This window comes from Physcomitrium patens, chromosome 9, assembly GCF_059467195.1.
Source record: "Physcomitrium patens ecotype Gransden chromosome 9, ASM5946719v1, whole genome shotgun sequence".
Classification (NCBI taxonomy): Eukaryota; Viridiplantae; Streptophyta; class Bryopsida; order Funariales; family Funariaceae; genus Physcomitrium; species Physcomitrium patens.
In genome coordinates, this window is record NC_143418.1 from 13199017 (window position 1) to 13271105 (window position 72089).

At 33.5% G+C, this 72089-nt stretch overlaps 6 protein-coding genes across 14 annotated transcripts; 2 read left to right on the forward strand and 4 right to left on the reverse strand.

Moving 5' to 3' along the window:
• Positions 1 to 14332: 14332 nt before the first annotated feature.
• Positions 14333 to 17506, reverse strand: LOC112286341 (uncharacterized). 7 transcript variants are annotated; one of them, XR_002970992.3, is made up of 4 exons: positions 17094 to 17506; positions 15852 to 16425; positions 15112 to 15319; positions 14333 to 14844 (listed from the first exon to the last, which is right to left on the reverse strand). XR_002970992.3 is itself a non-coding variant. In XM_073536060.2 (3 exons), exon 3 carries the CDS (start codon positions 16392 to 16394, stop codon positions 15903 to 15905), a length of 492 nt encoding a protein of 163 aa, XP_073392161.1. In that variant the 5' UTR covers positions 16395 to 16425; positions 16567 to 16671; positions 17094 to 17506; the 3' UTR covers positions 15613 to 15902. The 7 variants fall into 7 exon arrangements, 5 of the variants coding, with proteins under 5 accessions (XP_073392161.1, XP_073392162.1, XP_024383896.1 ...); XR_016504813.1 differs by lacking the exon at positions 17094 to 17506 and adding an exon at positions 16567 to 16671; XM_073536060.2 differs by lacking the exons at positions 14333 to 14844; positions 15112 to 15319 and adding an exon at positions 16567 to 16671 and having other exon boundaries at positions 15613 to 16425.
• Positions 17507 to 29663: 12157 nt separating this feature from the next.
• On the reverse strand, positions 29664 to 31029 carry LOC141045789 (uncharacterized). Of its 2 annotated transcripts, none has more exons than XM_073536354.2 (2): positions 30587 to 31029; positions 29664 to 30101 (listed from the first exon to the last, which is right to left on the reverse strand). In XM_073536354.2, exons 1-2 carry the CDS (start codon positions 30852 to 30854, stop codon positions 29944 to 29946), a joined length of 426 nt encoding a protein of 141 aa, XP_073392455.1. In that variant the 5' UTR covers positions 30855 to 31029; the 3' UTR covers positions 29664 to 29943. The 2 variants fall into 2 exon arrangements, with proteins under 2 accessions (XP_073392455.1, XP_073392457.1); XM_073536356.2 differs by having other exon boundaries at positions 29664 to 30108.
• A 7039-nt stretch (positions 31030 to 38068) lies between these two features.
• Positions 38069 to 39834, forward strand: LOC112287056 (uncharacterized). Its single transcript, XM_073536384.2, has 2 exons — positions 38069 to 38929; positions 39290 to 39834. The coding sequence occupies exons 1-2, from the start codon at positions 38079 to 38081 to the stop codon at positions 39291 to 39293; spliced, it is 855 nt and encodes a 284-aa protein (XP_073392485.1). The 5' UTR covers positions 38069 to 38078; the 3' UTR covers positions 39294 to 39834.
• Positions 39835 to 41998: 2164 nt separating this feature from the next.
• On the forward strand, positions 41999 to 43467 carry LOC112286608 (uncharacterized). The gene has a single exon (XM_024528636.3). The coding sequence runs from the start codon at positions 42684 to 42686 to the stop codon at positions 43278 to 43280; it is 597 nt and encodes a 198-aa protein (XP_024384404.1). The 5' UTR covers positions 41999 to 42683; the 3' UTR covers positions 43281 to 43467.
• Positions 43468 to 44313: 846 nt separating this feature from the next.
• LOC112286607 (serine/threonine-protein phosphatase 7) lies at positions 44314 to 48379 on the reverse strand. Of its 2 annotated transcripts, none has more exons than XM_024528635.3 (7): positions 47710 to 48379; positions 46493 to 46708; positions 45987 to 46243; positions 45517 to 45757; positions 45082 to 45228; positions 44835 to 44942; positions 44314 to 44662 (listed from the first exon to the last, which is right to left on the reverse strand). In XM_024528635.3, exons 1-7 carry the CDS (start codon positions 47983 to 47985, stop codon positions 44549 to 44551), a joined length of 1359 nt encoding a protein of 452 aa, XP_024384403.1. In that variant the 5' UTR covers positions 47986 to 48379; the 3' UTR covers positions 44314 to 44548. The 2 variants fall into 2 exon arrangements, with proteins under 2 accessions (XP_024384403.1, XP_024384402.1); XM_024528634.3 differs by having other exon boundaries at positions 45517 to 45805; positions 47710 to 48195.
• A 3989-nt stretch (positions 48380 to 52368) lies between these two features.
• LOC112286609 (photosystem I reaction center subunit VI, chloroplastic) lies at positions 52369 to 53891 on the reverse strand. The gene is made up of 3 exons (XM_024528637.3): positions 53666 to 53891; positions 52965 to 53091; positions 52369 to 52739 (listed from the first exon to the last, which is right to left on the reverse strand). Exons 1-3 carry the CDS (start codon positions 53779 to 53781, stop codon positions 52560 to 52562), a joined length of 423 nt encoding a protein of 140 aa, XP_024384405.1. The 5' UTR covers positions 53782 to 53891; the 3' UTR covers positions 52369 to 52559.
• Positions 53892 to 72089: the final 18198 nt, after the last annotated feature.

Below are 72089 nucleotides of genomic sequence, written 5' to 3' on the forward strand. Positions count from 1 at the left end.
ATATTGGATAATTTGGAAGCTTTTTTGGCGGAGTTTCGATCTATGTATGGTGAACACGATGCAACTCGTGTTGCAACAAATAAGATCCGAATTCTGCGACAAGAAAATCGCTCAGTAATAGTGTATGCTTCACAATTTTGACAACTTGCAATTGACATCAAGTGGGATGATGCTGCACTCATTAGTCAATTTCTTTATGGATTGCAGTACAAAGTAAAGAAATTGATGCTCAACTTACCTGATCCTCAAACTTTGAGTCAAGCAATCGATTTTGCGGTAAAATGTGATAATCGACTTTTCGAATTTCGATCTGAGAATCATTCACGGGAACCTCAACATTATTACTCAATGGCAACATCAACATCTTTGCCAAATGTACATTTGGAAGTAGAAGACATGCAAATTGATGCGGTACGTTTTAAACCCCTAACTGAGCAAGAAAAGATTCGTCGTCGTCAAGAAGGATTATGTTTATATTGCGGAGAACCTAAGCACACTGCTCAACATTGTCTAAAGAAACGACGCAACTATAAAATGAGGGGTATGATGGTCAAAGAAGACAACATGTCGGAAAACGGATTCGTCAAGCTACAATAGGGACCGTGCAGCTGGAACCTTGTACAATTCCTAATGAAGGTCCTATCCTCTCCTCAAAACCCTCTCCTTGTTTTATAATAGACTTATATTTAGGACCTAAGAATTACAAAGCCTCTGCTTTATTAGATTCGGGAGCCTCAGCATGTTTTTTAGATGAACAATTTATTAAAAGTCGTAAAATACCCTTTGTACAGAAACCTAAACCAGTACATGTAGAAGTCATAGATGGTCGTCCCTTGTCTTCTGGAGATGTCACTCATGAAACTCATCCTATAAAATTAACAATAGATGGTCATGATAGGTACATAGCTTTTAACATAATTAAATCCCCGTCCAATCTAGTTATTTTAGGTTTATCCTGGCTAGAAAAATATAACCCTCGAATAGATTGGAATTCGCGTAAACTTGACTTTTCCCAGAGCGTTATTAATAGTTCTACTAACCAAGTAAAAAATTATAAGTCTAGTATAGTAAAACCCATACTGATAGGTGCAAAAGCATTTATACACGCAGCAAAAGAAGGATCAACTTTTGCTATTTATGCTGCACCTATTTCTAAAAACGTAAAGACTTCAAGTGGCATTCCAAGTCAATATCAGGAGTATCAAGACGTTTTTGAGAAAAAAAATGCAGATATTCTTCCTGAGCATCGTCCATATGATTGATCAATCGACCTCAAGGAAGGAACTCAGCCACCATTTGGACCAATTTACAGTTTATCGCAAGATGAGATGGCTGAACTCAAGACATATATTGACGAGAATTTAGCGAAGAATTTCATACGCCATTCAAAATCTCCAGCAGGAGCTCTAATTCTATTCGTAAAGAAAAAAGATGGATCTTTACGAATGTGTGTTGATTATCGAGGACTCAACAAGATCACAATCAAGAACAGGTATCCATTATCTTTGATATCAGGACTCCTTGACCAGTTGAATCAAGCTAAGATCTATACAAAAATAGATCTAAGAGGAGCATATAATCTAGTACGGATCAAAGAAGGAGATGAATCGAAGACTGCATTTCGAACCAGGTATGGACATTTCGAATATAATGTCATGCCCTTTGGACTCACGAATGCACTAGCTGCTTTTCAACATCTCATGAATGATTTATTTCGTGAATTCTTAGACAATTTTGTTGTCTGCTATCTAGACGATATCCTGATCTATTCTAAGAACGTCGAAGAACATGAAATACATGTTCGTCAAGTATTACAAAAACTTAGAGATGTAGGATTATACGCCAAGATAGAAAAGTGTGTATTTCATACTACTCAAGTTGACTTTTTAGGATACATCATTTCAAATGATGGTCTCATGATGGATTCTAAGAAAGTCCAAACAATCATAGATTGGAAGATTCCAAGGACAGTAAGAGATGTCCAATGTTTCTTGGGATTTGCCAATTACTATCGGATCTTCATCAAAGATTTCTCACGAGTTGTAGCTCCACTTACACGCTTGACTAGTAAAGATAAATTTCAATGGAATCAAGAAGCGGAAGCAGCATTTGAAGCCTTGAAGACATCGTTTGTCTCTACACCAGTCTTATATCGTGTTGACTTTTCCAAGGCATTTTTTATGGAAACAGATGCATCAGATTTTGCCTTGGGTGCAGTTTTATCACAAATGGGAACAAATGACAAACTTCATCCGATAGCTTTTCATTCAAGAAAATTCTCAGCAGCCGAGATCAATTATGAGATCCACGATAAAGAACTTCTTGCGATCGTGGATTCCTTTCAAGAATGGCGTCATTATCTAGAAGGCGCTTCTAGTCCAGTCACTGTGTATATAGATCACAAGAACCTCGAGTATTTCATGTCAGCACGCGTGTTGAATCGTCGTCAAGCTCGTTGGAGTATGTCTTTGTCAAGATTCGAGTTCATTATCACTTATCGGCCAGGAAAACAACAAGGTTTGTCCGATGCCCTATCTAGACGTTCTTATTTTGCACCAAAAGAAGGAGATGCAGCTTTTGAGCAACAAAGAACGGTCCTCTTGAAACCGGAGCAATTTCATCTCCGAGCAATGAAATCAACATTGACTGTTGATTCAACTTTTCTCAAGCAAATCCAGTCCAGTATGTCCTCAGACCCTCTTGTTCATGATATCGAGAATAATTCTTCCAAGTCTCATGATCTTTCTAAGTTCGAGTTCAAGAATAATCTATTATATTTTGAAGGACGCCTATATGTTCCAGAAGGAGAAGCACGTTTACGTGTTCTTCAAGCACGTCATGACTTTCCAGCAGCAGGGCACTTTGGATATAATAAGACTTTGGAACTCATATCAAGAGATTTTTGGTGGCCACAAATGTGGAAGTCAGTCAAAGACTTTGTACAATCATATGATATTTGTTCAAGATCGAAAATTCCTCGTCATCGACCTTACGGACTTCTTCAGCCATTACCTATACCAGAACAACCATGGTCTTCTGTTTCTATGGATTTCATCACAGATCTTCCAAGCTCAAGATCTTATGATTCTATATTTGTGATAGTAGATCGATTCACCAAGATGGCACATTTTGTGCCATGTACAAAATCTATCACAGGTGAAGAAACAGCTAAGCTTTTCATTGATAATATCTATCGCTATCATGGATTATCTAAAGATATCATATCGGATAGGGGAACTCAATTTGTGTCAAGATTTTGGAGGACCCTTTTCAAGATTTTAAAAGTGGACGTAAAGCTATCTTCGGCTTTCCATCCTCAAACTGATGGACAAACAGAGCGCGTAAACCAAGTCTTGGAGCAATATTTAAGGTGTGCTATCAATTACCAACAAGATGATTGGACAACCCTTCTGCCATTGGCAGAGTTTGCTTATAATAATACGGTACATTCTTCCACGCAACAAACACCTTTCTTTGCCAATTATGGCTATCATCCACGACTTGATACTTTTGATTTTTCAAAAGTTGATAATCCTACAGCAGAAGATATGGCAAATCGGTTGTCAGAGTTACATGCAATAATGAAGACGCAATTGAAGGAAGCTCAAGAATGACAAAAGATAAACGCAGATCTATATCGTAAGGAGCAACCACAAATCAACGTGGGTGATAAGGTATGGCTACTTCGTCGCAATATCAAGACTACTCGACCTTGTGACAAGTTGGACTATCGTAGGCTTGGCCCCTTTTCTGTTTCTGAACAGATCAACCCAGTTGCATATCGGTTACATCTACCGGAGTCAATGAAGATCCATCCTGTATTCCACGTGTCTCTTCTTGAACCATATAAGACAGTGGATATATAAGGAAGAAGACAAATGCCACCGCCTCCTATAGAAGTAGATAATAATGAAGAATTTGAGGTGGAAGAGATATTAGACTTAAGGCGGCGCCGAAATAAGCTGGAATATTTTGTTCATTGGCGCGGATATGATATTAGTGAACGCACATGGGAGCCATCCAGGAATCTAGGAAATGCATCAGCTAAAGTCAAAGTTTTTCATCAACGACATCCATCAAAACCAAGATGAAAATCTCTCTTATAAAAGAGACAAGATTGAGGCAAGATAACATTCAATTTCCTATTCTTGTTTGTATTTTCTTTGCATTTGTGACGCTAATTAGATGGAGAGCCAACAACGAGCGGATTCAACTCAAGGACCTTCGTTTGTTGACCTGCCGGACGAGACATTATGATTGTCACAACCTTCAAGACGACGCAATCGAGATAAACATCTTCAAGAACGACATGTTCTTCCTCAAATAGATGGTGAGATACAACGCGTTTGGTATCACGATTTGGGAAGGGACTCTCGATGTTTGGTGATTTTGCTAGAGGTAGGAACAACTCCTAATGGTGTTCCAAATATTCTATTCGAAGGAAGTTACGAAGGCCTCAACAATGATCAAATAACTGGGTGGTCTTCCCGCCCTGGTATGGGAGACTACCGATGGTTGGGAGGTCCTATCAATCATCTTCGAAGAGAACAGAGATCAGAGTATGTGGCGAATACAATTCGTCGCATCATAGATTTCCTCAACATATGATGACCGCTCCTCGTGGAACTCGTCTCTAGAAGGGGGGGTAATGTCACGGCCATAATCATGTAAGCTAATAATTACATATAGAAATAGGTAGAAGTAAGTAAAAGTAGATAAAAGTAAGTTAATTCTATAATATTTAATATAGAAGCTTCCTAGAAACTTCCTAGACGCTGCTTTGACTTCATAGGTGTCTTTAATTGACTTTTTGGATTAGAAACGTGGTCAACAAGTTGGCCATGTGCCACACATGTTGTTAGCTTGAAGATCAAGGTAACTATGTGGCCCACACGTAGAAAAACTTGCCTTGTAAGTCAAGGCATGTGTCCTACAAAGTCAACACATATTGGAGGTCCTATAGAACGTCGCCACGTAGCCCCTAGTTAGATAGTATATATAGAGACAAGAGTGAAGGCTTCTTCACTCTTGTCAACTCCTTTCTTGCTTCTAGTCCAGGTTTATGAGTCTTTAGTTTCTTGTCTTGTGGCAATAGCCATTCCAGTTTTCTTTTAAAATACATACTTGTTTATATTTTGACTTATTATATCGAGATAGCCTTTTTGTGTATATTTTCCCTCATCGAGTCTTTGTCCTTGACAAGTACTCAACCTACTAATCACCTATAAACATGTACAAAGGTAAAATTGTGTCTATGAAGCTTTTAGAAAAGCTTTTCTATAAGATATTATCAAATTAATTTATTTTTATCTATTTTTAATTATTTATATTATTTAAATATCTATTGGAGTAATTACATATGTTTCTAACAAAAGTAGACAAATCAAAGATAAATATATGATAGAAATTAGAATAATTATTGCCAAATATAAAGAAATTAGAGATTCTTGAACTAAGACAAGAATACAAAAAAGACATTGATAAGAATAAAGAAGACCTCTCTTTTGCTTCTATATACTATCTAAATAAAAAACCATATAACAATGTTTTATTGATCATTCAATATGTATTCAACTTGAAGAACTCATGTCTATCTTGTAAGAGAAGTTTCTCACATATATCCCATATGACTAATAAATACCACAAGAGGTCAAAATGAGGCAAAGTTTTTAACCTATTAATTATCTATAATTACTTTAAAAGTAAAATTTACATCTACAAAGCTTGTAATTAGCCATTTTATAAAAATATTATCAAATTCACTTACTTCTACTTACTTCTACTTAACTCTTATTATCTTATTAGTATTACTATGTTTGTGATATTTTTTCCCTTTTTAAAAATAAGTTCAACAAAGAACAATAATTACATATTGAAAAAAGTCTATGATACAAGAAATACTATTAGCTAAATATTATAATGTTTTTTTTTTTTTTTTAAATAATTGATATATGTTTTTCAACTATGAATAGTGTTCTATATTAGTCCAAAAAAACCACTCTATTATTTTATCATTGTTGAGGCCTTCATAACTTCTTTCAAATAAAATATATAAAAGACTATTAAGTATAATTTTTATCTCTAATAATATCACCAAAAATCATTTATTTCTTCTAAGGTTGTGATACCAAATATATTGTATCTCTCCATTTATTCAAGAAAAAATATGTTTTTTTTTTAAGGTCTTCATATCTATTATATCATCTTAAAGGTTGTCATAATTTTAATATCTTATCTTATAATTCATGAAAGTATAGCTCTTGAATTCAATCCATTGGTTGTTGATTTTTTTATTTCTATAATGCCATAGATATAAGAAAATCAAAAATAATATTAGAAGATAGAATACATTCTTCAATTAAATTACTTTACTTTATGGCAAAGAATTTCTTATCTCTTCAACTTGATTTTAATAGATATTGTTGATAAAAACCATTTTTTGTTGCATTTACAAGAATCTTAGATGATTTTTACATGCATTTATTAATGTTATATTTATACTATCATATAAGATATTCCAACTTATTTTGGTGCCATCTTAAATCCTTGAACTCTTCTACTTCAAACTCTTAATTATTATCTACTTCTATGAGAAGAAGTGGCATTTGTCTTCTTTTCAATATATCTATTATCTTATATGGATGAAGAAGTGACACATAAAATACAAGATGGATCTTTATAGACTTTGGTGACTATAATTAATATGCAATTAAATTGATTTATTTATAAATTGAAGTTTGTAATAGTCCAACTTATTACAAAGATGAATAGTATTGAAGTTAAAATAGAGTAACCATATGTTTTTGTCAATGTGGAATTGAAGTTTTTTTTTTTATATTAGCCATTTGCATTGATTTATTTTATTTAATTTTATTTAATTGTAATTTTATTTTTATATTTAGATTTAATAAATAATTTGCCAAATTCTATTGAAAGATTATTAATTTTTTAGAAGTCAAAAGTATTATATTGTATATAATAATTATAATTAATATAAAAAGATGATTGTTGAATAGTAAAATATACTATATTATTATATGCAAACTTTGCCAATAGCCAAAAAATTATCTAATTATTTTAATGATAGTTGATAATACATTTTAAATACTACTCCAATACTTGATATGCATTTTTTTTTTGTCTATGAATTTGAGGATAGAAGACTAAAAATAGTTTTATGTCCACTTTAAATATTTTTAAAATAATTTTTTTAAAATAGATACAAATTGAGTCTTTATATTTGATATAATATTCTTTTGCTTTTTATATTTGACCTACCAAAAATTCTTTGAGATTAATTTTAATATCTTATTGTATCTAAAATATTATATAGTTTAAAAATTATAATGAGCATGAAGAGCATATAATTGTGTTTTATCTTTTCAAACATACAAGTATCTTTCAAAATAAAAAAGATTTTCTTTGATTTCAAACTTGAAAGTATCATGAGATTTAGAAGAATTTTCTTAGATATCAACCATGAAAATATTTGAGGATATACTTTATTAAACTTAATTAAGAAATTTTGAATCAATAATCAATATTTATTTTATTGATTAAAGATAAAATTACTCAAGTTTCATAATAATTATTTTTTATTAATTTAAATCTTTATTTATTTTTTTAGTAAAAAAAAGAATATTTGAAAATGATATATAAGAAACTTTGTTGTTTTTCTACTTGATATGTGATATTAAATATGAATCTCAATAATAACATGCTCCTATAGCCTTAACATTAATTCAAAATATATGCTAATAAAAAATACTTGAAGTTCTTGTGATGTATATAAATAATTATTATATTAAAAGTACCTTCTTAAAATAATAGTGCCAATCTTAAAATTCATCTATAATATGCAGCAAGTTCTTTGTTATGGATCTTATAATAAATCTTAGATGCTAAAAATATTTCTTGAATGAAAAGCTAATGATTGAAGTTTGTCATTTATTCCTATTTGTGACAATACTACATCCAAAGCAAAGTCCAATGTATCTATTTCTATAAAAGAAATATTAAAATATATATATATATATATATATATATATATTTTTTATTAATAAAGAGTACATTAAAATATTTTTTAAATAATAAATAACAAATTCATTCAAAAATTCTTTAAAAACATCATTTTTTACATGTTAAAAAGTAATTGGTGCATTTAAAATCTAAAAAGTACAAAATTATACTCAAAATGCCTATACATAATTCAAAATATATATTTTTTTATTTCTTTATTTTATACATACCAAATTATATGCTCTTTGTAGATCTATTTTGATATAAATCTTTTCTTGATTTAATTAATTAAAAATTCTACATGTCAAAAGTAAAAATTATTTATTTTTGATAATAATCTTATTGAATTTTTGATATCCTATACTTATCTATACTAATATATACTTTTTCTTTATAATAAAGATTGCATTCTACTAGAGTTTTGAATGGCATATGAAGTTTTTGGCCTTTTCTTTATTAATATACTCTTTAACTGAAGCAAATTCATTTTTTGATAAGTTATCAATTAATCCAAATGATGGCTAAATTCTTTCTTAAGAATCAATTAAACAATCATACAAACAATGTTCTAAAAGAAATATATATATTTTTCTTTTCAAAAATATTTTAATAATATTTATACTTACTTAAAATGCTACTTAAAGTGTTTTTATCATTAAAAATAGATGTAGCATAAATAACAAAGAATGACTTTTTTTTTGCAGCATGCTTGAAAGCTTTTGGACCCAGAAAAAAAAAAAAATTGGTTATATTAAATTTTTGAATTTCTATTTGATTAGGATTTTTTTTGGTTATGCTATAGAAAAAATCAAGATTATGAAAAATCCAATTGATCTAAAGATTATATAATTTTAGCCACAATAAAGCTGAAATGATTAATTTAAAAAAAAATCTAATAACTTTACATATTATTAAATTATTATGACCATTTTTTGCTACTTCTTTAAAGATAGTTTTATAAATAATATCTCTAAAAGACAAAAGTCAAACATCCATGGTTTCTATATGAATGAACTTTGATTCCTTTATTAATGATATACTATACCTTTTAACAAGTCTTTATATAAAAAACAAGATGGAGTTTTTAAATCTAACAAGATAAAGGCTTTGTCAATTTTAGGTCCTAAATAAACATCTATTTTAAAACAAGGTGAAGGTTTTAAAAAGAAAATAGGACCTTTACTAGGTGTTATACAAGATTCTAGCTGCACAAATGATATGGATTTTATTATTGCTAATCTTTTTTAATCTCTCTCTAAATTTGGTGATAAATAATTCCACTAATGAATTTATATCATATAGAAGTAGTGAATTTGTTTCCATCAAAGGTGTAAACCAAGTGAAAGCATTCCTAGATACAAGTGCATTTATAAATCCAACTTAAAAAACATTGTCAAGATATTAAAAAGAATATAATTTTAAATAAAACTTGAATTACTTTAGAAATATTTAAAATTTTAATCTTATTCTATTAAACTTCTCAGACATACTAATCTTTTCATCCTTTATATTTAAAATAACAAGATTTTTGGATTCAATTGTGAGATTGATTTGCTTGTTTTTTTCAACTATATAATTTCTTAGCGTATATATTTGACATCACTATTTACTTCTTATACATGCATAGGAATAATAATTCTATGTTTGATATTGATAATACATGCAATTTTTGCTCAAAGAGTGTTATTGAGCTTATAAAGTTCTTTAATAGTTGCATATTTATTTTTACTTCTACTAGGTGTAACATCAATAATTTTTTTTTCTTTAATGTCTATAACAGATAACTTTAATAAATCTACAAGTCAAATTAGAGAAAAGTAATTTTTAACCTCCAATATCAAATAAAAATTTCAGCAAAGAAAAATAGTAAACTCTCTTTAAACAAAGAATCAATGTTAAAAAAACAAAAAATATAAATTTAAAGATAAATAGTCTATAGTCTTTAAAATATAATAATAAAAATTAGAATAATCTATTTATTTCTAAAAAAATAAAAATAACATATTATTATTAGAATATTAAGGATATAAATCACATTATAATTCTAAAAATATTTATATTCCTATAGCATTCAAAGAAAAAAAGTAGATATATCATAAATAGATATAAGATAAAAACTAAAATGACTATTGTCAAGTACAAAGAGATAAGATATTCTTGAGCTAAGGCAAGAATACAAAAACAACATTGTTAAGAGTGAAAAAAATCTTACTCTTATTTCTAAATATACTATCTAATTAAAGAGCTATGTAGCAACATTCTATAAGTTATCTAACATGTGTGTAATTTTTGTAACATTCTACTAGTCTTTTCTCAATTAAAGATTGTTCTTCATATACCACATTTCCTTTTACTTGTAAATCATTTTTTTTGGTCTTTAGAATTGATAAAGCCTTGTGTTTAGAAGTGCTAAATTTTTATCCAATATTATTGTTTTAACTCCTTTCTCTTTTTTTCTTTTTTCTTTTTTTTCTTTCACTTTTTTGAAGAATACATTTAAAAATATAATTTTATTTCTACTTGGATATATTTCCAAATATTTATAATTACTTTTATAATTCAAAAACTTAACATTACGACTTTTAATATTATTTTTGATTTCTAAATAAATTAGCTTATATGCCTTGATACTTCCACAATAATTCAAAAACACACACTTTATACCTTTTGCATTAAGTTTGGACCTCCTAAAATTTTTTGCCTTTGCATATGCAATACATCCCAAGGTCTTCATTTGTTAAACTTAAAATTGTCTACTAATCCAAGCTTATTGTGATGTCATTAATGTAAGATTATTTGTTAGACATATATTTCTTATATAAATAGTATTAACAAGGGTTTCATCTCAAAATTCATAATTAAAATTTTGAATACAAATTAAATTCTTTACTATCTCTATAATAGCATAATTTTCTTTTCTTTAAATATTTTTTTGTAATAAATAGAATTTTATTTTATTTAGTAATTATTTTATTTTTCAAATAAATATCAAATTACTTACACACATTCTCACTTCTATTGTATGTAAGCCTAGTCTTAATCTTAGACTCATTTTTTTTCTTAAAAAGTACCTTGAACTCCTTAAATCTCTACAAGCAGTCATTCTTAGCTTCAAAAATGTAAATCTAATGTTTTTGAGAAACTATCAATTAAAGTAAAGAAATGTCTTATTCCTTCAATACTTTTTGTTTTCCTAAGTCTACATACATTAAAATAGACAACCTCTAATAATTTATTAGAACATATTACAAGACTACTTGAAAAATATGCTCTTTGATATTTTCCTTGTATTCATCTTTTGAATACAAATTGCTTTGCATTTTGGCTAGTTTTGCCAAAATCTTAACTACTTATCATAGATTAAAGCTCTTCTATGCTCTTTACATTTAAATAGCCAAGGCAACAATGTTATACCAAAAAATTATTTTGTTCTATAGTAAATTCAATAAATATGGATAGTAATACTTTATTTACATTTTCATAATTGAAATAATATAAATTCATTTTTTTAGAGCCCTTGGCAACTATGTATGTATTCAATATTTTTACAAAACATCCATTCATACTGAAATGAATCATAAATCTTCCTATTACAAGTCTACTAACTAAAAGTAGATTTTGCTTCATCTTAAATATATGGAAAAAGTTTTTAAATTTGATCTTATTGATTTTTTTGTTCACAACCACCTCCATTATAATAGAGCCAATTTTAATTGCTTTATATATATCAATATCTATTAAGATTAAATTTAATATTGGATTGGCTTTCATACAAAATATTAGACAAAATCTTGCTTTTATAGATGTTCTAAAGAGTCTTTTATGCTTACTTGGCAACTCTTTACTTTCATTTGTAATATCTTAAAGATCTAAAGAAGTCAATAAAAATTCCATTTTGACTTTCTAATAATAGGAATTATCATATCATAACTTTTGAATTACATTGAAGTCTTCATTCTTACTTAAAGCCATATCTAAAGAAAAAATGTATCAAAAAAGAATAAAAATAAGACTTAAAGCTCTCAAAATCAGAATTTTTTTGTTATCACAGAACTTTAAAATGCCTTCTTTGTGAATAAAGTAGTATTTCGTGTTTTAAAACATTCTTAATTTTTTTTGCAAGATTTTTTACAAATTTTAGAAATAATATAAATTATAAAAACCAAATTTGTTACTTAGATTACATCTATATTCTTATATCACCTCTTAGTACCATAAATGGCCTTTTAAATGCTTAAAGCTTTGACTAATTTAAAAAACCATAACTTCAATTTCTTGAAGATCTAACTTAGCAATAGAAAATATCAAAAGTATTTTAAAACATCTCTTTGAGGTACAAATTAAATATCAAACTAAAAAATGCACTCAACGATAAGTGAAAATTTATATTTAGATTTAGATTTGGATATGAAATTTAGAAGATTTAAAATCCTAAAATTAGTAATAATAAGATGATTTATTTTTTATAAGAACAAAAGACTTTAAATAGCTTTAAAAAATATAAGAAGATATATTTTGGTTTATAACTTATTGAAGAAAAGAAAAGTAGGAAGACTCAATACTTAGTATTTGCAAAGTTGCACATCGAGAGAAGTATGTAGTAAGATAACTATTACTTCTAACACTCTTTACTTGTAGAGACATAGATTATATCTAATGTAGATAAACTTCATTTACAATCTTCTTAATCCTACTTTGCTTCATCTAATCAAATCCTAGATTTTTCTTAACTTAGCCGCCACCTATAACCTCAATCAACAATCTAATATTTTTTTCAAAATCTTTTTTGTCTTTTAATTAATATTCTGATCAACAATTCATCAAATTAAAATTCTAAGTGGTGGTAACTAAACAAGGATTTACTAATCTTCAATTTTCTTTGTTAGAATAGAGGTTTACATTGTATTTTAAAAAGTTAAAAAAAAAAAAAGGGCACTTAATTCAGTTTCATTATTCTTCTGGGATTAAACAGATGGTGCTTGCCACATGCACTTTAAAGACACTGGTGAGAGTCCATGGCAAGCTGATTAGACCCTTGATGATCAAGAAACTTTTGGAAATAATAAAGATTCAAAATGATGGACAATTAGGGGACTGTTGGTTGCTGAAATTCATTTTTTGGCTTCCTAAGCGACATCAAATTAGCCAAATTTTTTGCCATTCAAGAACCTGATTCCAATATCAGTCTCAAAACTTACAACCACAAGCCTCTATTTCATGAATTGCAGCATGCACTCATGACTTTGAAACTAGGTCTAGCAGATGGCCCAAACTAATCTAAACTGGTGGGTGTGCAGGAGTGATTTCGATAGAAGAAGTCATGCTCTTGCACTGAAAGCTCAAAAGTAGGAAACGTAATAATCTGCAATGAAGAAGATTGTGTATTCATGCATTGTGGTTCAACTATCAAGTGGCACGTTGTTACGTGGTTTAAAGCGGCAGTAATGAGAGAAGCAACAAAGCAGTGCAATACCAGATGAACCATCGATCCGCAAAAGCTTTTAAGGAGCATAAAGAAATGTCAGTGCTGACTGCTGGGAAGCTGGAGAAAGTGTCTTCTTTCCCTGGGTTTGTTTTTCTCAAGGAACTGTTCAGCTGAAATTCAATCCACCACGGATATTCAGCAGAATTATCAACATGCATATCTGTATTACCACTCTTCCTACTTAGGTTTCCAGTACGTCGTGTGGGGCCTGAAACATAGCACTACAGAGAGCGAAACCAGGCTAGGACCTGACTTTTGAACCTAACGCAGTAAAATATCTCGGAGGTCAATCGATACTTCATTTGCGTGAGCTATGCATCTGTGCTTGCAAGTGTTCGGGAGTTCCTTTTTTGAAAGCCTAATCTGTATCCTAATGACGCGTCCTGGATGAGTTGAAAAGGATTTGTGCATCGCTTTCAGGAAGATATGCACAAATTCATTTTGAGTGACCTTTATTCCTTTCAACCGTGCAGCGGGAAAACAAGACTGAGAGCTGCATCTTTGAAAAAGCGTCCCGAACCTCCATCACCTGGTTGTTTAACCTAAACCACTTCACAGTGTTCTTCACATATACTTTGTCTACGTGCTATGTTCTTGGGATCCACAACACATCGGTGAATTTTGATTCAACAATCTAGTTGCCCTAATTAAGCCCACTGTTGTTGCAGTGTCTTAGTTTTCTAATAAACTATGGTCAGGGGGTAACCGGACATCATCCAGAGTCTCCTTGAGGGAGAGCCTGGCAACATCTTGAACAAAGGTAAGTCAAGTAAATTCTTCTCATGAATTATCTTAAACTTCTGCGTCTACACACCAAGATCCGCACAATTTCTTGAATGCTTCAGATAGTTCGTGTTGATTTTATTTCATGCCATTGGAATGCAAAGAATAAGCACTTGCAACTGAAGTTTCTGTCTGTACGTGCTCATTGAAGTAGAAATGTATGTCTGCACCTGATCTCTGTTTATTGAGCCACTTTTCTGTAGTGGCTATGAAAGCACCGCATGAAATTCTGGGTCAACTTCACGGACTGATCAGTTGTACTTTCTTGTCTCGAACTAATGCCACACTGCAGCTTCTGGCCGGCTATGACTATACTTCATCATCTAAAATGATACCGTCTTCCTTCACTTCAAGCTTCATGTTGAGGAGTGACAGCCCACACACAGCTTTTGCAGCTTCATCGTCCAGAACGGGAAAAGAGGTCTAAGGGTTTCTTTCTCTCCTGTGTGAAAAGTGCTCGAAGGTTCACACAGCAACAGCTACAGTTATGGAGGGTTCTGTCAGGTACACCACTTTCAAAACATGCGCCTCCAGTGAGAAGTGTTCGGAGATCCTACCTGCATAACATGTGAAGCGTGCCTTGTCATGAGGATTGCAATATGTCATGATTCAGCTTCGTCTGTTAACACTCGCCATAGTGTGTGAGAGTAAGTTCACTTGTGACATAATTTTAGGTGAACGCCTTTCATCCCCAATCGTCATAATTTGACGTCTACATGTAATTAGTACGAGCTTCTCCAGATCAAATTCAGCAATGTGAGTAAAACGTTCCATTTACTCGATGCTAAAACCTCAGGGTATAAAATATAACACTAGTACCCTACCTTCCATTCTGTAATTATTTTCTGAGGTGTTTTTATTGCGACTGGAAACACTAGGAGTTGCCACCGAATCTCCTTGTTCAAAAAAATTTACTTGCAGGGGCGTGTACTTAAGGTGGTCCAGGAGTATCACGCCATATGTGCTGCTCCACACCCGTAGACGTAACGTGTAGAGCTTCGATTGCGATCCTTCATCTGCACTCACACGAACCTGGATACATGATTTAGTTTACAACCACTCCTTGTGGTTATACGTACATGTTCCACACGCAATCCCCAAGCTGGTTAGCCTCACGGCCCGCCAGCTTTTGTCTCAGACAAAGGTTCGCACGCGCGATTAAATTCTATTGAACCCGCTCAATAAGCTCTTCGAATCTACTGCAAACAATCAGTGCCAAGCAGATCTTTCTCGTAAAAGGCTGGAACAAACCATCGCCTCGATACGTTTTTTGGGGAACAGGATTCGTCACCTGAACTTTAGAAACCAAGATCCTTAACGAAGCCTTTGGAATGTCAAATCTCTTTATGTACGCAGTTTACGTATTCACAGACCACTATTGGACATTAATGCCGCACAAACGACGGCATCTACAGCTTCCGATTGATCTCGCAGTGGCAAGGATTTCATAGATGAACCGTGCTCTTTATGGACAAGACATGCTTGGAACATGTCCATCCCGCTAATTGACTAATCTCTTTCGCCACAATCGAAGCTGTGCACAGAACAATTGAATCGCAATCACCTCAAGATGGTGCTTCCCCAAAAATGCCAATACCCATGTCGTCACTAGTTCTCATGGTTCTCTTCGTTTTCCTCGCTCCAGACCGTCCAATTTGTCGCCCAAAAATACGTCGATGAACTCCTCCCTCGGCAAGGGCCGTGCCAAGTGCGTGGGACGGTCTTCCCCCGCCATGATCACGCACGACACAGGCTCAACTCCTGCAACAATCTCCTTGGAAACATTGCCTCCGGGATTGGAAGTGGCTTGCGTATCGCGAGCTCCATCTGCAGATCCGGATCCAGTTCCCAGTGTCTCCCTTGCAGTGCCCGGCCAAACGTACATGACGGGGTCGGATCCCGTTTGTTGTGCTCTACTGCGAGCGTTTCGAAGCCGCTCGGTAATCCTACGCCGCTTGTAGTAAATGCAACAGAAAAAGATCACAGTAACGCACCCTAATGCAACCATGGCCGAGATTGTGGAGACGAAGTATAATATCGACGTCGAGTGGTTGGGGGAGCAATTGTCTTTGGAGTTTGATCCATATCTGGCATGGCACCCACTCATCTTATCGACCGGTTCAGGTCACACGTCTAAACTGCACAAAAAGATAACGAGCTCTCGAATCATACTCTTGCACAATTCGATCTCAGGGTGAAATTGAGCAGTTCAAAAAAAAAGAAAAAAAAGAAAAAAAAACTAGACAATCCCACAACATATAACACTGTGAGGAGCTTACCTAGACAGCATTTACAGTCTCCCAGAAACATGGAAGCGATCCAAAATCTGATAACGTGACAATATAAAAAAAAAAAAAAACCGCTACACGTCCACAGAAGTGCTCCTACAGGAAGAAGAAAAAAATAAATAAATAATAAAAAATAAAAAATCTCCAACGATGTTCAAGTCTCAGCAAGAGTGGAGACAGGAACGAAGCTCGAAAAATAGGGACCCACAGTTGAAAGAACAACTCCTGGATTGGCGAAAAAGACGCCTCAATTTTGACCGGCTACAGACTCCACCATCCTTCGGCGATAAGCAATGGAGGAAAACTAACGAAGCGACCCATCAGTGGTCCACTCTTCGAGCTAACAGATAGGCCTGCCCCACACTTGCTCCAGTAACTCCACACCACATCAACAACCTCCTCCAAAACATATAGCAACCGAGAAACCATCCCAACTCCGAAGCCAGAAACCTCCAACACCGTTGCAATTCTATCAAAGCTACCAACAAACGAAGAATTCGAGCTTGAAGCATCCCCACCTGGAAACGAAACTGCACATCTCCGGCACCAGAACACCAAACCGCAACAACATCATCCCAGGAGGCCTTCCGCCTCATGACGACGCCACCGAATCCATCTGCTACGAGAGTGCCCTCCTCTTACTCCTTCTCCTGCCTCCGGACTGGTCTGCTGAGCAGCAGTGTGTGCACACAGCTCAAGCTAAAAGTTGAAAATCGGCGAGGTAGTGATGGAGGAGGAGGTGGATGAGAATGGGGCAAGTCCTGGAATGCGGTGCTGGACCATGGTGTCCGTGGGGGCAGATGGCAGGCAGGCAGGCAGGCAGGCAGGGCCACTCTTGTGATGAATCCATGGCCTGCGAGTCTGTGTGTGCATGGAATTTCGGAGAGCGCGAGGCCGAAGGGTCGGTGCTGTGCACAGCATTTAGAAACCTGGTACCCAAGTCCTTCCGTCCTTCTCTTCCATTCCTTACCCTGAAAGCCTCACTTTTCTCACCGACACGTGGTAAATTATTGAGAAAATCCTGGGGTAGGGAGGCTATGGCTGGCCACGTTGATGGGGTGCCAAGTCCAAGGATCCATTGTGGGTTAATAATTGGGTGCACTGGGTCAATTGCATCTTCTTTGTATTCTTCTGTGTTGGTTTTATCTTTCGGTTGCTGTGTGTCTTTATCATCTCTCACTTCCCATCTCCCTCCCCTTTGAAAAATGTTGTCTTCACTTGTCTGCAGAGTTAAACTGTTCTTTCTGTTCACTTGTCTGTTATTTGTTTACGTAAGCTCTCGTTATAGGGTGTCTTTTTTCACACCCCCCCCCTCTTTATGTTCTTTTTGTAATCAACAACATTTTAATGTCAAATTTTTCGTGTGTGGTTTCAAAAAATGTAAGATATAAATATATTAGATAGATAGATTTTGACATTTGTATTGGAGTTTGAGGGAGTTCAATTTTTGCTTTATATGAGGTAGCACACACAACAAATTTGACATTAAAAATATATCAATGGATTTAAGAGCATTGAAAATTGTCTCCAAATATTCAAATAATTTGGAAAGTTCAAAGATTTTCATGCTTCAAGAAAAGTGCTGATAAAAAGATACATTCTAATCGGATACATTTGTGATAAAATACATTCAATTATTAACATTTCTTCAACATGAGTTATTAGCATCTATTGCTTATGCTTTATTTATTGACATTGAAAATGTATTGCTTGCCATAGCAATACTAAAAATAGAAATAGCTTCCAAGATAGATTTATAAAAAATAAAAAATAAAAAACCATGTACAAATTACAATATAGAATTAGAGCTTTGTCTTTTTTTGATTAAGAGTAGATTATTCATTTTTTTTAATAAGACATAAGCATATTAAAAGTTGCAAATTATCTTCTTTTAAATTAATATTATTTTCCTTATTTTCAAGTTCTTTCTTTTACTTGTCTTGAGTGATATTAGACATTTCTTTTCTTCTAAGTGTTATTATACCAGAGTTTCTTTAAATAAAGAGTGCAATGGTACAAATGCAAAAATAATTGAGGAAGTTAATGCTTATAATGCATCAACTTAATTCACTACTACAAGGAAGAACAAGAATGATAGAAAGTAGAGATATAGAGATGATTAGAGTTGCTTCAGCATTTGTACCAAATCATATCTCTTCTTGTATGGTAGCACACAATTCAAGTGCTAGAAATGAAGAATTACCTTATTTGAGAAGTTTGATGGTACAAGATCAAAGTTTTAAAGATTCATCAATCAAGTACAACTAGCAATTTAACCTTAATCTTAAGGCTATCCAACTCCAAGATCAGAAGTCAGGTTTATTGAAACACTACTTTTTGATTTTACATTATTATGGTTTTTATCTTTTTTTGAATGACGTGATTCAATATTAGATAATTTGCAAGTTTTTTTGATAAAATTTGGATTTATATATGAAAAATATGATGTAATTTCTATTGCAACAAATAAGATCTATATTTTACAATAAAAAAAATAATTTTTTATATTATATGCTTTACAATTTAGACAACTTGTGATTGATATCAAGTAGGATGACACTGCATTCATTAGCCAATTTTTTTTATGGATTATAATATGAGATAAATAAATTGATACTCAATTTAGCTAATCTTCAAATATTGAATCAAGCAATTGATTTTGCTATAAAGTGTGATAATTGATTTTTTGAATTTTGGTTTGAGAATCACATAAGTAGGCCTTAATTATTATAATTCAATAGCAACACAAATATCTTCTCATCATATATCTTTGGAAGTAAAAAATATGTAAATTGATGTGATATGTTTCAAATTTCTTACTAAATAAGAAAAGACTCATTGTTATCAAGAAAGATTGTGTTTATATTGTGGAAACCAAAGTATATTATTCAATATTATTCAAAAAAATAATGTAATTATGAAATAAAAAGTATAACTATCAAAGAAGAAAGTGAATCAAAAAACAAATTTATCCACCTACAATAAGGATCGTGGGATTGAAACCTTGTACAACACCAAATGAAGGTCCTATTCTCTCCTTAGAACCCTCTCTTTATTTTAAAATAGATCTTAGTTTATGAACTAAACATCACAAAACCTCTGCCTTCCTAGATTCTTGAGCCTTAGCTTGTTTTTTATATGAAGAGTTTGTTAAAAGATATAATATGCTACAAAAGAAAGATCACCCTCTGATATTTATACTACACCTATTTTTAATAGTGGAAAGACTTCAAATGAAATTCTTAGCCAATATTAAGATTTCTAAGATGTATTTTGAGAAGAAGAATATAGATGTTCTTTTAGAATATTGCTCCAATGACTATTCAATTGGCCTTCCAGAAAGAAGTCAATTGTCATTTGGACCATTCTACAGTTTATTACAAAATGAGTTAGTTGAACTCAAAGAATATATTGAGGAGAATCTTGCCAAAAATTTCATACATTATTTCAAATCTCTAGCAAAAGCTCTAATTTTATTTGTAAAGAAAAAAGATGAATCATTGTAAATATGTGTTAATTATAAAGGACTTAACAAGATTACCATCAATAATAAGTACTTACTACCTTTGATATCTAGACTTCTTGATTACTTGAATTAAGGTAAGATCTATATAAATATAGACCTATAAAAAAACATATAATTTAATATACATCAAAGAAGGAGATGAATGAAAGACTATATTTTAAACTAGGTACAAACATTTTGAATATAAGGCCATGCCTTTTGGACTTACAAATACACTAATAAATTTTTAGAATCTAATAAATGATATTTTTTGAGAGATTTTAGACGATTTTTATTATTTGTTATCTAAACAACATCCTAATCTATTCTAAAAATATAGAAGAATATGAACTTCATATTCATCATATATTACAAAAACTAAGAGATGCGAGACTTTATGCTAAGATAGAAAAGCTTATATTTTATACTATTCAAGTTGATTTCTTAGCATACATCATTTCAAATGATGGACTTATAATAGATCCTAAAAATATTTAAATTATTATAGATTGGAAGATCTCAAAAATGATAAAAATTGTCCAATATTTTTTTGGGATTTGTTAACTACTATTAGATCTTCATGAAGGACTTCTTTCAAGTTGCAATTTCATTTACATATTTGACTTATAAAGATAAATTTCAATAGAATTAAGAAGTGAAAGCAATATTTGAAGTTTTAAAGAAAGTCTTTGTTTCTACATTAATTTTATATTGCATCCACTTTTTTAAGCCTTCTTTTATAGAAACAGATGCATCAAGCTTTATTTTGAGTAATGTAATATCACAAATAGGAATAAATGATAAACTTCACCCAATAGCTTTTTATTCCAAAAAACTTTCAATGGCCAAAATCAAGTACAAGATCCATAATAAAGAACTTACAATTATGGATTTGTTTTAAGAATGGTGCTATTATGTAAAAGACACTTTTAGTTTAGTCATTGTATACACAAATCATAAGAACTTTGATTTTTTTATGTGAGCATATGTTTTGAATCATTGCCATACTTATTAAGGCATGTCCTTCGCAAGATTAGAATTCAAGATCATCTATTGACTAAAAAAATAACGAGATTCATTAGATGTACTTTTTAGATAATCTTACCTTATATCAAAGAAAGAAGATGCTACTTTTTATTGCTAACAAAAAATTCTCTTGAAGTTAGAGCCTATTCATCTTGAAGCAATGAAATTAATAGTAACTGTTGATTCAACTTCCATTAAGCAAGTTCAATTAAGTATGCCTTTTGATCCTCTTATTTGTAATATTAAAAAAAATCCTTCCAAGTCTCATGATACTTCGAAGTTTGAATTCAATAATAATCTATTACATTTCAAGATGTACTCATATGTTCCAGAAGGTAAAGCTTGATTATGTGTTCTTTAAGCTTGTCACAACTTTTCAACAATATGACATTTTGAATATAATAACACTTTAGAATTAATATCTACGAATTTTTAGTGGTTCCAAATATAAAAGGCAATGAAAGATTTTGTACAATCTTATGATATTTGTTTAAGATCAAAAACTCCTTGTCATCAACCTTATGGACTTCTTCAGCCATTATCTATTTCAAAACAACCATAGTCTTTTCTTTCTATGGATTTTATCACAAATCTTCTATTCTTAGGTTCTAATGATTCTATATTTGTGATAGTAGATTATTTTATCAAGATGGTACATTTTATACCATGTATAATATCTATCATAGATGAAAAAATAGCTAATTTTTTCCTTGACAACATCTATTGTTATTATGGATTATCTAAGAATATTATATTGAATATGAGAATTCAATTTGTATCAAGATTTTGGAGAATGCTTTTCAAGATTCTAAAGATGGACATAAAACTACTTTTGGCTTTTCATCCTCAAATTATTGGACAAATAAAGCATATAAATTAAGTTTTGGAATAATATTTGAGGTATACCATCAACTACCAATAAGATGATTGCATAGTTCTTTTACCATTGGCAAAGTTTGTTTATAATAATATAATATATTTTTCTATGCAAAAAATATATTTTTTTTGTTAATTATGATTATCATTCATAATTTGATGCTTTTGACTTTTTTAAAGTTGATAATCTTGCAATGGAAGATTTAAAAAATTATTTATCTGAGCTATATACAACAATGAAGGCATAACTAAAAGAGGCTCAAGAACAACAAAAGAACAACTTGAATGTCCATTGCAAGCAATAACTCCATTTCATATTGGTGATAAAATATGATTACTTTGTCATAATATTAAAACTTTTTGCTCTTACGACAAGTTGGATTATCATAGACTTGAACCATTTTCTATTTGTAAACAAGTCAATTCAGTCACTTATCAATTATATCTATTAGAGTCTATGAAAATCCATCTTATATTTCACATGTCTCTTTTGGAGCCATACAAGATAGTAAATATCTCAAGAAGAAGACAAATATCACTGCCTCCTATAAAAGTGGATAATAATCAAGAATTTGAGGTAGAACAAGTCTTAGACTTGAGACCGCCAGAATTAAGTTGAAATATCTTATTTATTAGCGTGAATATGATATTAGCAAACATATATGAGAGCTAACAAAAAAATCTTACAATACAACAGAGAAGGTCAAAGCTTTTCATCAACAACATCCATCAAAATCAAGATGAAGGATAGCAAATCTTTACTATAAAAAAATACAATTTAGAAAAGATTGCATTCTATCTTTTATCTTTGTTTGTAATTTTTATATAATTACGAGATTAAACAAATGAAAAACCAACAACCAGTAGATTCATTTTAAGAGCCATCATTTATTGACTTGTCAGATGAGATATTATAATTATTACAGCCTTCAAGACAACATAATAGAAATAAAGACCTTCAAGAGTAATATATTCTTTCTTAAATAGATAGTGAGATACAATACATTTAGTATTATGATTTTAGAAGAGAGTCTTCATGTTTGATGATTTTATTAAAAGTAAAAACAATTCTTCATGGTATTTTAAATATTTTATTTGAAAGAAGTTATAAAAGTCTCAATAATGATCAAATAATAGGGTGATCTTTCGGCCTTAAAATAAAATATTATTGATGGCTGAGAGGACCTATCAACTACTTTTAAAGAAAACAAAAATCAAAATATGTGGCAAATAGAATTCGTTGTATTTTAGACACTATATTCTTGATATGTAAAGAACTTGTTCCTAGAAGGAGGAATAATGCCATGGATATATATTTATTATAATTATTATATAAATAAAATAAATAGATAAAAATAAATAAAAATAGGTTAATTTTATAATATCCATTAGGAAAGCTTTCTAAAAATTTTATAGACACTGTTTTGATTTTATATGTATTTTTATTTAATTGATAAGTTAGAAACTTGGTCAAAATTTTAACCACATACCACATATGTTGATAGCTTGCAAAATAAGCTAACTATATAGTGCCTATATAAAAAACTTGTCTTACAAGTCAAGATACATGTTGTGCAAAGTCAACACATTTTAGAAGTCTTATAGAATGTCACCATATAGCTTTTAAATAGATAATATATATAGAGGGAAGAGTGAAACCTTCTTCATTCTTGTCAACTCTTTTTTTTTGCTTCTAGTCCAATTTTAAAAAATCTCTAGTTTTCTTGTCTTTTGGCAATATAAATTCTAGTTCTTTTTAATATTCATATTTTTTTATTTCTATTTTTTTATACTTTTTTGAGACAGTCTCACTTATTCATTTGTTTTCATTGAGGTCTTGTCCTTTATAAATATTCATAAAATTAATTTTTTTATTATCAAAAAATAAAGTAAAAGACTAAAATATTATTGTAATCAACTTCTTATATAAATCATGAATAATTAAAGTCAAAAACTTGTATTTATATAGATTGGTGCATTTTTACTACAAAAAATCAATAAAAATTTAAAAAATAAATAAAAACATAAAAAATAAGCACAATATATCTCTTAATACTTATAAAACCTATTATTATTCATAATCATATATATAATTTTTTTAAAAAATTATTTGAATAATATCATATAATCATATAATAATATCATATAAAATAATTATTTTTATTTAAATTAATTATATTCAAAGATTATCAATATTTTCAAAAATACCAAATTCTAAATTTTTATAGATATCAAAATTAATATTATTAATTAGAAAAATAAAAGAAGTTAAGTAGAAATAAAAGTAAATATTTTTTCTAATATCTTATAGAGAAGTTTTTTAGAAGCTTTTTAGACTTAGATCTAACTTTATAAGTGTTTATATGTGATTATTAGGTTAAAAATATAACCAATAAGCTAATTATGTGTTATACATATTAATAGCTGCATATTACTATTAGATTTTTACTAATAATCTTTCTCAATTTATAGCTTAACTTACCTATTTAACTTGTAAAGAAAAACTTGAGTGGAACAAAGAAGTTGAAGTAGTATTTGAAGCTTTAAAGGCAACTTTTACAATATTTCTAATCTTATATTTTATTGAATTTTTTAAAGGATTTTTCATGGAAAAAAATTCATTTGACTTTGCATTAGATGTGACATAATGACATATGAAAGTAGATGATGAACTCAATTATATAGATTTTTATTCAAAAAAAATTAGCACCTAAAATAAATTAAAAGTTCTATGATAAAGAACTTCTTACAATTATGGATTTATTTTAAGAATGATGCTATTATTTAAAAGACTCTTTTAATCTATTAATTACTCATACTTATCACAAGAATTTTAAATATTTTATTCCAACATAAAATTTGAATTATGACAAAGCCTATTTTAGCATGTTGTTGTTAATATTTGTATTTAATATCACTTTTTAGCTAGAAAAATAATAAAAAAATTCAGATATTATTTCTAAATTTTTTTATCTTATACCAAAGAAATTATTTTTTTAATAAGTAATAAATAATCATTATAAATTTAAAGTAATTTCATCTTCAAATAATAAAATAGACATTAATTATTGATTCAATATTTTTTAATCAAATTTAATTAAATGTATCCTTAGATCTTCTTACACTTGATATCTAAGATAATTCTTTTTAATCTTATGATACTTCTTAGTTTGAAATCAAAAATAATTTTTCTATTTTAAAAGATGCTCGTATATTTCATAAAGCAAAGTATATTTACATGTTCTTCATGTTTGTTACAATTTTTTTAACTATATGATATTTTAGATACTATAAGACATTGGAATTAATCTCACAAGATTATTGGTGGTCCTAAATGTGGAAAGCAATCAAAGTCTTTATATAATCATGTGTTATTTGTTCAAAATCAACAACTAAAAAGCTAAAAATCTATAAAAATAAATGATACCAAATCTATAAAAATAAAATCTATAAAAATAAATGATTTTAGCTTTGTAATTTTTAATTTTTATAGATTTTATTACAATTTTATCTAATTTTTAGCTTTCATGATTCTATATTTGTAATAGTAGATTATTTTTCTTAGATGATATAATTTTTATCATATAAAAAATTATGATAAGTAAAGAAACATCTAAAATCTTTTTTAATAATATTTATTGTGTTTATGGATTATCAAAAAATATTTTATCAAATATAAGAACTAAATTTGTATTTAAGTTTTAAAAAACTCTTTTGAAGATATTGAAAATAGAAATAAAACTATCTTTAGCCTTCTATCTTCAAATTGATAAACAAATAAAGATATATAAATAAAATATTGAAATAGTATTTAAAATATATTATCAACTACCATTAAGATGATTAGATAATTTTTATTATTGGCAAATTTTTTCTATAATAATATGGTATATTTTTCTTTCAACAATTACCTTTCTATGTTAATTATGATAATCATCCATAGCTTAATACTTTTGATTTTTAAAAAATTGATAATCTTTGAGCACAAGATTTGATAAATTGTTTATTGGAGCTACTTGTGATAATAAAAGAACAATTAAGGTAAATTCGAGAATAATAAAAGATCAATATAGATGTCTATTACAAGGAATATTATCAATTCTATAATAGCAATAAAATATGATTACTTTTTTATAATATTAAGACTATTCATGTTTGTGACAAATTGGATTATTGTAGATTTAAACCATTTCTAATTTTTTATCAAATTAATCTAAATGCATATGAATTACACCTATCAAAGTCTATAAAGTTTTGTCTTATATTCCATGTGTCTCTTCTTAAACTATATACGACAAAAGATATATTGAAAAGAAGACAAATGCCACTTCATCTTATAGAGGTAAAGAACAATGAAGAGTTTGAGTTAGAAGAGGTCTTAAACTCAAGACAATTCCAAAATAGGTTGAAATAACTTATACACTAGAGAGAATATAATAATAATAAATGCATGTGATAATCATCTAAGATTCTTGCAAATGCAATAGAAAAGGTTAATGGTTTTTATCAATAATATCCATTAAAATTACAATAAAGAGACAAGAAATTATTTGCTATAAAGCAAAACAAGTTCAATAAAGATTGCATTCTATCTTTTATCTTTCTTTTATCTTTCTTTATATTTGTGGTATTAAAGAGGTAGAAAATCATCAAATACCAAATTAAACTTAAGAGCTATCTTTTAATAAATTATTAAATAAAGCATTGAGATTACCACAACAACATAATAAAAATAAAGGCCTTCAAGAATAACATGTTTTCTTTAAAATAGATCAACAAATACACCATGTTAGGTTTTACAATCTTGTAAGAGACTAATGATTTTCAGTGATATTTTTAGAAGTAAGAATGACTCTTGTTAGTATTTTAAATATTTTATTTGAAAGAAGTAACAAAAGCCTTAACAATGATCAATTAATAAGGTGGTCTTTTTTCTCTAATATGAAATACTATCAATGGTTAAGAGGACTTATTAACTATTGATGTAGAAAACAAAGATTAAAACATATAATTAATACAATTTGTTACATCTTGGACTATCTTTAACATTTAATCACTACTCCTTATCAAACTTATTCCTAAAAAGGCAGGAAGGAGGAGAAGGGGGCAGTAATTTCATGGACATCGACACTTGCATTAGTAAAAAATAACAAAAAGATGAGTTAGATAAAAGAAAAAATAAGTAAATTTGACAATATTTTTTAGAGAATCTTCTTAGAGTCTTTGCAAATCTAACTTTATAAGTATTTATAGATGATTGATAGGTTGAAAACTTGGCCAATAAGTGTGCCATGTATTCCACATATTAATCATTTTTTTTACAAATTGGCCTCATGTTGCACATGTTAGCTATGTAGAGTACATATAAAAAACTTGTTTTACAAATTAGATGCATGTTTTATAAGTTGGACTTATGTCAGATGACCGATAAAATATTGCCACATAGCTCTTTAGTTAAATAATATATATGGAGATGAGAATAAGACCTTCTTTAGTCTTGTCAATGGCTTTCTTGTCTTTTTGCCTTAGTTCAAGAATCTCTAGTTTCTTTGTATTTGGCAATAGGCATTCTAGTTTCTATCATATATCTATCTTTGATTTGTCTACTTCTTCTTTTTGAATATCAAAAGAGAGTATTACTTCTTTAGAGTTTTGTTATAGTTCATGTTCTTGATATAAACCTATAAAAAATAATAAAAAATCTATCATTAAAGATTTAATATATTAATTGAATTTAAAAATAATTATGATCTTTTATGTAATAACTTCTTTTTAATCATCTTTATAATTGATAAAATTTAAAAATTTAAAAATATTAGTTGATTTATAAAACAATTGCAATAATTTAATTTATTTTTAATGAAATCAAATTTATCACTTTGTAAAAGTTTTTATAAACAATATAATTCCTTTTTACTTGATTATTTTTATCATTTGATTTTTTAAAATATAAAAATGTATGTTTTTATATTAAAGAATAAAAGATTAATATATTTTTATATATCAATATTTTAATAATTTAGTTAAAAAAATAAACTATTTTTTGCTATAGCAAAAAAATTATAAATTTCAAATTTACAAAATTTATTTCCAATATTGCCACTTAGTAAACAACATAGCTGTATTCAAATGCTATATATATATATATATATACACTCTTGGATTGCTTTACTTTGATACATTAAAATAAAACATCTCAAATTGCACATTACTACTAAGTCTAAAACTGATTAGATATATTTTAGAAATTAAAGAAATCAAAGAAATCAAAGGTACATTAAAACCACCATCCAATAAGTGAGCATAGTAACAAACACTAGAATCCACCATGACAAATAAAGCATATCACATACGCTCCTGCAAACCTTGGAAACCCAACACCACAACAATAATACATTGCAATATATATATATATATATATGTATGTATTAAAATAAGTTTGAATAGAATAAAAATAAAAGGATTCGTCCACAGAAACATGGAGAAATAGCACAATCAATGTCTGCATATGGCAAACCCATCTGCCCAAATCCCAATCAGGAATCTCTCTTGGACCTTGTGCTAGACTCTTGACAGGGATCTTGGGAACAGCCTGTTCCCCAACCCTGGGAACACCAAAAGAGTGCTCAGGGGAACATGGGAGCTTGTGGTGCGCCTCGACTTAAGGCCACATGCACCATAAGGCCAATTTGGTGGCAGAAGTGGGTACAGCGAGGATTTTAAAGTTGACCAGAGGATTTTAGTGATGTTCATATGATTTTTCTTTTCTTTTCATACTGTATTTCAATTGGCATATTTGAAAGAATGAGGCCTTTGTTTTTGATATGTATAAGTATGTGTTCATGTTTCTATATGTATGTACCAGTGGAAACTTGTGTCATTGAAAATTATTTATTGAAAATTACAATTGGGAGCTTGTGCCTAGTGATCTTGCAGTGCTACTCTGGGCAATCTGCAACTACAATAGGCAGATTTTAATGAGTCACTGCTTCACTTTTGATGAAAACAATGAGATATGCAGCGTCATATATGGTTTTCATCTCTTCTAGTTTATCACATTGGTTTATTCTTCCTAAGTTATTTTATATAAGAGATGTGTGTATATACACATATGTACATTGTTTTGTTTTTGAATGTAATGATTCAAGTAAAGTTATTGTTATGAGTAAAATTGACATGTGTATTTTTAGTTTAAGTATAACAGAAGTTCATTTCTTGCTGATGACCATTCTTGTGTTTATTTTATTCCAACTTGCTGAAGATTGTCTCATTTTAGAAAATGTAGCTAAAAATTATGAGTTATTTGGATTGAACAGGGGTGAATGCAATTAGGTCTTTGAATGTGTTGAATGAAAGCCATTGTAAGACTTAAATTCTAATAAAATTTACAAATACACTTCATGGTAAATAATATACACTATGCATGCCTAAAAATTAATTTTAGCTATTCATGATAATTCTTAAAGATTAATCTATACAACTTATAAGTATAGAATTGGGCAGGATGCCATTGTTTGATTTTAGAGCAACTACAATGGAATCCCACTGCATGAAAGCTGGATAACCACCAGATACTATTCCAAAGTAAATCTGGTGAATTGTTAAGAAAATCACCTTCAAAAGAAGTACAGTGACAAACAAAACCGAGTACAAAATCTGAAGTGCCAACTTTCAAGAGCAATTACAGAAATTTCAATGATTGCTTTATAAATCTGAAAGTTACATGGAATAATACACACAGTCTTGTACACGTGTACAAAGTAGCACATCAAATTGATAACTAAACATCCTTCTACAAAGTCAAATCAACAACTATGTCTTGTACTCAGTATTGTTCAAAGAAAATCTTCAAACTTCAATATTTAGTCCAATAACCTTTTGCTTCCAAAACAGCTGAAATCCTTCTTGGCATACTTTTGTATAGTTTCTCACAATCTTTTGCATCAAACCTAGGGTAAATACTACAAACATTCTCCCACAATTCTTGAACACCTCTTGGCCTTGGAATGACTTGGTTTAAAAGCTGTTTGAGAAGGGCCCAAAAATGTCCCATTGGATTCAAATCTGGAGATTGAGCTGGCCATCGAAGGAGCTGAAATGGCTGTGAAGAGAGCCAAAACTGAACACTTTTTGCCATATATTTGGGATCATTATCATGTTGAAAAACCACCTTAGTAGGATCTAAGTTGTAATTCTGTGTGGTACTTTGTAAGTAGATTTCTAAAAATTTTTTGTACAAGTGTTGCTCCATTCTACCTTCAATTTGATACCAAGCACCCGGCCCAAAAGCAGTCATACAACCCCAAATCATAATTGAACCACCACCATGTTTGACAGTTTGACTAACATGTTTAGGTCTAGGTCGTTCTCCTTTTCTCAACCAACACCAAGACCTACCATCTGAGTTGATTAGGTTAATCTTTGTCTCATCACTGAAAATAACCCGTCTCCAATCATCAACGGTCCAATTTTTGTATTTATGAGCAAAACTCAACCTTACAAGAACATGTCTTTTGGCAAGTAGAGGCATCTTTTGTTGCACACAAGCACCCAAACCAGCTTCTCTCAAACCACGCCTCAAGGTGATGTCTGAGAAGTGTTTACCTGTTTTTTCTCGAAGTTGTTTTGCAGCTGCACTTGCCGTTTTGAGACAACCAGCAGTGACAAGGTGCACACCAAGTCGCTTCTCTTGCTCTCCTAAAACCTTTGGACGTCCTCCTCTTTGCTTTTCTATTTCACCACTAATCTCCCTCCTCAGATGAGCTACTGAAGACTGACTCATTCTAAGTGAGTCTGCAACTTTTCTTGTAGAAACACCACTCCTAAGCTGCACCAATGCTTGGTGCTTCAATGATTCACACAACCGAGGCATAGAGATACAATTGACAAATCAACTTTCACTATAGATAGTACACAACAAGAGCAACACAACAAACAAAAAATGCCCTCAAATCTTGCAACAAGGAGTGTACATTGAAATTTCGAAATTCAGCAAGAAGAAGCAACCAAAACTGAGTATGCACGTCTGTGTACTTCTACAACACTTTTCTCATAAACCCTACCTCAAATGATAATGAGATTTTTCATCCATGTAGAAGATTGGATGAATACACACAATAAAAAACTAATTCTATCAATTGACTTATGTGTCAGTTGGAAGGATCAATGAACTATGAGTGTTCAGATTTTGTACTCGGTTTTGTTTGTCACTGTACCTCTATGGTAGGTCTCCTCTTGAAGTAAATAAAAGGTGTTGTTAATTAAAATTACAGTGTTGTTGGTGGTTGAGAGTTGTAAACACAGTACAATATGAAATTACACTTACAATTTTGATTCTAACTTTATGGATTTTTTTTGAGCATATAAAAAATACCTATTACAAATAAAGATATTAAATTAATAATAGAATAAATTCAAGTTGATTGAATGTTAATGTTGTATGTGTATTGTGAATGGAAGTTGGTAGTAAGTGAATATTATTAAGGTTGTAGGAATGTTATCAGCACAAATTGCAACGCTTATTTTTTTAAAATATTAATTGGTTACATGAAAGTAATAAAATTCCCACAGCAAGGGAAAAAAATCTGATGCCTTTTGAACAGCATCACATTTTATTTTAATTTTTAAAGTGTAAGCTTTGACGTTTGATTCTATTTTGACTATTTTAAAACAGTCTTTATCATGTGTTATAATTCAAAGTAAGCACAAAGGTTGACTTCAATTTTATCTTCAATAAATCATTTTTATTAATAAAAAATCATCCTGAAATAACTAAAAGATTGAAAAAAAATTGATCCTTTGAGTTGGATTTCCAAGGATCTTTTAGAACTTACATTAGAGATATTTTATGCCAAATAGACTGTAACTTCAAGCAAGTTGAAAGTTATGATGTTTTTAGGAATATCGTGGGATTGGATTACAGAATTTTATTATCTTTGAATGATTTTAATTAAAAAAAATTATGATGAAAATTTTAATCTTTGCAAAGAACTAAAATAAAAAATAAAGAATACAAATTCTACTACCTTTCAACATGGGTCTCGTATAAAATTACTAGAATAAGAACCAATAAACAAATAGAAAAATTAACCTATATGACACTTTTCAAAAGAAGTGAAGATATTTATATGAAAGGATAAAACATAATGAAAAATCATGCACTTATATTTTACACTACAAAAAATCAAGATATATATACATACATATATATATATATATATATATATATATATAGTTTATTTATTTTGATATCCACATCAAAAACATTCTATTAAAGGTTACTGATAACTCCCTATTTTAAATTTCAATCTAAATCCGTAAGATATGGAAGCCTTCACGTTGAGGTAACAAATTAATGTTTCATAAATCTGCAAGCTTGATTTGTCACCAATTTGTCACATAAATAAGAAATATATATTGGTGACATGTATTCTGGGTAATGTTCCAAAGAAGTTGACTTACCGATAGAAGTGAACGAAACTCATTTGTACTGATTTCCAAGTGAAACCAAATATAAATCACAATCAACCTTTATTTTAAAATTACAAAATCAACAAAACGAAATTAACAGTAAGTTCTCAATTACGACAAACAGGATTCAATTTCGTTATCTTTCATCTTCCTCTTCTCTTACATAATTGTGCTACATCCATGAAACTTAAACATCAGCACATGACAAACTTGAGCCGATGATATCTAAGTGAAAATCTGCACACTCTTTTGTCAAAGCAGGTTTTGTATATCTATTAAACCAGGTCAGCTTCTACAAGAGAAGGCCATAATCAAATATAATTAATCTGTGTCAACTCCACACAAACTCATAAGCTTTGCTTCCAAACAGCTGCTTGAATAAAATGCATTCCAAAATCAATGTGTGCCAAAACTGGTTGCAAACTTCTTCTTCTACTTGCATGCCAGGTCTATTACCTTGAAAAGACACTTGAAAGATACCTTCAACTGCGTTTTTCCACTCGTCAACACTCACCACGTGTGGAAAGATGAGCAAAAGTTGCAGGTTGTTGGTGTCTGTAAAGTATATGCATTCGGATAACCAGTCGTATAGCGCCTTCAAACCAGCGATGTAAACTGACGGAACCCATGCACAACTTATGGACGAGATCATAGAACTCGTCACACTCCTTTCTTCACTCTAATATGCACAACAAACACTGCGTCTAGATCTTATCAGACTCCGATGTACACACCCACGCAGCTGAAATTGTGGGCTGATGCTGCACCGCTTGAGATCTCTGAATCTACACCTCTAGGTAATGGGACTTGCCACAGTAGTTTTGTTTCATGGATACTAGATCTTGTGATCGTGTTGTCGATATGGATAGCAAATTCATCCACAACGACGCAGCTCGCTGGATGCTTCAAGACAAGATTTGTGTCAGTCGCTTGTTTCGTTGTAATGCTGTCAAGCTTTCGACATCTGTCGACTGCTTCATGGACTTCGCCTTTGTGGGTCGTGCTGTTGATTACCCACTTGAATTTTAACAGTTTGTGAATGATAAATAAATTTGCATTTTAACAGTTTGTGAATGATATTTATGCTATTCTAAAATTCAGAAAAAAATAAATAAATAAAAAGAAAAAAGAAAAAAATTATATATATATATATATATATATATATAAAAACTAAAAAATCTTGTCCCAAGTCATATTAATATATATGGTCTAAATTCTTTTAAAACACATTATAACTTTGTATATCAATCACAATTAATTTGGTATTAATTTTAAATGAAACCACTAATTCTTACCAATTTTTTTTGTATTATAGTAAATTACATTGTATTATGTTGCATTAGACAAAATTCCATTTTTTTCTTTATTCTTTTACCTAAAGCACTAGGTTCTAATGATTTTTCTTTTACATATGTATCTATAATTACCAAGAATTTCTACCTTAGAAAGTAATCAATTTCAAGGTTCAATGTATCATACACATTGGTTATACACATTGGTTAGCTGTAGAACTTTTTTTTTATTAAATTTTAATAAACTACTATATTGGTTATTTTTTTCCAAAGTAAGCACGGTGGTTTAACCATAATTAATGTATTGATTTAGTAGTATTTTAGAATCAAAATAATAAAATCTCCATTCTTTCACATGGATGTTACTTCAGAATTTCGCAAAAGCTCAAATCTGTCCACAAACAGAAAAATTTAATAAAAATTTAATCAGTTAAGTATAAATTATTAATAATATTCTTAATAGAACAGCACAATAGGACATGTTTTCATAAGACTTAATATATATGTGGTTTAAGTTTTTAATTATCAATAAATACGAATTCAACACAACCTATTTAACTTGAATTTGATATGCTTTCAAAAATGCTATGAAGGCTTTAGGTTGTTATTTATAGAGTTTCTTTGAGAACCATAATCAATAGAATTTAACTGCACAGTTTCTTGAAAAGATTCTACATGAATGGCCACTGCTCATGAATCATTTTCAATCCCATATAATTATTAACCAAACTGCATTCTAATACAAAAAAAAAAAAAAAAAAAAAAAAAAAAATGTAACTGAAGTTTATTAATATAATACACACACAAGAGGCGAAGGTTATGGCTCCTCCTGCAGGAGAGCAGGCCTCGAGTGCCTGAATCGGCGTCAAAATGTCGCCAAGAATGCCCCATAGAAACCCCATCAGTCGCTCAAACAGACACGCCCGAGTTCAGATCGCTACATCAGTGTTACCAGCATCGGTCTCGCCCATCCCTTTTGGACAAAATCTTTGCTCTCGATTAACTCGCGGCAGAGAAACTCTCATATCGTCTCTTCTCTCGCCCGAGGAAGAGCGCCAGGACCTGATCGTCCCCTCAACTAGAGACAGAGCGTGTCTCACCACCCAGTTCCAAGGAGAGGATCGGTAGGTGAGTCGCGTTCGGCAGCCGCCGGGGCGAACACAGTCATGCACATCCCCCTGGGTTCAAACTTCACCAATAGTGACACCCAGTGCCGCCCTCGGAACCAGTTTCCAAAACCTGGGTTCAGCCAAAGAAGGGGTAAGAACAACTGGGCATTCAAGTCAGACAGCGGAAACACCAACAACAGCTCTACGACCGAGATCCGCCATCGCAATGGGGGCATCGAAACCAGTCGATGGTGTCCACGGTCAAGGGGAAAAGTCCAAGATGAAACAAATCTGGAGAGTAGAAAAGGGCTTTGCGGGCTTCAATCTTCAGAGGGTGGTGGGGTTTTCATAGGGTATAAAGAGCACAGGATGTGGAAGTCACGATTGTGAGCTCGATCAGTAGTTGATGACATCAGAAGCCAGGGGTGGGGGGAAGTCAAGGTTGCGAGGGGTGAACTGGTGGAGGGGAGATCTGCGAGACTGGGCTTCTTCACAAACTGAGGTCGGAGTCTACCCTGGTGGGGTTTAGTTCCCTCGTTGAAGTCTCCTCACCCAGTTGCCAGTCTTGGGATCTAGGATGTTTCGCCCCCTTTTGCGTGCAAGACCTGGTTTTCTCTGCGACTCCACACTCTGCACCCCCTCAAGCTCTGCACCATGGCCACGCCGTTGCGTTGCATCCCATCTCTCATGCTTTTAGTTTTCGTCTCTGCTTTGCACTTTTGCAAGGTTGTGACCCCTGACTTTCTTCAATCTGGTGGTGGAACTTGCGACTCAAAATCAACCCCCGAATTGGGTACTCGAAAAGGTGAATCTTTGATGTTGGTTTGAAATTGGTATTTTAAACAGTTTTGATGGGTCCGAAATTTTTTGTAGTAAGCAAACAACATTCAAGCAATGTGTGTATGATAGAAATTTGTGCCTATTGTCAAGCAACTACAAATGATATTACGATGGATGAGTATTTAAATGGAGGTTGACTTTAGAGGTTGTTTGTAGAATTCATTAGAATCCAATGGCACAATTGTTTTATCTTACATATTATATTAATGAGGTTATTAGTCTGTTTTTTCTACCTTTCAAAACAAATTAATAAATAATTATGTATATATATATATATATATATATATATCAATAGTTCAAAACAAATTAATAAACAATTATGTATATGTGTGTGTGTATATATATATATATATATCAATGGTTTGTAATTTCTTTTGGACATTAGAAGTGTGAATATTAATTTTTAATGCATGAAAAAATTATTTGATATTGATCTTGAAGATGTATTAATTATTTTATTTTTAACATTCTTTTATTCAAATTTTTAGATGAATAATGATCAAAAGTGTAATTTTGAAGTGAACATTATCTCTAAATATTTTGTAATGGGTTATTTTAACTTTCTATCCTACATTATGTAAGATAGCAAAGTTTTATATATGTTGATTACATACATCTTTATTGAGGATTAGTTTTATGAAAAAAATATCTTTTTAATATTTATAAAAGAAGATAATCTAACATTTCTAATAATAATATTTTATTATATATATATATATATATATATATATAACCTTAAATCTTAATTTAAGATTTGTAAAAATAATACTAAAAATTCTAAATCTTAAATTAACTAAAATATTATGAATATCATTGTAATTGGTTGTCTTTATTTTTTCATATTAATGATAAGATTAAAAAATATTTTTAGAATGGCAATATTATTGGAAAATATTTAATCAAAATAAAAATAATCACGATTTTAGATTTTAATATATATATATATAGCCGATTTTTAAAATCTTAAATATTAATGATGAATATTTTCAATTATAAGTTGGTTCATTTTTATCAAATAACTTATATGAAATACTCTGGCACATTGATAATCATCTCTTTGATACAAATTCAAATAAAATTATTGCTTTGACACAAATGCTTAAACACCCAACTTATAAAGAATAAACTAGTTTAAAATTTTATTTTACCAAATTTTTGTTTATAGTGAATTCAGTACATGCTAAATAAAAAATAAAAAATAAAAAGAAAAATAAAAATAACGTGTATTCTTAAATGCACAGTTAATAATATTGGTGCATTAACATGAGACGATAAAACAAATCAACCCTTCAAATAGTTAATACACACTTTTTTTGTAAATCTATCACAAATTATGAAAATATCACAATCTTCTTAGGTTTATTCAACATAAGCTTCCACTTTAATAACCTCTTCAAATATATTAATAACTAAGTCAAACGAAACCACTACCCAACACAAAACATAAAATAATAAAAAATAATAAAAAACAAAAAGTTCTGTGCAGTTGAATTCAAGCGAACGACGTATGGGATCATCCACACCAGCCACGGATGAACAACGTCTGTCGGTCCCGACTTACGGCGCAGCCCGCATTCATCCAGCGTTCATCCACGCAGACCCGCAAGAGAATCTACCGAAAGGTCAGAATAGAGGGGGTCTTGGTCTTCGACTGCCTGAAACCGAGTGACGGGGAGAATTACAGGCTCAGCGCCCCAGGCGAGACAATAACTAACCGCGTCGGATTGACATCCCGGCGGCACAATTGTCCCCGCTCTCTTGTGCATAAATCAACCACCTCAACTCATCCCACTTTCCACCGCCACTTCAACTGCCTTGAATTCAATTGCCTCTCCACACCACAGCTGCCCCTCTCATCGCAATCTGAAGCTGTTTCTTCTCCTCACAATTTGTTTACCCTTTGCGACACAAGTTTGATCCTTGCTGCAAGTAAGTTCAGTTCAGGGTCGTGTGTATGTGTGTGCCTATAAGATTTGTAAGGTTTATTGAGACTTGGAGACTAACGTTCCTTAACTGGACGGAATCTGAGGGTGGAATCGGTTTTTTGGTTGTCTTGGGGCATGCAGTGGCTGACCTTGGGCGGTGTGAAGGGTTTGAGTAGGAGTGCGAGTGCAGAGTTGGACTTGAGTAGGAATTGGGTGACTGAGGGTTTGGAGAAGCCATTGCAGGTGCTTTGGGTCTGGGACTGTGCAGGGTGTGAAACTGAGAGTCTAATGGTTACAACTAGTAAAATTGAATGTTCTTCGTGCTGATTGTGTGTCACGATGACGCGAACGAAACCCGATGAAATCTTGAACCGCTGCATTGTTGCCAACATGCAGCATTTATTTCATGAGACTAGTGTTCTTAAACATTTTTCTTTCGTTTTGGCAGGTTTCATGTTTCATGCAGGACTCGCAGCACAATTGTTTTCTCCAAAACTTCTCCATTATCGCAACACTTTTAGGAAATTTCATGACCCAGAATCTACATAATCTCGAATTTTTTTGGAAGCGAGTTTCATCAGCTTCTATCAGTCACCCACCTATTTACTGCAGACACGCCGTTCGAGATACCATGGTATACGGCAAAATGGAGGCATTCAAACATTCGCAACCTGCTGAAGTCATAGCGAAGAAGAAACGCAAGCGGCCATCCAAAAAGATCCCAACTACAGTGTTTGACTCGACCAGCGACGACTTCATAAATCTGGTGCAGAAACTCACAGGGTCACCCGACGAGCGAGCAGCCGCACAGGAATCTGAGAAGCTTCGGGCCAAGTGTAAAACTGAAACTCCCATGGACAAGAGCCTAACTGCCGTCGCCTCCCGGCCCTCGTCATCCTTGACTCATGCCCAGAATGACACCCTCAATCCTCTAACCTCGCACCATACAAGCTCCGATTTATACTATCAATTATACTTGCGGTGCAGCAACATGACTGGGTCGGGGGACCAAGTTGACAGCGGTTTTCCCCCTTATTGCAACTACAACCCTACTCTTCATTCTAGTGCACAGTACAAGCCCAGCGTGGATCACTTCCAGGGGGCAGCGCTTTCGAACGGGCTCAACCTCAAAGAATGGAGTGAATCTTCGGGAAAGGAGCACCTGAACGGTGATTTGTACCGGGATCATGACAACAGATCCAAGGAAACGTGGGATGCTCTGTGCCCTTCTTCCAGCTCGACGTTACAGGAGAAAGATCCATCACTATTCTCACATCGATCAGACCAAATGAACCATCCTTTCTATGACTGGTACTCCGCCGACCAAATCGCTCCCATGCGGGCCTGAGATGTCCTGAAGTGAATTCACGGCATGCCTTGTGGATGCCTTCTAGCTAGCGATCAATCGAAAGTCGCATGTCACGGTCTTAGCGCCTCATAACTCTCACGAGTATTAGCGAACGGGTGTAGGTACAACTACAACCTAGACTTGTTTTCTAATACGTTTTCCTGTACTGATACAGTCAGCGGTAGTGCACAGTGAAAGAATGAGAGTATTAGTCACACACCTGTTGTTTTTTACCACATGCTGAATGTTGCGATTAGGTAGAATTTCTGTCATCACCCAACTTGGATCGGTTGAATTCTAACAGTTGACGACTGTTCTGCCAGCTAAACTCAAATTCTGGACGTTGCTGAACAAGCTCAACAACAAACCTAGCTGGAGTGGAACCATTGGGGTGACGCACAGGCGCGACTAATTGTTGTTACATTTCATCTACAACACTCCGTGGCCTCCAAAAGGATCAGTCAATTGGGCAATCAACCAAGCAGGGAGATGGCAGGCTGCTAAACCAAGACTTCAAAAATTTAACAAAGTCAGGAGAAATGAGCAAGCAGGGAGCAGCATACAGTTGATGGTTGATTTCTCATATCTACATGTAGATACTGCCTCATTCAGGCGTAGAAACTTGTTCAAAACGGCTGAAGAAGGTGAACTAGTGCAAAAAAAATAAGCTTTCGAAGAATATCAATATTGATTGTCTCATAAAAAAATGTCCAATACTGCCTACTCATCACAAAGGTCATTTGACCAGAGTTTTGTTTAGAAGGTTGAGGTAATATTCTTCGTCATGTTTTGGTGATAATTCTAAATTTGTAATTTTTAATGAAGATCCGTGAAAATAGAATAAAGATAGCAATTTTGAATCAAAAGGTATGTGTGCATATGTGTTTATATATATTAGCATTGATTTATATGGATATTAGATGTGATTTGTTAAATTGTATAAGCATCACAGAGAATTTTGATGGTTTTTTCTACAAAAAAATTGTTAATTTTATTTAAGGCATTTCAATGAAAATAGTTTTACAGGTTTAAAGTTGATTCATTTTTTTTTCTTACGTTTTTTTTTATAAAAATAAAAATAAAATAATAAACATGATAGTAATAAAAAAATTACATGATACATACAAAAGAATCTAATTTACTTTTGAAATTTTACTATTAATATAAAAATATGTTATTTTAAAAATATTATGAGATAATGTTGATAGCACCACTTCAATATAAATACATCTTAATTAGTTCTTAGCAAGTTTGTGTGAAATTAGTGTAGTACTTGTAATTAGTATAGGTGCAAAGATGAGAGATTCAAATCTAGCTAAAAAGTAATAAGTTAAATATGCATTTAGATAGAATTAGAATTTTAAAATAATGACATTTATATTTTAATTATTTTGCTATATTGCTATTTGGTTTGTGTAACTTTGAAGTTTGGAATACAAACTTTCATTTTAAAGCCCTATGGAGCTCTAAATATATAAAAAAATGTAATAGATATTAATATACTAATTTAATAACACTAAATAGTTCACTAATCTAATTCCTAAAAGTTGTCTTGTAGATAGTGAACTTGGGACAAATTATAAGTAAATGTTAAAAAAATAATATATTTTTAGAACCTTGATTTTTCTTGGTCTTAAATTTCTTTCCAAGGTGGACACTTAAGATGACTATGATTAATTTTATTAAAAATAAAAAAAATAAAAAAATAAAATCTTGTAGATGATAATAATCTTTTAATTTATTCTTGTTTTAGTCTGAAGACAAACCATTAAATTAAAGATTGCTAGGCCTTAGCTCTTAGCCTTAGATTTTAAACAACTCTCTATTATCTAGAAGTAGTACAATTAAAAAAGAAGATTTTATTTTAATTTAAGACTACAAAAAACCTGAAAATACAGATGTAAATTTTTACAATTTTAATAATTTTCACATGGTTAATTGAAAGTATAGTTAATAATTTTAAATAAAAATAAAGATAAATATAGTTTTTAATTGAAAATAGACATCAAAATCACTTGATTATATTTAAAAGAATAGATTGTAATAAAGCAAGTACCTTAGTAAATCCATATAATGAAAAACTTAAATAATTTAATTACTACAAAACTAACAAAATTATGAAGAATTTAAATATATATATATATATATTACATTTTTTTATTTCTAATTATACAAATAAATTAGGTACAAATTATGTAAACAAATTGGAAGGTGAAGAAGTTAGATACAATTTACAACTCCCATCCAAGAATGTTTCCACTAGAAAACATTTCACCTTTCTTTAATTGGGTTGCATTCCTTATTGGGCCTACATTCATTAATAGTAGATCATTTCACCAAATTGGCACATGTTGTACCATCTACAAAAACTATTACATGGAAAGAAACAATTAAGCTTTTCTTGGACAATATTTATTGCTATCATGGATTTTCAAAGGATATTATATTAGATAGAAGGATACAATTTGTATTGAGGTTTTGGAGAATCCTTTTTAAGATATTGAGGGTGAACATAAAACTATCTTTGACTTCCTATTCTCAAACTCATGGACAAATATAATGAATTAATTAAGTTTTGAAACAATAGTTAAGATGTACCATCAAATTTAGTGATGCATGGTGATGGTTACCAAACATATGCAATGTTGGAGGGTAGGCAAGTTGGAAATGATTTATCACTTATATCCAAGAATTTTTCTACTAGGAATCATTTTGCCTTTCTTCAATTGGGTTGCATTCATCATTATGCCCACACTCATTGTTGTCACAATTCATACTAACCAATATATTGAAGGTACCCTATTTGTAGAAAAGAAAAAAAAGCAAAAAAAATCAAAATCTAACCGTATTTTCTAAGCAATTTTAATACACCTCTACAAAATCTATCACCCTCTGATACATGTGTGTATAAATAAATGTCCAAATCCCACTTGTGAGACATGAACTGAAACTACCTTTTCCACGTCACCAGCCACGTCGTCAACAACCTCGTTGCGTTCAAGAGCATCAACGTCGACACCGAATCTAAACGTGAAGATGACGATGACGACGAGGAGGAGGAGGAGAGGCGGGGCTGCTGATAGCCCCCACTCGCAGCATCACCGCAGTAGGCAGGAGCACCATCGCCCTCGCCGCATCCACGCACGGCGAGGACAGCTACTCCCAATCAATCAAGAGGGGTGAAGATGCAGGTGTGCTGAGGAGGAATACAGGAGTTGTGCAGCGTGTGAAATTGCACCTTCTCGTTCTGTGTCTGCGCTGGGCGGGGGGCGATCTCGGTGCTGCTGGAATGCGGAGCTACGCGCGTGTTGTTGTGCACTCTCGGGCAGCTGCGGCTCTCTTCACCGCAGCCCCCTCGTCCTCCATCGCCGCCGCGCAATCTAGGCGAGTTCAGGGCCTTCACTGTTCAGGGGCCTTTGAGTTTTGAGCTTTCTGCAGGGTTGGTCGATTGCTTCCAATCGGCAGATTGGGATTTGGATAAAGGTGCCGCTTGGATTTTGAGTGTTGGCTGTTGTGGGGGCGGTGAAGGCCAGGCAGCTGGTGTTCATACGGGCGAGTGCGTCGATTGTTAGCGGCCGTGGGGGAGGGGGGGGGGGGGGGGTTCGTAACCGCCTACAGGGTTATCAAGCATTTTGGTTAGGTTTGGGATGTGGGTTTAGCTTAAAATAGTCAATTAGCGTGTTTGCTGCGTCGAATAGCCCCCTGTGTTGCACATTCATGGATTGTGGCGGTGCTGGAGGTAATTTGCAAATCAGGGACGCAGCAAATATGCAGAGACTACTTATTGTGACGCAGAGGCGGATTCCTGTCGATGTCAAGACTGGTAGGCCGTGTTTAGCATGTAGGTCGGGTAGCACCAGCAGCAATGGAGCAGGAGCAGGAGGAGAAAATTTGGACAAGAGATGTGAGCTTGAGGAGAGCCCACCGCAAGACGCAGTTTTGAAGGCCATCTCTGAGATTTCGAAGGTGGAAGGGAGGGTGGGGAAGACGACCAACATGATCATTGGAGGCACTGTGAAGGAAGAATCGTTGGAGTCGGCGCTACAGTGGAATGCCATTGACCAGAAGGTGAACGTGTATCCCATGGTTAGGGATTTCACAGCTATTGGAACTGGAGGTGACGAATTTGTCCAGGCCATGGTGGAAGTTGTGGAGGCTGTAACTGAAAACCCGGTGCCGAAGGTGACAACGAAAATGTCTGCCAAAAAGAACTATGTATCTGTCAAGATTGGTGTCACAGTGACTTCCAGTGATCAGGTCAAGGCCGTGTATGATGCAATGAGAAAGGACGTGCGAATTAAGTACTTCTTGTAGCAATAGAGCAGAGGTGCAGACTTTCAGTTTTACTTTATTTCTCTTCGATTGCCTTCGAATAGAGAGAGGCTGTAATGATAGATTAGGATCACGAAAGGTTTTTTATGTCCTTCACAACCATTGGGTGCAACAGCATACGCATGTCAATTCTGCTTTGTGGTAATTTTCACTTTGGCTCTTCGATGTCGATTGTTGGTTCAAAGTCCCAAATTTGTCACCGTGCCTTTTAACAAAGTTACATGAATTCTAATTTCGTTTTACGAGGATTGGCTTAGCGATTGCTCTTTATCTTCTGATCACTTTGGGATTACTTTCTTTTGATTCTGTGTGCGGGGGGGGGGGTTGGGGGGAGATCTGTAAGCTTGAGTAAGTCTCAGTTATAAGCAGTCCTTGTGTAGAGTTGCACTCTTCTTGGAGTGCTGTACTGCTGGTGATCGACTGCTGTGCTTAGTTTTGTAGAACGTGATTGTGCCGAATAAGGAAAGCTAGTTTTTTTCTGTATTTTTTATTTTTTATTTTTTATTTTTTATTTTTTTTTGTAGAACTACGGCATTGAAGAACATGACAGGATAGAATGATATGTTGAGATGACCAGAAGATCTCAGTTTAGTTAGAAAGTGACCCCAGTTACAATAGATCTGAGAAGGCCTGGCACAATGTTTTGAGGCGTGTGATGGTCCCCCCCACGAGAACGTCATGCCATCCCTTAGATCTGGTAAGTTATGGTGAGAATCGGAAGGAGCGATCTTCATGGACCTGGAGAAGAAACAAGAGTTCGTAGTGCTTAGCCACCATTCGCGAGGATATTAATCGCATTCACTTCAACTTTTCTTATTGATTGGGGATTTTGCTTTGAAATCACAACCTTCTTAATGGTGACGATTTAGAATGGACGAGTTTTTAAGCTAAGGTGTACACCTCAGAACAAACTATTTAGTCATCACAAAATGCATTCAGGTATGCACGCACGATAAAAGTTGTGCAGCTGTCACACTAGTTAGTCATCATCGAAACACAGGAACCCAGTCATTGATTGTCTTGCAAGAATCTATTGAGAAAGTTGTATTACGATGTAGGAGACAAACAAAGTTGATAGGATTGACATGAGATGATCTTTTGAATGTCTCAGATCACTTGTTTAGAAACCATTCGGTATTTCTCTAACACTAATCCTGATTGGGGGTATGGTTTTGCTTTTGTGAATCATCAAAACAGGAAGTAAAGAATTGGAATGACCTATTCTAACCATTACAGGAATTCCATAAATGTTATGTTTCTTTATCACTGACGCTGCCGCATGAACCTTCTGACCCTGACCCAGAACCAAGGTCGAGCTCTTCATCTGAATCGATCGAGTTCACGAAGTCATAATAGGGTGACACCTGTCCAAAAAACAGTAAAATATAATGAAATGAGTCTTTCATTTAAACAACTAAGTCCAAATATTTGTGCGATAATTTGAAGAAAAGCATGATCATGGGCTTTTGTAAGTCCAGGTCAAACAATATATCCTTACGACTGCCAGTTTTGGAAATGATTCAAAATAACTTGTACCTTAGGACGGGGTTGAACAGCTTCAAACTCGAAAAAATGAGGTACAGAAAAATCCGGTGCTTCCAGCACAATGTAAGCACCCTTATTATTGTATCGATTCGCAGAAGCCTGCTTAAAGTCGAGATGGATGGTCAGTGACACCACACTTGAAATCTAGACAATGTTCAAATGCACAAAATATGAAAAGGTCTTTCTGGAGTCCTCAGATTGCTAACCTATGAAGCTCTGAAGTGCAAAATTATCATACCTGGAACTGAGGATAATCAGGGGCGCTAAATAGAGTGATGAGCTTCCCGGCCTTCACCACGTGATCAATGGTGTATCCCTTGTTCATAGCATCCATCTCTGGCCTTTTGTCCCTGGCGTCTGGACCCTCGTGAGACCTTACTATCAACTGCATCCACACCAAAACCACCTGGACTCATTGAGGGCTCTGTTTATGAAACAAATTGTAAGCTAGCAATCACTTCCCGTTATAAGGGAACAATTCATAAAGATTGATAAGAATATGAGCGGAACTTCCAGTAACAAGACCAAAAAGCTGCTCAAATTTCTTAACAAAGCTGCAAAAGAACTGTAAAAACTTCAGGAGCAAAAGGAAAAAGGAATAAGACGAAGAAGAAGAAAACGAAAGAAAGAAAGAAAGAATGAAAAGCTAATCCAAACATTACTTATATTTTACCTTGAGCTTGTGTTTTTCCATAAATTCTTGGGTGCAGTCGGGTCCGAACAGAAGACCTATGCCACGAGAATCGTTGTGGGAGAGGCCATTCTCAGGCGAAGGGTCTGACCACAGCACGTCCCCAGGAATCACATTTGTTCCAAAACCTGAAGGGTCCAGAACCATCCGCCTTGCTTTTGCTAAGTCATCTAATGTACCAAGTTTTAAAGGCTTTTCAGCATTTCGCCCTGATAGCAACCGCCTGTCGCCACCATCGACGTTGTTCAGACAAGAAAACGAGAAAATACCTCTGTTACGGATATGAACCACGAACCCCCAATAAAACCGTAAGATATTTACGTCCTCTATTCCACCATTACGAAATAAAACCAAACAAATTAAAAAGAAGGAAGAAGAAGAAGAAGGGGTTACAATAGGGGTTCGTTGATTCTGTGACTAAGGTGGAAGTGAGGAAAATGTTAGGATTGCACCTGTAGGTTTTGCCTTTGCTTTTCTTGGAGGGTTCTTTCTCAACCTGCCGAAACAACCCACCATGGGCCATGTACACACACCCAGCCACTCGGGCGGCGAGAGGGTGCCCTTCGAAGCACCCCAGCATCTTGCGGTACACATGTTTGGATCGGTCGCCAAACTTCGATGTAACTTCTTGCTCAAATCCGTATGCACTGGTACAAAACTTGGTCTCATGGTTTCCCCGCAACAAGAATACGCGGTGTGGTAATAAAAGCTGGAAGGCAAACAGATACAATCTCTCTTCAATTGTTGATGCATATTTCTTGATGATCGATCGTCACGATCTAATGCACATCAGAAGTGGAGGTTTGGGGTTGACAAACGAGAAGAAAACTTTCATCACATGGGTCAATATCCTTCCACCTATAACAAAATTAACAGTTGCCAAAACTATTAAACCAAAGAATACGACGAAGGCGAGGGCAGTGGAATTTTAAAGAATGGTGGAGTGAAATTAGCCTACCTTCCATGCGAGGAGATAGAAGTAGGTCTCAAAGCCCCAGGCACCTCTGTCCACGTAATCACCATTGAATACAAATATACGATTTGAAGAAGGAGGACCAGCGATTTCAAGGAGGTGTAAGACGTCGTGAAATTGACCGTGAACATCCCCTACGAGCACTGCTTTGCATGAAGGCCCTACCGGTACTTCCACGCAGTTTGGTTCCCGATGAAAAAGCTTCAAACACAAACCAGAAATAGTCAGCAACGCTGAGCAATGATGAAACTCAAAAATTTGAGGTGTAGATCATTCTCTCGGCAATTCGAAAAATCCTCCCGAATGGAAACCTTTATTAGAAACAACACCTAAGCACATCCAACTGGTCCGCTCAGTTGTCCTCTGTTTGCAACCTAAGATAACACTCCTCGGCAATGCCATCCATAAATCCCTAGCTCTCAGAATTCCTGGAAATGCTCAGCTGTCCGATCACCCTAAACCGGTGACTATATTTCATTAGGGTTAAGATTCAGACATTTCTAATTCGGTGTCATTGGAAAAAAAGAAAAAGAAAAAAAGAAAAAAAAGTAGAAACAAAAATGGATTCTTCTTAGCTTTGAGATTAGTCAGTTTCAAGCAGCTCCGATTCCCAACGCGGATAGGTTTGAACTTAAGGACAATGCCGAGCAAAATAAAATGTAAAAAACAAAACGTAAACAACACTGTCGTTGACTCGGTTAGCCTGATTGTCACAGAAATTTCGAAATGGGAAAGGAAAAGATTTGTTACACACAGAAGTAAATGAGCTTGGTTGCCATGAGAATTCTCACAAGGGATACGAAACCGCCCACAGAGCATGATAATCCAGGGGACAAACCTAGCTAAACCTCAGCTCATGCTCTCATCTAGCACATTTATCAAGGGAAAACCTATCCTCAAAAACCATATTCGCAAATCATTCACCAGAATGAAAATTACACAGAAACAAGCTTCTGAAGAAAAGCGCAACGAAGACACGGCTTCGGAAGAAACAAGCACCAAGGGAGTAGGGAGGATCGATCCCTCCACTTCCACTTATGAGGCAGTCGCATTGAGCAGAAGATCCTCACAAACGGGCGCCAAAAATGAGGGAGACGCAAAGCCCCCATCCCGAAATACGATTCAACAACATCAATCAATCACGAAACCAAAGCTTCGCCATTATCCGTCACTATACAGTGAAAGGGAGAATCCTTACTCACCTTGTGAACTGCCACCAGCAGCGCATCAATGACTGCAACAGGCAGCACATTAGGCAGCTCGGAGGGTAGCAAGTTGCGCGAGGCGAAGTCTAGCGTCTTGCCCAGCTCCTGCACCCACTCCAACGTCAGGGCGCCATTTTTCGGCCACTTGATCGTCATGAGCCCGCCGACATCCTCGTCCATTGCCACCGCTGGCTCTTGCAGGGTCGCATTGTGTCGCTGCTCTTGCAGTTTCTGGGCTGAAGAAGCGCGTGTGACGCGTCGTGGTGCGTCCATGTACGCTGGATGATATCAAAACTCTCCCTAAGGTCCGTGAGGCGCATAGCTGTGCTGCCGACCGCTGCAACACAGATTCCCTCAGACACCCAACACTCTCGCTCAAGCTCTTGTTCAAATCACGTTACACGCATCCACACACACACACACACACGCTCTGTCGCTAATCATCAAAAAAGACCAGAAGAACGCGGAGGAGTTCGCATCATGTAAAGGAGGGAAGAGATGAAGGAGTCCATCCTTCCATGGGTGTTACTATTCCAGCCTGCATCTTACACCCAATCCTCAGCCCTGATAAATTCCTCCGGTGTGATGTGGGTCCGGTCTGGACGAGCAAGTTCGGGGTTCTGGTGTGCCCGTCACCTCGATAGGGAGCGGAACGAGGCTATTCTGGTTGGGATTGCGGGCCTAGGGGCGCGCCGGAAGCGGGAGCGATCCCTGATTCGATCATGTGCTGCTGCTGATGCGGGTGGTGCTGGTGGTGGGATGCGGCTTCATCAATCGAAACGCTCCCTCATCCTGGACTGTTCCTCGTGGCTCGTGGTGATGCATCGCTCTCTGTTTTACAGGATCAGTGTTCCTCCCAACCTACCGCTTCAGGCCTCAATATTCTCAGTACTTCGGAAAAACTGCCTCCCTAGTCCTTTTTTCCCCCTTTTTACTTCCGCTCAGGGACTTGCACTCCTGCAGTGATGGATATGTGGTGAGTCACTGGCGGCATTCAGCTCCTCAATTGATGCTGGAATTGAACCCTACCAACCGAACGATCAACATTGTGCAAGTTCACTTCCAACCACCTTCTTCTCGAACTTCCATCCTCCAGTTTACGAGTGTTTCACTGCAAGTATGTTAAGGGATACTGCTGCATCATCGAATCGCACTGTGACACCGAGATCTACGAACTCAGTGTGTGTGTGTGTGTGTGTGTGTGTATGTGTGTGTGTGTGTATGTGTGTGTGTGCGTGGAGTTGCCCAGATAACGTTTAGTCACCAAAGCATGTGGAATGCTGAGGGACCGGGAGCACACTAGTCTATGGACAGTTCTACTGCGTCCAGAGCAACCTAAACCCACCAATCCTACACCAAGTAAAATAGTTGCTGAATATCGTAAGTAATTCAAACGAGTCTTGAAATAGATATGAGTAAACTGGTGAGTTCGCAGTCATCATGGCAACTATGGGGAAATTGGGTATACACTCACGACCTTGTTGATAGGACGGGCTACCAACCTAAATTTTCATCTTCACAGTAAGTTCAAGCTTTGGCATGTTTTGGCGATCTGATGTAACACTGGAAAAGTCTACATTCCAGCAGAAGATCCTGCAATAAATCCTAACGTATTGCAGATTGCAGGATCTGCGTTAGAAAGCTCTTATAGGCCCAGCATCTCAGTTCACTGTTCACCGAAGCCTGCAGTAATGCGGATGTGTGAAGGGTTCTGCCAGGAGATGATCTGACATGCACCAAGATTCCTCACAGGCTTGGCATGTGCAACCAAGACTTGTGGCGATTCTCCTATTCAGATTTGTATCGAACTTTTTAACCTTCTTCTCGTTCTTACTACAAGCTTTTTCTCGCACTTTGCTTGGTCTACCTACTTGAAAACTTCTTCGGGATGCCCTCAATCCCTTGCTCTGAGTACCAAATTCTAAATTTAATTTCATGTTCCAAAATTTAAATTTATGTTTGTGTAATAACAACCTACCAAGGTGAGAAAGACATGTGAACTATTCATCTATCGGGACATCATTGAGAGAATCCATTAGAGACTCGACAATACGCCTGTGATTCAGAAGACCCTCCAGGTGGATTTACCGATAATAAAGCTCATGGATGGACCAACTCACTCCAAGTAGCCTCTAATCATTGATGACCAACATTCGGAATATTTTTCTGCACGCTGCACACATGTACACAAACAACGTTGCCAATAGCTACATCGTGAAACGATCACAAGCGATCTCAATACTCCCGGACTACAATTAGCCTTAGTAGTTGTTCAAACGCTACTCAGAGGCTTTCATGACAAGAATTTTGAAGTTCAGACTTTGCTGAGCCTCTTGGGAGGCACTCGTTGCTAGAAGGCTAACAAACCCATTCGCAGTTGGTTCCACGCAGTTCATCATGAAAGGAAATGTCTCAAAGCCGTCATTCAAAACTAAACTTGAAGATTGATACTGCACCCTAGTCGGCGGATGCCTTGTGTTAAACGGTCGAGGGTCCTAGAAAGACACATTCACTACAATGTTACACATGATAGCTAGATGTTAAGGCATTTACACGTGCAATTTTGATGGGCCTGCTTGAATGCAACTGGCTCAGTTTACCTGCGACTCTTGTCCACGTTCCCATGGCATCCATCTTCGATTCCCGACGCGCTTGGGTTTGATCGGTCTTGATCAACGTGCAACAGACTCTCTTGCATCCTCTCTCCCATGGTCAATTCTATTCCCAGGTTGAGTTTCTGTCTGAACCCTCACTGGTGTTGCTAGGAACGATTTAAACTTGACTAACATGCATCTAAGAAGAGTGGAAATCAACATCGTGCTACCACATGACCACAGCTCACCCTGGAGTTAGGGCTCAACCACCATTTCCACATCAACACCTACCGTCACACGAAGCACATGTTGATCGGTGGGTGATGAGTCCAACCTCTCACCTTGCAAACAGTGCAATTCAGTTCCAATTCAGAACTCAACTTTATCGCCTTCTCTGGGCCTATTTCTTGATGAGAACTGATCTTTGGATTGCGACCTTTCAACTGCAGAACTACTTTCACATGAATCCGGGGAAAGCAGTTGAGCCTCATCCTATGATGCTCCTCTATCCAACCAAGCCTGACTACCTCCTGCACCCTCTCACTCAGCTCAGCCCTTGGCATATCACTTGGTAAATGAACCACAACCTCTTGGTTTTTTTCTGAAATAATGTGTCTGAAACCTCTCTGACAGATGAATCCTTCGAGTGTACACTCTACGTCTGCAATCTGCCATGCTGAGTAAACGATTTTCTCATGTAAACAGAACAAGGGCCTTCATAGCGGCAAATAAGAGATCCGCAAGGGCATCGTCTATCGGGTTTGTCGACAACAAAACTCTGGGCACTGTGACAGTGCTAAAGTATAACACAGTAGTGTAAAATTTGTGTGACAAAGCGATGGCAAGCAGAGGTAATTCGCCGAGGGGATGGGTGTTGTCGCACAACAAATGAGAACGACCGGGAATTAAGACCCTCGTCCTCGAGCCCCTCGGGAAGCATGTCATGCGCATGGAACTTCGTCCAATTCTGACAGAGGATACCGACGAGGCCATGCCTTCGAGGTACAACACTGCGGTGATCCATGGCTACCCAGGGATATGTGTGCAACCTGCGACTCCCTGCAGTCTTCGATCGCGACGACAGTGACTCTGCCCACGCTTTTCAGAAACGTTTTCTATAGTGCCGGCAAATCTCAGACACTCGTCTATCTCAGTTTAATCTCAACCATGCCGGTAGGAAGCAAAAAATTCTCCCAAGGAAGAATATGAAAAATCTAAATCATGAGCAGAAGTGTCGCTCACAGCCAACCGTATCGTAAGTCACAGGCGGTGAGGTCTTCAAGAACTCTTGCTTGTTGGACTTGTATGTCATCTATTAATGCTACACTACTACTCCAATCTCTCATTACATTGTGGTGTATAAATTGAATTTTTCCGCTGCAACATGTTCGCAGACGAAAGGTATTTCTGTTGTGATTGAAAGTGAACAAGAAGAGGCGAAGGAATAATTCATGAGACATGTTTTGAAAATCTTGTAAAGACTAGGAATATATACTTTGCTGTCGAGCAGTACAAACTATCAATATCCATTCACTTGATACTTTGGATTAGACGGAGTGGTATGAAAGAGAAGTTCATTGCAGGTTAGATCGTACACATTTTATCAAATTTAAGTTGTTTAGATTAAGATTGAATTGAAAGTGTTACATCAATCAGAAAGTGTGATTGATAAGTGCTTGTATGTAGAAGGATATGAATAAGCTTCTGGTTGAACGGTGTACATTTATGACTAATTAGGAGAATATAAAATTGTGAAATTTAGTTTATTCCAATTTTGTTGTGAGAGAATTGTGCATGTTAATATTATTTGGTCACTTATAATGTGTCTGCACATTGTGGTAATGTATTTATGAAAGAGTAATGATAGTGCCACAATTGCTGCAACAGCAGAATAATTCCTTCTACACCATGAGTGAGGTGTTTGCGCAAAACTCCTCACAGACTGATAATTGGAGGCATGAAATAATGCACAACTCTTCAAGCTACGTACGAATTTTGATGTATGTAAAAACTTCATTTCAAATTTACAAAATAAGTAAAATTTTCGAGTGAAGCCTAAATGTCACGCTCAAAGAATTTTCAAATATCATTAGACTTGGTCACATTCAAGCGCTCCGATATGCAATCCACAATTGTGCCAATTGCTGTATGATACATATGACCAGACAAAAAATGTCGGCGTATCGAGGAGAGTGTTTCAAGATTACATTTGAAGGTTATACACGATTGATCAAAATATCGGGTGCTAGACATTTACTTCCTTCCGCGGGGACCCATTACGGGAACTTGCTTGGGTCCGTTCTTGATGGCCAGAAGGTCGGGGGAGGAGGTAGATCCCAGGTACCCAATGGTGGTGGCACCGCCCAACACCAGAAACTTCAGGAGCAGACCTCTTTTGGTGAAGGCTCCAGCGAAGGTCTCAAAAAACTTATTCTGCATTTACAAACACGCAGATCATGAATTAGAGATAACTACTTCACAACCAATCACCTGAAAGTTCGAATCTGAGGAATAAGTAGCATCAGTAGGACTAGTCGCACTAGCAGGGAATCCATGTACAACAAACTTACTTGGTACACATTATACTATGAAACTATACCCGCAAACACACTTGGACGTGAAGGAGAGGAAATACAAAATTGAAAAACTCGAGCTCACCTGGAAACCATTGTATCGGTTGGGGTCGTCGTTACCGTACAGGTCCCAGTTCCCGGTGGTGTTGTCGATCTCACCCAAGTCGAAGTACACGCTCTTCTCACCGTATTTGGCACTGACAACTCCAACCCTGCACAGTGAAGAATAGCAAGCGTATTAATCACTTAGGGTCGTGGTTATCTAGTGCAACGTCGTCACTCTCAGGCCTTACACCCCAAACACGAAGCAAACGGCGACGCCACCTATCAAAAAGGACGCCAGATATTATGGCAATACTACCATGATATCCGTACAGCTAAGAATCTACGTAACAGAAACATCGCGAGAACAGCCGCAGAACCACAGAACCCACTTCCACCCAAGGCACTGTGGCGTACACGAACGCTTCCAGCGCCTTCGAGATTCTCCTCGAGAAAACCACCGCTGCCACAACCTCTATAACCACAACCGGGCATTGCTAACCACCTAACTACCTAACCAACAATACCCATAAAATCGCCCCTGGTTCATCACTAACTACGCGGAGCAAAAACAACCGCCGACAGAGCTAAAACCAACGAATCCAGATTTTCCACAACCCTGTATGGACAACCCAATATGGACAACCCAGAAGGAAGGACCCGCGCAAAGCACCCACGCTACGATACCCAAAATGGTCTAGAAAAGAGGAAGAGAGGGGGGTATTGCGTGTGGGAGAGACGAACTTGGAGGGAGATCGCATGGAGACGCTCTTGGAGGGAGCGATGGCCAACTTCTTCCCCGCGAGGGAGCTGCCGGCCAAGCCCGACACGGCCATGGTGGCGGATGCAGCAGCTGCCATGGCGACTAGATGCTCCTCAAATGTGTGCGACGAGGCAATACAAAGGGAGGTGGTGGTGGTGCGAATGGAGGCGCGCTGCAGACACACAACGAGATCGATTGTTCGACGATGCGCGGTCTTGTTGCTTAGTTACGAATGCGCGGCCTTCATGTCGTCGCGGAGAAGCGTGGCCACGAGCCCCACCGGATAAGGGCCGTGCTACGGGGCACTCCCCCATTGCCCCCACCGGGTCACGGCCAACGGGCTGCGAGCGCCTTGGATAAGGGGGCTCGCGTGACCGGATATCCCGGTCGCCTCCGTCGGCGGTAGGATGGGATTCGTGGACTGTGCTGGTTACCGAGCGCCTCTCCCTCGCTTCGTTACCTGCTGCCGCCAGTCGTTGCTCCTTGCATCTGTGTTGCCCTTTTAAGATGGGCGAGAATGAGGGGCTGAGAATGGAATGACTAGTGCAGGTAGGTGATTACTATTGCGTTTTTTTTATAATGCAATAGAAACAATTGTTGCATTTGCTGCATGTGTTTTTTTGTCTGCAATTAAATACTTCCCCATATCCTAGCTTGTAGAATACTGGTAGAAACCCTTGCTATCAGCCACAAAAAAAAGCATTGTAAACAATGTGGTGTAAATTAATCTTTTGTTTGAAGCCTCAAATGACATTGAGCTCCATGTTGCATGACATTCTACTATGTTCCATATCATTCAATATTGTGGTGCTTTTGAACTCCATGCCTAGTAATCTCACAATGCTACTCTCACCATTCTACAACAATACTATGTAGATTATGATCTCTAATTGATCAAAAGTTGAGTTATTGCTTCATTTTTTCTTTATTTTTGATGAAAACAATGAAATATGCAACTAATCAAAGATGATTTTTGTTGCCTTTGGTTAATCCCTTAATTTGTTTTATAAAAGAGACTAGATGAACTCATGTCATTGTCATAGGAAGTGTGACTCAAATGAAGTATTTTTTGAGCCAAAGAATATTTTTAAAATACAAATTCAATACAATATAATACAAATAGAAAGAAATAAAATATACAATGGAACTTTTAGCTACAAAGTAGGATAGATAAACCTATGTTTTTGTCATAGATAATATAAAATAATAATAATAATAATAATAATAATAATTTTGTTCAAAGAATTACTTGTGAAAATATTTATATAAAAAAAAAAGTTATATAAAAAAATCATAAAAGTATGTTAAGACATTCAAAGATGTATTAAAGTCAATAAATAAATTAATTAAAATATAAAATATAAGAAATAAATTTCTAAAATTTATCTAATTAAAAACTTATAGAAAAATAATATTCAACATAGAATTAAATTTTTATTTCAAGAAAGAAGAATCTTCATAGAATGGAATGAAGTACATTAAAAGAATGCTACATACACTTGGTTATGAAAAAAATAGGTTGTCATAGATCCAAACGAACATATTTCATCAATTTTCTTTGGAATTTGTTTATTATTATTGCAAATGCAAGACATATTAGAAATTCGTTTCTCTTTAGAATGAATAGAGGATTTTTTTGTTGTAAAAGTTAATATAATATGTGGAGTGAATACTATGTTTCTAGCAAATTTTTTTCTAAGAATTCTTGCTTCAAGAACTTGATCATTAGTCCTATAATTACCAATCGGATTCTATTACAAAGTCCTTAGTAAGGAGCAATATTTCTTACTAGCATCGTGAAAGTTTCAATCTTAAGACATAGCCTTGATCTAGGCATTCTAGATGAATTAAGTGACTTGATGAATTTGACTAGATAAATATTATTGTTGTTGATGCCATCTTCAACTATAAATTTATTGGTGCTTAGATATTCTTCTTCTTCTCTAGAAAATATGGCCATAATTTTCTCATTAATATCCTCTTCATCATCATTTTATACAGATAAAATGATTCTATCTCTAAAAACAACATCATTTGCTATATTGTATCCTGTTGTCACGAATTTAGAATACTGACTAGAAATCTAAACAAGAAGCTCAAGAAGAATCGGCAAGAACTAGATTAATCAGATGAGTACAAGAACAACACTAGAGAGGTGAACTAGAGCTCCAAGAGGTGTGTTGTTGAGATTGAGGATCTCCTTAGTCTCAGGTCCTATATATACTACCAACTAGGAAACTTTTCAAGTAGTTTCTACAAGTTAGGAAGCTTCTCAAGCAGCTTTCACAAGCTAAGAAGCTTCTCAAGCAGCTTCTACAAACTACAAAGCTTCTCTAGAACCTTCCAAAATCTTCTACAACTTCCTAGTGTATGTCCTTGACATCACTCCTCCCTTTTAGCTTTGAGGTCTCAGAAAAGCACTCCTATTGCGAGTTACTACCAATATAAGAAGTTGAAAATTTGTCACATAGTATCTGCAATATACTCCAATTGTTGTTCGCATGGCAAGTAGTTCATTGGTCCTTGTAACCAACGATAGTATCCTACGCCTTCGATTTTTGACCAGGCATGAACTTCCATGTCTTTATTGTAAAAATGCCCTACAAATACTCCTTTGGGAAGATCATCGTAGGCAGATTCTACCTCAAACACAATCACTAGCGATCTGTTATTAGGTATCCTCCGTCGTCTTTGTGATATAGGCGATTCTTCATCTTGAAGACATCTTCGTAAGATACTCGGTTGAGAAAACATAACTGGTATGGAATCTATCTCTTGGCTATCTATATCACACCAAAAAATACAAGCACTAAAATAGAAGAATAGGCTCAAGTTATAGATTTATAGTCTCTAACTATGTCTTTTAGAGGTTCCTTCTCCCCCTTCTTTGTAAGGCCGAGGATTAAGAGGCTTCAAGGAGAAGGAACTTCACTAAAAAACTTTCATCGAAAGGGCTTAGGTTTCTGAGGATAGCGTTGATGAAACTCCTATACCTTTTGCAACACATTGATAAGATTTTCTACTGGTTCCAATGTGCGCTCAATGATATTATAGCCACTCCAATGCACTAGGTACTCCAATTTCTCCTACTTACACCTCAAATCTAGTACCTTTTCTACCTCGTATTCCTCGTGGTTCTCAATTTCAATATTAAGTGGTGGACATTGTACTCTTTCAGGAAAAATTGACTCTCGATAAGGTTCCAACAAAGAAACATGAAAGAATGGGTGTACCTTCATAGTAGCCGGTAATCCCAAATGGTATGCCACTGAATTGATTTGCTTCTGGATGACAAATGGTCCTAATCTGCGGTAGTCCAACTTATCACATGACTGCTTGGTTTTGATATTCCATGGAAGCAGCCATATTTTATCTCCAATTTTGAAAGTAAGTGCCTGATTCCAAAATTTGTCTACGGACTCCTTGTAAGCTTCTTGGGTAGTTTACAATTGAAGCTTCAACGTAGTTTGAAGCTTCGATAGTTGTTTCGCAAATCCTTCAGCTACTAGGTTGTTATTGATTGACGGATTCAACAAATCAAGCTTCGGATGATACTGATAGTTGAAAAAGAATGGTGTTTGTTGAGTCGATGCATGAAGGGTATTGTTATATGCAAACTCGGCTAACCATAGATATGCATTCCAATCATCTTACTGATAGTTGATGCTGCATCGTAAATACTGCTCCAAAGTTTGATTCACCCATTCCGTTTGACCGTTAGTTTGAGGATAGAAAGTCGAAGAAAGCTTGATACCCACCTTCAATATCTCAAAGAGAAATCTCCAAAATTTTGATACAAATGGGGTTCTTCAATCCGGCACGATATCATGTGATAAACCATGATATCGATACACACTATCAAGAAAGAGCCTTGCTATGTCTTTGCTTGTCGATGTTTTCTTACAAGGGACAAAGTGTGCCATCTTTGTAAGCCAATCTATCACAACAAAGATGCTATCAAAAGAATTCGATGGTGACAGGTCTGTAATGAAGTCCATAGAAACTGAAGTCCATGGCCGACATAGAATAGGCAATGGCTGAAAAAGACCATAAGGACGATGCCAAGGGTTCTTGGATCTTCAACAAATGTCATAGGAGAGGAAAAAATCCTTGACATCCTTCCACATTTAGGGCCACCAAAAATCTCGAGAAATAAGTTCCAAGGTCTTATTGAATCCAAAATGTCCCACAGTTGGAAAGTTGTGTCGAGATTGGAGAACTCGGAGTCGTGTTGGCCCCTTTGGAATATACAACTACTCTTGAAAGTATAAAAGATCTCCTTCTACCTTGGACTTGTCATTATTGACACATTGTGTGATATCGAGGGCTATAGAATCTCCAATAGTTGCAATATATACTTAGTTGAGGAAGTCAGCATGAATTGGCACTATAGCAGAGCAAAGCCTGAATTGTTTTTACTTCAACAATGTTGTACACTATTGATGAAATGCTACCTCTCCAGCGTTTGGCGCTAGATATAATCTCTTTGATAATACATCGAATAGTCCTTGTTACTTCTCAAGCCGATAAGTAATAACAAAGTCAAACCTGGATAGCAACATATTTCATTGAGCTTGACGACGATTTAGAACTCGAGCCGACATGAAAAACTCTAAATTCTTGTGATCCATGTATACGGTCACCAAATGCACAGCTCCTTCAAGAAAGTGACGCCACTCTTAGAAAGAATCTATTATCGCAAGAAGTTCTTTATTGTGGATCTCATAGTTGATCTCGGCAATAGAAAACTTTTGAGAGTAGAACGCAACTGGATGAAGCTTCTCGTCTGTGCCTATCTACAAAAGTATAGCTCCCATAGTAAAATCTGAAGCATCGATGTCATATTACATACTATCTTGCTTGAGAATGCACCGAGCATGTGGCTGTAGAAGATAAAACAATGTTTTGCAAGTATTCAAGTAGTCTAGTGGGTTTCAACCATCTAAATACAAACTATTTTGGATTTCAATGTAAAACTTAATCTAATTACAAAGTACTAAGAAATACTATTTTTAATAACTTCAAGCTATTATAAGCACAAATTCTTTTATTACTTTGTTAGTTTTTTTTTTTTTTTTTTTTTTTTTTTTTTTTTTTATCAGAATTATTCTTTTTTTTTAAAATTTAAAATTTATTTTTTTTTAATTTTTAAATCCTAATCCTAGACAATGAGCTTCGGCAAGCTATAATTCTCAATCTGATCATCCGATTGTTGTAAAACTTCTACCACTAGTGTCTTTAAAAGTCTTCTAAATTTTTAAGAAGTTTCAATCCAATCCAACTTATAGATTGCAAGAAAATGCCATAAATCCACACTGATGTCCCTTGACCACTGCCTAGAAAGTTGATGACAAACTTTGAATTACAATTTCTCCTTTTCCAATTGTTAATTCTCATTCAAACTTTGTGTGCAACTTTGCCTTTAAGTCCTCAACTTACTACGCTAAAATTTACCTTATTCCAGCCAATAGATCTCTAGATATTGCAGAAATCCTAAATAACCCCAATCTACCAACTTCTAATACTTCTTTATACTAATGATCAAATATCCTCTATCCGTACAATTAGATTAACACAAAATTTTGCATGCACTTGGCATACTAAACCATCTAGATACTTCTAAAATTTGAACTGCAGATGTTTCTCCAATTTCACAAAACAGTCAAGAGTACTAGCCCTAACTTTATTGCAAAAAATCCAAATCACCAATACAAACACTGACTTTGAACAATGATTGCAAAGTCCTCCCAAACCCTATGAAACTAAGTCTTATACCTTTGAAAGGATCTTGAAGTTAGCTCTTCGATCCCAAATCTCGATCTCCAAATGCCCCCTTACTTTGCCCTAAGCCGTCGTTTTAGTGGCTAGAGGTCTGGTTTCGACTCCGACCTACAAGCGGTCATCTCCTGGATATCAATCCTACTTATCCTAGAGGTTTTTCAACTTCACCTTATTATCTATCATATCATTTTTTTTTACTTCATCTACCTTATTTTTACTAATTTATGGCCTTTTTAAAGTGGTAAAGTAATTTCTACAATCTAGAAAGAAAATTTAATGACAAGCTTTTATCTACTAGCTATCAAGACAAGAAAATATTCTAAAAGCTTTTATAAAGCCTTCCTAAATTGTCTTGAGCTCTTATCAACCAAGATGACTAAATATTAATAAAATCTTTTTTATTTATATTTTCACTATATAGTCGTGTTACAACATGACATCAGTCTCCAAATAGAAGGCCTTTGCAAAGTTTGGATGTACCAAGATTGGAGCCATAATAAATGCCATCTTAAAATCTTGAAATGCTTTTTTTTCTAGAGATCATCATTCGAGCTTGTCTTTATATGTCAACCGAGTGAGCGGAGTAGCAACTTGATAGTAATTCTTGATAAAGATCCCATAGAAGTTAGCAAAGTCAAGAAAGCATTGTTCATCTTTAATCATCTTTCGGACTTCCCATGATACGATTGCTTCCACCTTCTTAGGGTCCATCTTCAAACCTTCTCTAGTTGCAAATAATCCCAAAAATTCCATCTCAGTTTGGTTAAACAAGCACTTCTCTAATTTGACGTAAAGTCTTCACTCGCAAAGTTTTTCAAGGACCAGACGAACGTATTTCTCATGCTCTTCTATGTTTTTGGAAAATATCAAAATATCATCTAGATAGATAACAACAAAATCATCAAGGTGCTCCCAAAAGATATCATTCATCATGTGTTCAAAGACGGCCACAACATTGGTAAGACCAAAAGGCATGACATTATATTCAAAATGGCCATACCTTCTACGAAAAGCTGTCTTCTATTCGACTCCTTCCTTGATTCATACGAGGTTGTAAGCTCCTCTTAGATCAATCTTTGTAAAGATCCTTGCATGTCCAAGTTATTTTAGAAGACCTAATATCAAGGATAATGGATAACAATTTTTCTTTGTCACTTTATTGAGACCTCGATAATCCACGCACATCCGCAGCGAGCCATCTTTCTTCTTCACAAATAAGATTGGTACCCCAGCTAGCAATTTTGAATGACAAATGAAGTTCTTGGCTAGATTCTCGTCAATGTACTTTCAAAAACTCCACTAATTCCATCTGCAATAAATTGTAGATTGGGCCAAAAGGTGGTTGTGTTCCTTCCTATAAGTCTATGGTACAATTGTATGGTCGATGCTCTAGTAGCATGTTGGCATTCTTCTTTTGAAACACGTCTTCAAAATCTTTATATTGCTCCGGTATACTTACTGTCAAAATCTTCTCTCCGCTACTTGGAATTGTATAAATGACAAACGGTGTGCCTTCCTTAGACGATGTTACAAATGCTCTTGCTCCAATAAATAAGGGTTTTTTGATTCGGGATCTTCTAACATGCTTACTCTTGGGATGTTCTATAAGAAATGTCAACTTTCATAACCTCCAATTTATAGATGGATTATGCATTTCTAACCAAGAAAGACGAAGAATAAGAGGGTTTGACGGGGTTTTAATAATATTGAAAATAATATAACTACTATGGTCTTTAAACGTCACCTTTATAGGTTCTGATTCATGGGTGATACTACCAGATAATAAAGGTCATCCATCTATTACTTCTATGTGAACGGGTTTAGGTTTTTGTACTAGAAGAATCTCATGATGCTTAACAAATTCTTTGTCTAAAAAACAAGCAGATGCTCATGAATCTAATAATGCTAAGATTTTTAGTTTCTGAGGGCCAAAAGATAGAAGAATGGTAAAGTAATGGGCATACTGAGCGGAAAGAGAGGAACCTGATTGTTGTTGTGGTATTAAATTGTCCAACCGCACGGTCCCTATTGAGGCTAGGCATCCTCGTTTTACTGAACAAATATGCCTCTGGTCCTCACAATGCGTCAATTTTACTTCTCGGGATAGTTTCCAGCTCTGTGGCCTTCTTCACTGTAATACAAGCATAGTCTTTCCTCTACATGCTACTTTTTTTCTTCTAAAGTTAGGAATTTGATACATATTGTGTCAATTTGTATGTCTTCCACCTTTGAATGTGAATTCAAGCTGCTTGCTGACATAGTTGGAACATGGTGAGCCAAATGTTGTCTTGAACATTGATCTTCGCAATGTTGGAACAAGCAATTATCACACTTTACAGCTTGACTAATGGCTTTGTTGAGCATTTGCGGATCAAAAAGAGATAATAACAAATCCTTCATGTTGTCCCTCAAGTCCCAATAAAATTGATTCATCAATGCTTCCTTGTCTCAATTAATGTCACACGCTAATTGTCTGAAATCTAATGCATAGACTGACGCTGAGCGTGCTCCTCGTCGTAGTGATCGGATCTTTGTTGTAGCCCATTGTGCCTTGTCATGTTTGCCAAATACTTCTGCAAATGCCTCCAAAAAAGTTTTGAAATTGTTCAAAATTGACGATCCTTTCTAAAACAAATGAGCAAACCATGATAGAGCTTGTCCCATGAGCAAAGTTCCAACCAGTCCAACACGTGACTCCTCCGTCAGATAGCGTTCGAGTTGTAAAGCTGTTATCAATCTAATTTGATTGATAAAACCTCGAAATTTGGAATGCGAACCATCAAACTTGTTTGGGAGGCTAATTCAGGGCTTCTTTCATTGTAGGACCAATGGTCTTTGTTGAACTAAAAACAAGGCTGCTTTTCTTGGTGTTGAAGCTTGAGGCTGGTGAATCGTTGATTGTGCCATCTTGGATACTCCATCATCATGAAGTCTTGCAATGATTCCTTTAATCTCTATAATTTTCTGTGATAACATAGCAAGAGCATTCATAATGGTATCCAACTTAGACTCTGAACTTTCAGTTATACTAATATCTTGACCTCCGGCCATTCTAAAAGAAGGAAAGAAATGTTTCTGTACAGAGGCAGTATTGGTTTAGAGGAGGGTACTTCGCAACCTCTAAAATGTCTTAAAACCTTCAAGAAGAGGGATAATCCATTCTCTCCAAGAAAGATAAGACTCCAATATTATAATAGAAGAAATATCAGCTTAAAGGAGGCTAATTTGCAACTTCTAAAATGCCAGCACCTTCAAACAGAGGGATAAAATCCCTCTAAAAAAAAGGAACTAGATTTGATATCCACACTCTAAAAAGAAGGAACTAGATTTGATATGAAAGATAAGTGTAGTCTCGACAAATTGTCACAAATTTAGAATATTGACTCAAAATCTAAATAAGAAGCTAAAAAAGACTCGGTAAGAACTAGATTAATCAGATGAATACAAAAACAATACTAGAGAGGTGAGCTAGAGCTCTAAGAGGTGTGTTGTCGAGACTGAGGATCACCTCAGTCTCAGCTCTTATATATACTACAAGCTAGGATGCTTCTCAAGTAGCTTCCACAAACTAAGAAGCTTCTCAAGCTGCTTCTATGAATTAGAAAGCTTCTCAAGTAGCTTCCACAATCTATGAAGCTTCTTAAACAGCTTCTACAAGCTAGGAAGCTTCTTAAGCAACTTCTACATACTACAAAGCTTCTCTAAAACCTTCTAGAATCTTCTACAACTTCCTAGTGTATGTCCTTGAGACCTGCTAACCTGGGATAAACAACATCAAGTAAAGATATTAATTGTTGATCAACAATCATGTAATCAAGAAGAATAACTATATTATCAAGTAATAAATTTGTATTGTTTTGAATCTGATAAGTAGCAAATAGAAATATTAGTCAATAATAATGCAACCATTAAAAATTCAAATGTACCACCATCTATGTATATAACATGTATATACAATTTATACCTAAAGAAAAAAATTAGTAAATTCAATATTTGCTTGAAGTGCGCTTGAATTTAACTTCATGTTTTCATTTAATGTATAGATTTTTATTTGAGTCCAAAGTATTGAATATAAAAAAGATGCTACTATGATTTTTTCTTGAGTTTTTTTATAATCATTAATAATATTTGATAAAATTTTCCATCAAAAACTATTATAGCTCTTTCAAATGAGCAATCAGTATCTCAAATGTTTCTTAAAGAACAATTAACTACTTCAAGATAATAACAATGTTGTATTAGAAGTTCATTCCAAATAATAAACAAAGTTTGGCGAATAAACTCAACATGGTCAAAATTCTTAGTAATTGAATAAAAAGAGTCTTTGTTACAATTTAGTGGAATCTTGAATGTAAAATGGGAGGTTCTTCCTTCTTCAATTATTATAGAAATGAAGTAATTCTTGATGATACAATACATGTCACAATCTTTTGCATCAATCAAACTTTAGTTACTAAAGTATTGTAGATGAATGTTTTACTAATTTCTATAGGTTTTTTTATAAAAAATGTGTCCATATTCTTCTATTATAGAAGCCACAATATCATCATATGTCTTTTTTTTTTGTTTAAGATTCAATTATGGAGTATATTATTCCAAATTTGCTTCTAATTGTTGAAAGTCTCATGTTCTTTTTCCAACAATAAATTTTTTTTTTTATTAATGGTTGTATTTCAATTGTTTCTTGGTAATGGTATTAGAAGAAATTATGCAAGTGTTTTGTTGAAGTATTGTAAGATCTTATCTAGCAAAAAAAGTCCAAAATCCTTAATTTGTTTTTCTATTTAATTAATAATTCTATATTTTCTTTGCAAGCAAGCATTGACATCATCTAAGATTCTTTTTTAAAATCTTTTTTATAGATTTAATGGATTTAGCACATTCGTGTGCAATATAAAAACAACAAACAATATCCTCAATTGAAATCTAGTTTATATTCTTGATGCTTCTTTCAAACATTATTGCCACTTTCAATCATCTTTAAGCAATCTTAAAACTCCACATGTACTTTTAAATATTTGATAGAAAATTCTATAAATAATCTCTAAGTGCTCAAATGATTATAGATCTTTAATATGGATTGATAAAAGCCTCAAATAATATCTTTCTTCTATTATAGGATTTGCAAAATATAATCTTTTAATTACAAATCTATGTTTTTTTAATGTCCACGTCTTTCTTGTTCCATGCCAAATAAAATTTTATGAAAACTATTAGTATGTATATTGTTTTGTCATTGCCATTGCTACATACATTTTAAAAAATAAAATTAATGTTGTTTTTTGTCTTATAGTACATTCTGAAATTACAACTACCTTGTCATTTGGATTATATATCATTTGATGCATTTTTGGAAGATGAATATTCAAACAAATAATGTTTGGCATTTCTTCATGGAGCTCCATGCCAAAAAGTTTCCAAATAGCTTTTAGAGCTCTAATGTATCTTACATCCAAATATTATTTGATCTTGTCTTGTTGATTTCTAAATTACATTGTAATGCAATCATAGCCGTTATAGATGTATTTATGGATATACTTGCAGTACAAATAGATATACATATTTTAGTATTAATATAACAATTATACTTTTGAGATAGTTTTAGACAAAATAGAACAACATCCTTATTATCAACAATCATTCCTCAAACTTCAAACGTTCTTCTATCATTTCTTTATTGATATTGAGGATATCTATTGGCATCCATTGTTGTTTCTTCCACAAACACCTTTAGATACCTCTTTGTATAATGGTCGTCTTCCATGCAAGGTGCTTGAGGATTTTGCATTCTACATAGACTATATATCTTATATTGTAGAATAACTTCAAATAGCTTTCAATCATTATCTTTATCTAAAAATTCTACAAAAACTATACAATCTACATCTCCAACACATCTAATCTTGTTTTCTCTATCCAAAAAAATTAAGATGTGTATATGAGATATTTTTTTTTTTTGAAACTTGATGATATATGACTAAAAATAATTTCCACATAAAATCTTTAGATGGCATCTTTACTTAAGGATGCAAAATATAGTGATAGATATTGTTGAAGAAAGAAAAGTTGTTGGATAAGAAGAATGGAGAGACAACAACCTTATAGAAATGGATTATTTTTCTTATCAACTTTTTTTAAGGCCTATCAAGTATTTCATAATTTTGCATGGAAGAAAGCTATTATAAGAATTTATAGTTGAAAGATAAGCAATAATTGAACAATCATATATTGCAATATTTATGTTACAATGAATAAAATCTATCTATTGATTTATACCAAGGATTGGTGGATGCTATTATAACTCATCAAAATATTAGGCCTTAAGAAAGATAACATGAATTAAATAATTTAGGATGTAAAATCTTATTTTTATTATCACACATTAGAAGTGCAAGATATATGATAGAAATACTTGTAGAGAATATAGTAAAGGGGCAAGTAAGATAGATGAGCCTTATGAATCTTTTTTAATATTTGATTATTATATAAGTAAATAAATAATATCACAAAGTACATTATGCTCCAATCCATCTCTAAGAAATATAATAGCAATTTCTTTAAAAGTGGTAGAAAGTTTATATTAGCATCTATTACTTTTATTTATAAAGTATAAAGAAATAATATAATCTATTTCTACTAATCCTTCATTCTACACTTGAAATAGTATTTCATATGCCTACCTATATAATTCAATAAATGGATTATTTTTCCTCAAAAAATTTCTATTTTTTTATATAGTTTGGTTCAATAAACCATGATTACATCTTATTCTTCTATCTTTTGTAAATGATGCATCATAGATATAGATTTGTGCATAAATTGGATTAATATCTTTTTCTAGTAATAATACTTTTGCTATATGGTGCATCTCTCTATTTATTCTAAAATACTATTGAGTATTTTCTTGAAGCACAAGTCAATAAATATTTGCACCTAAAGATATAAACATATGTGCAATATTCTATTGATGGATATTTTCTTAGAATTCCTTTACTTGTGCATCTTGGTCTTTAAAAAAACATCTCAAAATTATAAACAAAGAAGACAGAAATGGTAGAAAAACTTTTACTTAGCAATTACATTGTCCAAATAATGACAGCTTCTTTTGTGACTAGACTAAATGTTCATCAAACTAATGCAGTGCATTATAATGAGGACACAAAACATTTATCTTTTTTAGATTATGTATGGCTTTAATACTTGTAACTATTTCAATTTTTCTCTATACTATCTTACATTCCTTATACTATTGTTGATTAATTGCTCTTCAATTCATTATTAAAGTTGGACCATTTACAATGGCAAGGGTTCTACCAAGCAATTAGAATAGGCTTGTAAGTGTAAAAAAATTACCTCGATAATATTCTAATAAAATGTTGTTACTTAAATATTCTAATAAAATTACATAGATCTTGTGTCATAGATATACATAAATATTCTAATAAATAACTATATAATTAGATAGAAATAGATAAAAATAGATAAAAATAAATTAATTTCATAATATCTTCTAAAGAAGCTTTCTAGAAGCTTCATAGATATTACTTTGATTATACATATGTTTGTAGTTGATTAGTAGATTAGAAATTTATTTAACAAGTTAACCACATGTTGATAGCTTGTAAAACAAGCTAACTATGTGGCGTACATATAAAAAACTTACCTTATAAGTTAAGATACATGTCTTATAAAGTAAACACATTTTGGAGGTCCTATAAGACATTGCCACATAGTTCTTAGCTAAGAGTATATATGGAGGCAAAAATAAAGCCTTCTTCATCCTTATTAATGCTTTTCTAATCTTTAGTCTTGTTTCAAGTCTTTCTAGTTTTCTTGGTTTTGGCAATAGCCATTCTAGTTCAATATTATATCATCTTTGAGTGACTTTTTAGTCCTTTAAATAACACAAGAATGTATTAAGGATTTTTTTTCTTTAAAATTTATATCTTTGACAATTTGACAAGAGTATTAATTTACTATTTTTGTCTAGTTTTAGAAGTGAGTAGATTATTTCACTTTTATTGTTGTCTTTTGAAGGTTGCAGACTATCTACTTTTAAACATTTTTTTCTTATTTTCTAATACTGATTTTTTCTTTAAAGAGAATGGATTATCCCTCTTTATAGAAATTTTTACTAGAGATTGCAGATTGTCCTCCTCTAATTTAACTTTTTGAATTTATTTGAGTTATCTATAGAAGGAAAGATTATGGATGCTACTCTTAGTAGAAGTAAAAATATATTTTCAACTATTGCATATCTTCATGAGATTTTTAACACTCTAAGAAAAAAAAATTCACATATTTTCAATGTAAATCATGGAAGTACTATTTCTATACTTATGCAAGAAGTTTAGAGTTTGTGATATGAGATTGTAAATTTAAAGGAAGCAAGTAGATTGACCTCACAACCAAATCTAAAGAATTTTATTTCTACAAGTATGATGGGAACAAAGATTAATATGCTTAGGAAGTTTGATGGAATAAGATCAAAATTTTGAAGATTTTAGCAATAGATTAAGTTCTATCTAAAGTTATATCTTTTCCAATACCCTCATAGATTTATTTAAGTTGGATTCATATGTACACTTCTATCAAGAAGTGCTCTCTTTTAATTTGCACCTTTAATAGAAAAAGACTCGTAATTCTTTTATGATTTGAATTCATTCTTAGAAGTGTTTATAGCCACATTTGGAAAAAATGATTAAAAAGTAGTAACAAAGACCAAACTCTTATCTTTACAAAAAGAATCACATTCAGCTACCATATATGCTACTCAATTCCAAAACCTTGCTTGTGATGTGGATTGGAATCACAAAGCCCTTGTCAATCAGTTTTGATACAAGTTAAAGGATAATATCAAAGATTTGTTATTAACAATGACAAAGGTAGAATCTTTTAAATAATTTATTGCTCAAGCTATTGCATGTGACAATGGATTATTTGAAAGATGTTAAGAACAAAGAGTTGGTTGGAGAGGAAGAAGTCAAATAATGATGGTAGTTCCTAAGTTTTTAGAAACTTATTCATCAAAGATAGAATCAATGCAAATTGATATGGTTCATTTTAAATCACTTATAAAGCAAGAAAAGACTTGACAACATCAAGAAGGCTTATATTAACATCGTGAAGAAACTAAATACACTACTCAATATTATCTAAATAAATAATATAACTACAAAATGAGAAGCATGATTATCAAAGAAGACAATGTGTTAAAAAACGAATTTCTTCATCTATAATAAGGATTGTACGATTGAAATCTTACATAAATCCTAGTAAAGGTCAAATTTTCTTTTCAAATTCCTTACCTTGTTTTATAATAGAAGTTTATTTAGGATTAAAAAATTACAAAGTCTTAGCTTTGTTAGATTTAAGAGCCTCAACCTATTTTACAGACAATGATTTTGTTAAAAAATAAGAAATATCATTAATCAAAAAAAATAAATATGTACATGTAGAAGTCAAAGATATTTATTTGTTATCTTCTAGAGATGTTATATATAAGACTATTTCTTTAAATATAATAATTAGAGATCATAATAATATAATAATATTTATTACAGTGAGATCTCTATCCAACCTAATCATTTTAGGATTATCTTGGTTAAAAAAATATAATCCTCAAGTAGATTGAATTTCTTATCATCTTCATATTTTTGATAATTTAATCCAAAATTCCATTAGTCAAGTAGAAATACATAAATCTAGTACATCCAAACTCTTATTAGTTATTGCTAAGACTTTTATGCATGTTGTAAAAGAAGGGTTATCATTTGCTAAATATTCCATGCCCATTTCTAATAGTGAGAAGATGCTAAGTAGTATTCTTAGTCAATATTAAGATTTCAAAGTTGTTTTTGAAAAGAAGAATAGAGACATTCTTTCAGAGCATCGTCTTTATAATTGTTGTATTGATCTTCACAAAAGAGCTCAACCACCATTTGGACCAATCTATAGCCTATCACAAAATAAGTTGGTTGCACTAAAGGAGTATATTGATAAGAACTTGGTTGAAAATTTTATACGCCATTTTAAATCTCCAAGCAGAGCTCCTATATTATTTGTGAAGAAAAAAAATGGATTTTTATAGGTGTGTGTAGACTATCAAGGACTCAATAAGATCACTATTAATAATAAATATCTTCTACTTTTCATTTCAAGACTTCTTGATCAATTCAATTAAACAAAGATCTATATAAAAATAGATCTACGAAGAGCATATAAATTGGTATGCTTTAAAAAAGTAGATGAATAGAAAATTACATTTTAAACTAAGTATGGGCATTTTGAATATAATGTCATGCCTTTTGGAATCACAAATACACCAATTGCTTTTTAATATCTAATGAATGATGTCTTTTGTGAGTTTCTTCATGATTTTTTTGTTTGTTATTTAAATGATATCTTAATCTACTTTAAGAACATAGAAGAGTATGAAGTTCATAATTGTCATGTATTATAAAACTTAGAGATACAAGATTATATGCCAAGTTAGAAAAGTGTATATTTTACACTACTCAAGTTGACATCCTACGATATATCATTTCCAATGAAGGACTAATGATTGATCTGCAGAAGGTTCAAACTATCATAGATTGAAAAATTTCAAAAACAGTAAGAGACGTGCAATGCTTTTTGGACTTTGCCAATAACTATCAGATCATGATCAAGAATTTTTTTCAAGTTGGAGCTCCACTTACATGTTTGATTTATAAAGACAAACTTGAGTGGAATAAAGAAACAAAGTATCATTTAAAAAAAAATTACTTCTATATTAATCTTATACTATGTTGATTTTTTTTAGATATTTTTTATGAAAATAGATGCATCAAACTTTTTCTTCAATGTAGTATTATAAAAAATGGAAATAGATGACAAACTCCATCTAATAGCTTTCTATTAAAAAAAAAAATTCAACATTCGAGATTAATTATGGGATCCATGACTAAGAGCTTTTTGCAATCATAGATTCATTTTAAGAATGGCATTATTATTTAAAAGGTGCCTTGAGTCCAATCATTATATATATAGATCACAAGAACCTCAAGTATTTCATATTGGCATGTATTTTGAATCGTCACCAAGTTCATTGTAGCATGTCTTTATTAAGGTTTGATTTCAAAATTATTTATTGATTCAAAAAATAAGAAGGTTTGTCAAATGTCTTTTCTAGATGTTCTTATCTTGCATCAAAAGAAGGAGATGCATCTTTTGATCAACAAAGAATAATTTTCTTGAATTCAAAATATTTTCATTTTTAAGCAATAAAATCAACATTGATTGTCAACTTAACTTTTATCAATCAAATTCAATCGAGTGTGTCCTCTAATCTTCTTATCCATGATATCAAGAATGATTCTTCTAAGTCTCATAATACTTTGAAGTTTGAGTTTAAGAATAATCTACTCTATTTTGAAGGACAATTATACATTCCACAAGGTGGGATACAATTATGTATTTTATAAACTTGTCATGACTTTTTAATAGCCAAATATTTTGGATATAATGACTTTGGAGCTAATATCAAGAAATTTTTGGTAATATGAGCTCTCAATTATACTCTAAAATTTAAATTTTTATTATTTTCCTATTTTATGATAATTAAATATATTAGATTAGGATTTATATAAGTGGAATTTAGTTTTATAGAATTTTTAGGATTAAAATCCTTGATGGTATAAATTATAGGGTAATTCCTTGAATTAGGTTAATTAGGACTAAAGTAATAAGAGTTAGAAAATTAGAATAGCAACTTAGTTAGTTTAATAATTTAGAGGTTGTTAGTCATTACAATAAGGGTTGATTAAAAGCCTATGAGTGCATCTATAATCATTCACATGATTTAGGAGTTAGAATTATAATTCTCTAAAAGATTTAGAGAAGGTAACAATGATAATTTTGGATTTTCTTCCAAATTCGACAAATTCAAGTGGCATGGTGGTTCTTCTACTTAATGGGAGTCTTTTTAATGCAATGGTGGCACCGGATTTATCTCGTGAAGTGAAGAAAACAAGATCAGCAACCTCTCCTTCAAAATACAAGAGAAGCAATGAAATTCTCATTTTGAAGAATTTCACAAAAATTGCCAAGATCCTTGTAAGTAAAAACTTCTATGAAAATTATAATTGAGCATGGATTGAGGCATGTGAGTAGTCGATCTTTGCTTAAAAAGGTATTTTGAACACAATAATGAAGTTAGATTTACAAAAAAATACTTTCTTAACCACTTACAAGAGCCATCAGCCTTGGTAACAAGATTGGCTTTTGGTTGAATGAAGGCTATAGATCTAGATTAGAGATCTTAAAAATCAAGGGTAGAGATATAACCACCCTTCTACGAGCCTCCACTCAATTGTATAAGAGAGGTTTTCCAAGCCCTCTCTCTCTCTTCTTTTAGGTGAAGAGCTGTCACGGACACAAAATACAGACTTGAAATCTAACAAGAAGTTCAAGAAGAAGTGGCAGAACTAGATTAAACAGATGAGTACAAGAACAACACCAGAAAGGTGAGCTAGAACTCCAAGAGATGTGTTGTCGAGACTGAAGAACTCTTCAGCCTCGACTCCTATATATACTACTGGCCTATGGTTCTAAGGAAGCGCATCAAGAAGCTTCCCAAGAACT

What these genes read in the sequence shown, in the direction of transcription:
- LOC112287056 (XM_073536384.2), top strand. Translation starts at nt 38,079, where the DNA reads ATGCAGGACTCGCAGCACAATTGTTTTCTCCAAAACTTCTCCATTATC.
- LOC112286608 (XM_024528636.3), top strand. Translation starts at nt 42,684, where the DNA reads ATGGATTGTGGCGGTGCTGGAGGTAATTTGCAAATCAGGGACGCAGCA.
- LOC112286609 (XM_024528637.3), bottom strand. Translation starts at nt 53,781, where the DNA reads ATGGCAGCTGCTGCATCCGCCACCATGGCCGTGTCGGGCTTGGCCGGC. An exon ending in TCCATGCGATCTCCCTCCAA is followed by an intron (nt 53,092 to 53,665) that starts GTTCGTCTCTCC and finishes TTCACTGTGCAG; the next exon opens with GGTTGGAGTTGTCAGTGCCA. An exon ending in ACCGATACAATGGTTTCCAG is followed by an intron (nt 52,740 to 52,964) that starts GTGAGCTCGAGT and finishes TTGTAAATGCAG; the next exon opens with AATAAGTTTTTTGAGACCTT.
- LOC112286607 (XM_024528634.3), bottom strand. Translation starts at nt 47,985, where the DNA reads ATGGACGCACCACGACGCGTCACACGCGCTTCTTCAGCCCAGAAACTG. An exon ending in AGCAAAGGCAAAACCTACAG is followed by an intron (nt 45,806 to 45,986) that starts GTGCAATCCTAA and finishes TATCCGTAACAG; the next exon opens with AGGTATTTTCTCGTTTTCTT. An exon ending in TGGAAAAACACAAGCTCAAG is followed by an intron (nt 45,229 to 45,516) that starts GTAAAATATAAG and finishes GTGTGGATGCAG; the next exon opens with TTGATAGTAAGGTCTCACGA.
- LOC112286341 (XM_073536061.2), bottom strand. Translation starts at nt 16,394, where the DNA reads ATGAGTGGGTGCCATGCCAGATATGGATCAAACTCCAAAGACAATTGC.
- LOC141045789 (XM_073536354.2), bottom strand. Translation starts at nt 30,854, where the DNA reads ATGCCTCGGTTGTGTGAATCATTGAAGCACCAAGCATTGGTGCAGCTT. An exon ending in ACAACTTCGAGAAAAAACAG is followed by an intron (nt 30,102 to 30,586) that starts GTAAACACTTCT and finishes AAAAGTGTTCAG; the next exon opens with TTTTGGCTCTCTTCACAGCC.